Genomic DNA, 60,944 nt, shown 5'->3' on the forward strand with positions numbered 1-60,944 from the left:
TGGGCCTTTTGCCGACTGTATTAATGAAAGGGAAACTATTACTTAACAACGGAGATTCCTGTGTTGTGCGGCGCAGTGACTTCACTTCCAGGTGAAGGCATGGAAGTGATGTCACCATATTCAGTGACACTCTAGGTGTTCCCTCAGTCTCTATGGTAAAGAACATAGAGATTGGGAGAATTCCCAGAGGTGTGCAATGCAGTGATGTCACTTCTACGTAGGGTTGCCAACCTCCAGGTGGGACCTGGAATTACAACTGATCTCCAGAAAAAAGAGAGCTGTTCCCCTGGAGAAAACGGCAGCTTTGAAGGGGGGACTCTATGGCACCACATTCCTGCCAAGCCCCCTCCCCTCCCCAAACTCTGCCTTCCCCAGGGTCTACCCCCAAATCTCCAGGAATTTCTCAAACCAGAGTTGGCAACCCCACTTCCAGGTCTTCACCCAGCAGTAATGTCATTGCATTGTGTGATGACTCCTGGAGGTTGGCAAACCTAAGGACTGATCATGCTGGAGATCAGTTGTAATAGCAGGAGAGCTCCTGCTACTACCTGGCAGTTGGCAACCTTCAATCTTCAAGTACTTGAAGGGCTGTCGCAGAGAGGAGGGGGCCGAGTGGTCGGACCAGAATCATCGGGTTGAAATGAAATCAAAAGAGTTTCCGTCTAGACATTAGGAAGGATTTTCATAGAATCATAGAGTTGGAAGGGACCACCAGGGTCATCAAGTCCAATCCCCTGCACAATGCAGGAAATTCACAACTGCCTCCCCCCACACCCCCAGTGACCCCTACTCCATGCCCAGAAAATGGCCAAGATGCCCTCCCTCTCATGAACTGCCTAAGGTCACAGAATCAGCATTGCTGACAAATGGCCATCTAGCCTCTGCTCCAAAACGTCCATGGAAGGAGAGCTCAACCACCTCCAGAGGAAGCCTGTTCCACTGAGGAACTGCTCTGTTAGAAAATTCTTCCTAATGTCTAGACGGAAACTCTTTTGATTTAATTTCAACCCGTTGGTTCTGGTCCGACCTTCTTGGGCAACAGAAAACAACTCGGCACCATCCTCAATATGACAGCCCTTCAAGTACTTGAAGATGGTCATCCTATCCCCTCTCAGTCTTCTCCTCTCCAGGGTAAACATACCCAGCTCCTTCAGCCTTTCCTCACAGGACTTGGTCTTCAGACCCCCTCACCATCTTTGTTGCCCTCCTATGGACACGTTCCAGCTTGTCGACATCTTTCTTAAATTGTGGTGCCCAAACCTGAACACAGTACTCTAGTTGAGGTCTAACCAGAGCAGAGTAAAGCGATACCATCAGTTCGCGTTATCTGGACACTATACTTCTGTTGATGCAGCCCAAGACTGAGTTTGCCTTTTTAGTTACAGCATCACACTGCTGACTCATGTTCAGTGTTTGGTCTACTAAGACCCCAAGATCCTTTTCACACACACTACTGCTCAAACAAGTCTCCCCCATCCTATAATTATGCATTTGATTTTTCCTACCTAAATGCAGAACTTTACATTTGTCTTTGTTGAAGTGCATTTTATTAGTTCTAGCCCATTTCTCCAGCCTGTCAAGATCATCCTGCATCTTGGCTCTGTCTTCTACCGTATTTGCTACCCCTCCCAATTTAGTATCATCTGCAAATTTAATAAGCATCCCCTCTATTCCTTCATCCAAATCATTTATAAAGATGTTGAAGATTTTATAAAGATTTTCTGACAGAGTGGTCCCTCAGTGGAACAGGCTTCCTCGGGAGGTGGTGAGCTCTCCCTCCCTGGAGGTTTTTCAGCAGAGGCTAGATGGCCATCTGTCAGCAATGCTGATTCTATGACCTTAGGCAGATGATGAGAGGGAGGGCTTCTTGGCCATCTTCTGGGCGCGGAGTAGGGGTCACCGGGTGTGTGTGTGTGTGTGGGGGTAGTTGTGAAATTCCTGCATTGTGTTGGACTAGATGACCCTGGTGGTCCCTTCCAACTCTACGATTCTATGAACCCTACTAATGTTCTCTCTCCCAACACCTGAGCCCCTGTCCCTGCTGCTGATGGAACCGGGGCTTGTGCGACTCCCCAGGGGGCTTCCTGGGAAGCTGCCTTCTCTCAGGGTTGGCAGAGGCCTTTCCAAACCACCTGCTTGTGAAGCTGCGCCCCTGCCTCGGGGCTGCATCCCTCCCCGGCTTGGGGGGCTCCTTTTCGAGGTGCCGCTTGTACCTGTGCCAACCGTGCAATTCCGTGGAAAGTCCCTGCGCGTCAGCTGTGGTGCTTGCCAGGGAAGCCGTTTGGCGAGCAGGTTTATGTCTTTCTCAGCGGTGTGTGAGGAGCCCGGCATCTGCGCTGTAGACCTTGGCCTGTCCTTGGAATGTCTGCCAGCTTCTACCTGGCCTTGAAGCTATCAGTCATTGTGTGTGTGTGTGTGTGTGTGTGTGTGTGTGTGGCCTCAAGCCAAGCTGTGAGCAATCGGTCTGATTAATCTCTGCACAGCTCTCCTGACCTACGGTTGGTGGGTGGACTTTAAGCATCGTCGTGTGTTTTTTTTTTGGGGGGGGGAGGCTATTTTTGTTTGTGTTAAGTTCCTGGTCCTTCTGCAGGAAGGGCCTGAGTATCAAAGTTGCCAACGTCCAGGAGCAGCCTTGAGAGCTCCTGGAATTACAACTGATCTCCAGACCACAGATATCAGTTCTCTTGCAGAAAGGGGCTGCTTTGGAGGGTGGACTTTATGGCCCTGTACCCTGTTGCTGCCCCTCCCCACCCCAAGCCCCACCCTCCCCAGGCTCCACCCTCCAAATCTCCAAAAATTTCCCGACCTGGAGCTGGCCATCTTATCCAGACTAGGGATGTAAATGCCACATCCCACTCCTTTTTGAGTAATCATAGAGTTGGAAGGGACCACCAGGGTCATCTAGTCCAACCCCCTATACAATGCAGGAAATTCACAACTACCTCCCCCCACACACACCCAGTAACCCCCTACTCCATGCCCAGAAGATGGCCAAGGTGCCCTCCCTCTCATCATCTGCCTAAGGTCATAGAATCAGCATTGCTGACAGATGGCCATCTAGCCTCTGCTTCAAAACCTCCAGGAAAGGAGAGCTCACCACCTCCCGAGGAAGCCTCTTCCACTGAGGAACCGCTCTAACTGTTAGAAAATTCTTCCTAATGTCTATATGGAATCTCTCTGGATTTAATTTCCACCTGTTGGTTCTGGTCCGACCTTCTGGGGCAACAGAAAACAACTCGGCACCATCTTCTATATGACAGCCCTTCAAGAACTTGAAGATGGTTATCCTATCACCTCTGTTGCTTTTTATTTTGCCCATTTTCCATTGCTGAATGAAGTCCATTTGTTCTTCTTATGCTACCTTCACACCCTTTTTTATACGATCGTTGCAAAAAAGACACATTGAAATTTATGTTGATTTAAAGGGGAAATTTGGTACAAGGAAAGAAACTCCAGCACAAAAAAAGACTTGCAAGAACGCACTTAAATGTGGGGTTTCGGAGAAATTCAGTAGCATCCCCAGGCCAGAACAGTTTCCTCTCTCCCTTCCTCTCCTCGCACACCTTGCACCCAGGTGGAACAGAAACGTGGCTTCTCCTCTCGAAATGGGCTCACATGCTCGGTGGCAGGGCAGCTCCGCCCTCCGGACAGCTTTTGTGCTGACTCAGAGACCAAGGGCCAGGCCATCCCTGCCACCTGCTCCTTCCTTGGATTCAAGGCCTTTCCTGCTGAGGTCAGGCAAGCAGGATTGCCTGCAAGAGGGGAACGACAACAACCCACGGGGACCGGCTTTCCCGAGGCAGGCAGCTCTGCCCCAAAGTTCACAGTGGAGGCAAGATAAAGCCGTGCTTACAGCCCCTCCCTTCTCATCCCTGCCGGATAGCTGTTGCCTTACGACTGGGGAGAACCACATTCACCTGTGGACGGGCCCTAGGCTTGCCAACTCTGGGCTGGGAAATTCCTGGAGGTTTTAGGGTTCAGCCTGCTTTTCTTGGGACAAGAGTGGCTGTCTGCTGCCTCACCTGCTCATTATTTCCTTGGGACCCTTAGAAGCTCTGCCTAAAGGTCCTCTCTGCCCTGAATCTCTGGATCATAAGCAGACAGTGTGCTCTACCCAGCTCAGCAGACTGAAGATAGGTCGATTCCTTCTCTGTTCTCGCCTTTTCTGTTTAAAACTCTCCTTTCCCCTTCTTGAAGTCTCTTTTCTCTCTCCCTTTCCTCCTTGTGGCCATTCCCTGGTGCAGAATTCTCACTCAGCCAGAGGCTTGGCTCTCCTTTGCTTTCTCTTTTTCTCCACTCATGTAGCTCCTTTTCAATACAACAATGTTCTTATGCTTTAGAAAAAAGCAAGAGTCCATTAGCACCTTAAAGACTAACTAAATTTCTGGTAGGGTATGAGCTTTCGTGAGCCACAGCTCACTTCTTCAGATACTTCTTCCCATTCTTCAGATGTTCTTATGCTTGAGCGCCTTTTCAATTCCTGTACTCCTATATTTTCCTCAATAAGCTCTAAATGAGGAGCGGTTAAAGCGCTTAGGGCTATTTAGCTTGGAAAGAAGGCGGTTAAGGGGAGACATGATAGAGGTCTATAAAATGATGCATGGTTTGGAAAGAATATTTTATCTCCCTATCTCTTCAATCTATATGCAGAACATATAATTAGGAAAGCTGGATTAGATTTAGACGAAGGTGGAATGAAAATTTACGGGGAGGAACATTAACAATTTGAGATATACCAATGATACTACATTCCTGGCAGAAAATAGCGAAGACTTGACGACCACTGCTGAAAATTAAAAGGGAAAGTGCCAAAGCAGGACTACAGCTGAACATCAAGAAGACAAAAGTAATGACTACAGGAGAATTGCTCAACTTTAAGGTGAGCAATGAGGAAATTGAAATTGTTCAAGACTTTCTATTCCTTGGCTCCATCCTCAACCAAAAGGGAGGCTGCAGCCAAGAAATCAGAAGGAGGTTGAGACTGGGAAGGGCAGCCATGAAGGAGCTAGAAAAGATTCTGAAGTGTAAGCTTGTGTCACTGGCCACCAAGATCAAGTTAATTCAGGCCATAGTATTCCCTATTACTATGTTTGGGTGTGAAAGCTGGATAATGAAGAAAGCTGATAGGAAGAAAGTAGATTCCTTTGAAATGTGTTGTTGGAGGAGAGGGTTACGTATACTGTGGACTGCCAAAAAAAACAAATCAGTGGGTTTTAGATCAAATCAAGCCTGAACTGATCCTAGAAGCTAAAATGACTTAACTGAGGCTATTGTATTTTGGTCACATTATGAGAAGACACTGGAAAAGACAGTCATGCTAGGAAAAGCTGAAGGCAGCAGGAAAAGAGGAAGACCCAACAAGAGATGGATTGACTCAATCAAGGAAGCCAGGGCCCTCAGTTTGCAAGACCAGAGCAAGGCTCTTAAATACATAATGTTTTGGAGGTCACGGATTCATAGGGTCGCCGTGAGTCGGAAGTGGCTTGATGGCACTTAACACACACATGGAGAGGGTGGAGTGGGAGAAGCTTTTCTCACAGAAGCTTTTCTCCTTCTCTCATAATACCAGAACGCAGGGTCATCTGCTGAAGCTGGAGGGTGAGAGATTCAAAACAGATAAAAGGAAGTATTTCTTCACACAGTGCATAGTTAAATTGTGGAATTCTCTGCCCCAGGATGTGGTGATGGCTGCCAAATTGGAAGGCTTTAAGAGGGGAGTGGCCATGTTTCAAGGAGGGGAGGGCTATCCATGGCTTTTAGTAAAAATGGATACTAGTCATGATACCTTTTCTCTCCAGGATTAGAGGAGCAGGCCTATTATATTAAGTGCACTGGAACACAGGCGGGTTACTGCTGCTACAGTTGGTCTTGTTTGTGGGCTTCCTAGAGGCACCTGGTTGGCCGCCGTGTGAACAGACTGCTGGACTTGATGGGCTTTTGGTCTGATCCAGCAGGGTTTTTCTTATGAAGTTCTAAGGCTTTAAGAGAGGAGTGGACATGTTCATAGAGGAGAGGGCTACCCATGGCTACTAGTCAAAATAGCTACTAGTCATGATGCATCCCTATTTCCAGGATCAGAGGAGCAGGCCTATTATCTTAGGTGCCATGCAACACAGGCAGGATGGCGCTGCTGCGGTCGTCTTGCTCATGGGCTTCCTGGAGGCACCTGGTTGGCCACTGTGTGAACAAACTGCTGGACTCGATGGGCCTGGGTCTGATCCAGCAGGGCTTTTCTTATGGAGGACAGAACTATCAATGGCTACTAGTAAAAATGGATGCTAGTCATGATGCATCCCTATTCTCTCCAGTATCAGAGGAGCAGGCCTATTCCATTAGGTGCTGTGGAACGCAGGCAGGACAATGCTGCTGCAGTCGTCTTGCTTGTGGGCTTCCTGGAGGCACCTGGTTGGCCGCTGTGTGATCAGACTGCTGGACTTGATGGGCCTCCGTCTGATCCAGCAGGGCCTTTCTTATGTTCATAAAGTTTGCTTTGGAAAATATCTGTTTGTTTCGTGGTTACTGGTAGCCTATTAGAGGCACTGGGAGCTTCCTTGTCCGCTATCCAGGTAAAGATTCCTAAATCTGCTCCACCTAATTGGCAAGTGTGTCAGTTTTCCAAGCTAGCCAGGCTGTGGAAGCGTGAAGAGGTTTCCACCCAACACTGACCTTAATTCCCCAAAACTGTTTGCGGTTCTTGGTGAGTGTCCTGAACCCAAGTTAGAGAGTCCACACACATCTCAGACTACATGTGAAAGGAAGCACGTGTGGCAACACTTCAGGTGGCAACCCTCGCTGGTAGAAGAAGAGGAGTAGGAGTGGGTTTTTATATGCCAACTTTCTCCGCCACTTAAGGGAGACTCAAACCGGCTTACAATCCCCTTCCCTTCCCCTCCCCACAACAGACACCCCGTGAGGGAGGTGGGGCTGAGAGAGCTGTGACTAGCCCAAGGGCACCCAGCTGGCTTCATGTGGAGGAGTGGGGGAACTAACCGGGTTCACCAGATTAGCCTCTGTGTGAATTCAAAGGCTCAGTTCTAACCCTCTGCCGCTCATGGGGAGGAGTGGGGAATCGAATCCGGTTCTCCAGATCCGGGTCCACCGCTCCAAACCACCGCTCTTAACCACTACACCACACTGGTCTTTTGCCCCTCACCTGCCTTGTCTTCCTGCCTCCTGCAGGCACAGAGGTGGGGAAGGCAGAGGTCTCCAGAGCCCGGCAAGCCCCCCCCCCCGAACCCAGGAACGAGCGTCTTGGCTTGTTTTGCTCAGGTGCTGAAGAGGATGGACGACCTGCTCTGCTCTGCTCAGGCCGCCAGGCTAGAAATTCTGGCTTCGGGGGGGGGGGGGCAAGGGCGTCCCGGGGCTCTCACTGGTGACGGCAGCCCCCCGGCCAAGCAGGATTTCTAGGGACTGGGCTGCCGTTCGAGGACAAACGGGGCAGGGGAGACGTGCTTGTCATATTTGGGGGAGGGAAAGGAATTTGCCCGATGGGCAGCCCAGATCCTGAAGCCGTTTGGCATTTCTGTTTCATAACAGATCTTCCCTGATGCTCATTCCACTGTGCTTAACCACACACACCCTCAGGCCTGGCTGAAAAGCCCCTCGGACACGACGGGCTCTGAGCAGTGAAGTGTGCAGTTGGGCAAGATTTTCTAAGAAGCGCCCTGCAGGGTCCATACCCTCTAGCCCACCGTCCTGTTTCTAGCAGGGGCCAGCCAGGTTCCCCCTTAGGGGGAGAATCTGCAAGAAAGGGGCTGTGGCTCAGTGGCAGAGCCTCTGCTTGGCATGCAGAAGGTCCCAGGTTCAATCCCCAGGGGCATCTCCAGTTAAAGGGACCAGGCCAGTAGGTGATGTGAAAGACCTCAGCCTGAGACCCTGGAGAGCCGCTACCGGTCTGAGTAGACAATACTGACCTTGATGAACCAAGGGTCTGATTCAGTACAAGGCAGATAGGAAGGGGCTGTGGCTCAGTGGCAGAGCCTCTGCTTGGCATGCAGAAGGTCCCAGGTTCAATCCCCAGGGGCATCGCCAGTTAAAGGGACCAGGCAAGCGGATGATGGGAAAGACCTCTGCCTGAGACCCTGGAGAGCCGCTGCCGGTCTGAGTAGACAATACTGACTTTGATGGACCCAGGGTCTGATTCAGTAGAAGGCAGCTTCACATGTTCATGTGTTTAAGAAAGGAGACTGTAGTGGTATTCAGAGGTAGACTGCTTCTGAATGCAGAGATATCATGGCAAATAGATTGATCTTCCAGGAATCAACGCTGCTCCTTTTGGAAAAGCCCAAGCGCTCAAACAAGAGCCCTGCTGGATCAGACCAAAGGTCGGAAAAGTCCAACATCCTGGTGCCCAACCAGATCCCCCCACCAGAAGACCTATAGCAGGGCACAGGGGATAAAGCCCTTCCCTCCACTGTTGCCCCCAGAAGCTGGCACTTAGAGGTAGTCTGTGCCTAAACATGGAGGTTCCACACTGCCCTCCCACATGACTCTGTCTCTTCCCCCCTTTTTTTTCTTTTCAAAAAGTCGTCTCTGTGGGTTGTCTTCACCCACCAATTCTTCCGTTCTTAAGGAAAGTTTTGCCCACAGCAAGGAAAGAGCAAGGCAGGAGCTCCAGTTTATATTTGCTGGGGACAAAAGGCTGCTCACCTTCTTATCTGGGGCTCCTTCCCCAGTTAATAGATAGTCTTATTCGCAGGCTGATACGGGGCAAGCAGAGGAGATTTCCCTGGATCTGCTGGCCGCCATTCAGGGCAGGAAAAAGTCAGATAGGAGTTAGAATAATAGAATCATAGAGTTGAAAGGGACCACCAGGGTCATCTAGTCCAACCCCCTGCACAAGGCAGGAAATTCCAAACTACCCCCCCACACTCCCAGTGACCAGAAGATGGCCAAGATGCCCTCCCTCTCATGAACTACCTAAGGTCACAGGATCAGCATTGCTGACAGATGGCCATCTAGCCTCTGCTTAAACACCTCCAGGGAAGGAGAGCTCACCACCTCCCGAGGAAGCCTGTTCCACTGAGGAACCGCTCTAACTATTACAAAGTTCTTCCTAATGTCTAGATGGTTCTTTAATAAGGCAGTCATTAGGGTGTATTTGCCCCCCCCCCAATGCTTCACTATGGGGGTCTCTCACAGGAGACAGGCTGTCAGCAGAAGAGATTTTAATGACATGGAAGGACCTCTGGTGTCTCAGGAAAGGCATCTCTCTCGGACACTGACCCGTCACTGGCCTGCAGACACAGCCTTTGGCTACCTACGCCAAGGGTTTGTATAAGTAGGGGTGCCAGATCTGACATTTCAGCTGATCTCCAGGCGACAGGGATCAGTTCCCCTGGAGAAAATGGTTGCTTTGGGGAGTGGACTCTATGGCATTATACCCCATTGAAATCCCTCCCCTTCCCAAACCCTGCCCTCATAACAACATAAGAAAGGCCCTGCTGGATCAGACCCAGGCCCATCAAGTCCAGCAGTCTGTTCACACAGTGGCCAAACCAGGTGCCTCTAGAAAGCTCCCAAACAAGACGACTGCAGCAGCACCATCCTGCCTGGGTTCCACCGCACCTAATATAATAGGCCTGCTCCTCTGATCCTGGAGAGAATAGGTGTGCATCATGACAAGTATCCATTTTAACTAATAGCCATGAATACCCCTTTCCTCCATGAATATGTCTGCTCCCCTCTTAACTAATCCATTTTAACTAATAGCCATGAATACCCCTCTCCTCCATGAATATGTTCGCTCCCCTCTTAAAGCCTTCCAAGTTGGCAGCCATCACCACATCCTGGGGCAGGGAGTTCCACCATTTAACTATGCGTTGTATGAAAAAAATACTTCCTTTGATCTGTTTTGAATCTCCCACCCTCCAGCTTCAGCAGATGATCCCGTGTTCTAGTATTATGAGAGAGGGAGAAAAACCTCTCCCTGTCCACTCTCTCCAAACCATGCATAATTTTATAGACCTCTATTATATCACCCCTTAGCCGCCTTCTTTCCAAGCTAAACAGCCCTAAGCATCTTAACCGCTCCCCATAGGACAGTTGCTCCAGCCCCCTGATCGTTTTGGTTGCTCTTTTCTGCACCTTCTCAATCTCTGCAATATCCTTTTTTAGGAGTGGTGACCAGAACTGTACACAGTCTTCCAAGTGTGGTCTCACCATAGATTTGTACAAGGGCAGTATGGTAGCAGCAGTTTTATTCTCTGTTCCTTGCCTTATTATGGCCAGCATGGAATTTGCCTTTTTCACAGCAGCCGCACATTGGGTTGACATCTTCATCGAGGAATCCACTACCACCCCAAGGTCCCTTTCTTGGTCTGTTGCTGCCAGCACAGATCCTCAGGCTCCACCCCCAAAATCTCCAGGTATTTCCCAATCCGGAACTGGCAACCCCACTCTATAGCCAGCTTTGCGTGTTAATGTGAGCTGCAGAGTTTCTTTCTGGAAGCACATCAGTGAACCCATATATGACCCCCAGCCAATGGAGACAAGCAAACAGAAATTCCAGAATTTTGTTATCCAGCTAATCCTAAAGCATGAAAGGGCTGCAGAATGGTCCAAGCACTTTTCACCCATTATCTGGCGTAATTAGGGTTGCCAGGTCCCTCTTCACCACCAACGGGAGGTTTTTGGGGCGGAGCCTGAGGAGGGTGGGGTTTGGGGAGGGACTTCAATGCCATAGAGTCCGATTGCCAAAGTGGCCATTTTCTCCAGGTGAACTGATCTCTATCGGCTGGAGATCAGTTGTAATAGCAGGAGATCTCCAGCTACTACCTGGAGATTAGCAAACCTAGGTGTAATCCTTACAGCAACCCTGTTGAGTAGGCCACTGTTGCAGTGTGGGGGGGAGGGGAACTGAGAGGATGCTAAGGGAAGGGAGATTCAAATAGGGAACTTTCTGGGCTGTCAAAGATAGGACATTTTGGAGGACTTTGATTCATAGAGTCGCCATGAGTCGGAAGCGAGTTGACGGCACTTCACACACAAACACTGGGTCTTTCCTCTTTCTCCAAGCTACTGTGATATACCTGCTGTCCTTTTTTTGATACTTGGGGGTGTTTCTTTTTTTCTTCCTCCTTAGAGGGAGTGGTGGGTGTTGTGGAGCTTAGAAATTAAGTATTGCCCCCACCTCTGAGTTCAGCATCCTCTGGGGCCAGCCATGCCCTCTTCCTCCCCCCCCCCTTCAAGCCCAGAATTTCCAGTCAAACCAGATCCAGAGCTGGTGCAAAACAAGCCAAAGGTGAACGACACGGGCTGATTTTCCCCTGTGGGGGGGTCACAAGCTAGAGTTCTCTGGCCCCTGCTGCCTGAGGCGGGACGGGAGGGCTTGTGCATGTCTGGACAGCGTCACACCCTGGACTCTCCTTCCTTCCCGCCCCGGATGAAAAAGCCACCTGCCCTGTGGCTTCTCCTCAGCCTACCAAGCTGTACTGGAAATGGCTTTGGATGTCCTGTGCTTCGAAATCAGCGTCTGCAATAGGGCTTGGGCGGAGCAGCTCCTTTTAGGGCCTTGTGGCCGTCAGGACCCGACTGGATCCTCGAACTCCTCCGCCTCATTCTGCAAATGATAACCTACAAGCTCTCGGTGGTTTGTGAAAAGCACAGGCCCAGCTTGCTATTGGTTTATTTTTTAATTTATATTTAGGCTTGCTGTAATGCCTGCCAGTACTCTGGCAGCCGGCAGGAGAAAATAAATCTTAAAATCACTATTGTTGTGTATGTATATAGTTGGGGAGTAAGCAAGGGGAGACCTAGGAGCTTGAGTTCTGCACGAAGGATCCTAAACCCTGCTCACCCTATTGGTCAAGCAAACGGACCCCATTGGCTCTAAGCCAATATGTACCGTTGGTCACCAGGAGGTTATGTCCCCCATTGGCGGATCAAAGGGAGAGTGGCTGCAGGCGGCCAAGAGGGCATATAAACAGGGGTTGCTCATTGTGTTAGGCAGTTCTGTTCCTGTAATCAATAAACGCGGTTGTTGTTTGAACTCCGTCTCCGACCTCGTGAATCCTTCCCATGTGGACATAACTATCATAGAATCATAGAGCTGGAAGGGACCACCAGGGTCATCTAGTCCAACCCCCTGCACAATGCAGGTAATTCACAACTACCTTCCCCCCCACACCTAGTGACCAGAAGATGGCCAAGATGCCCTCCCTCTCATCATCTGCCTAATTTCATAGAATCAGCATTGCTGACAGATGGCCATCTAGCCTCTGCTTAAATACCTCCAGGGAAGGAGAGCTCACCACCTCCCGAGGAAGCCTGTTCCACTGAGGAACCCCTCTGTTAGAAAAGAGACCCAATAATGTGCGATTAGTAGGAAAGCGTTCAGTTATCACTCCTGTCTCACTGTCCATGAGGGCACACAGGCAGGAGAAACACCCACATAAGGAAAAGCTTTAGTTACCTTTCAATCTTTATGCGCACAAAAGAAGTCACATAGGCAAGAAGCCCTTTAAGTGCTCAGTGTGGAAAAAGTTACAGTCACCAGCCTACCTTATATCTCACAAGAGAATCTGTGCTGGGGAAAGGCCTCGCTCGTGTTTGTCTGGTGGGGAAAGCTTTAAGCAGCGGTCGGCTCTGATTACAGATGAGAGGATCCATACAGGAGGGAGGCCCTGCACAGCGCTCGGACGGTGGGAAAGCTTCAGCCAGATTTTTCTTCAGCAGGTGAACCACCAGAAAACCCACAGGGGTGATAAGCTCTTCGCGTGCTCCATTTTGGGAAAGGCTTAGACCAGAGTGCCACCCTTACAATTTATGAAACAAAATCCACGCAACAGTGGAATCCTGATTTGGGTAACGGCTGCAATTGGACATAACAATTAACTTTGTCTATAAACTATGGCCTGGTCAAACTTTGGTTGTTTGTGACATTTGAATGCAAACCGGCCGGTCAACTGGGGTTTGTCAACTGGCACCAGCCCTGAATTTCAGACTAGGAATTGTAGCTTACTTGTTAACTGCTGTCTGTATTCATTGTGGTTTGTTTTGATGTCTGAATCCACAAACCAACGGTAGTTGAGTGGCGTGGCCCCAGTGGCTGCTGGGTCACGTGAGTAGGGGCGTGTGGTTCAGTGGTAGAGCATGCAGAAGGTCCCCGGTTCCATCCCTGGCATCTCCAGTTAAGGGTCAGGTAGTAGGTGATGCAAAAGACCTTGACCTGAGACCCTGGAGAGCCGCCTCCAGTCTGAGTAGGCAATGTGGACACTGATGGACGGGGGCGGGGGCGGGCGGTGGGTCTGATTCAGGATAAAGCAGCTTCCTGTGTTCATGTGAACCTGGTTGTGCCAGTTCCGAGTCCAGCCCCTCTCGCTGTTATGCCACACCGGCTGTCCAGTGCAAGAAGTTAGTTGTTGCTACTGCAGAGCGGGGGGCACATTTGCAACATCCAAAACATCCCCCCTCCCACATTTTTGACTCTCTGCTTCAGCCCAGCCTTTTATTGGCAACAGGAACTGCCTTCTGGATAGGGTTGCCAGGTCCCTCTTCGCCACTGGCGGGAGGTTTTTTGGGGGGAGCCTGAGGAGGGCAGGGTTTGGGGAGGGGAGGGGCTTCAGTTCCATAGAGTCCAATTGCCAAAGCGGCCATTTCCTCCAGGGGAACCGATCTCTCTCAGCTGGGGATCAGTTGTAATAGCAGGAGATCTCCAGCTGGTACCTGGAGGTTACACATCTATATACACAAAAAGTACCACTGAAAGTTTTATGTGGTTTCCAAAACATGGTTTCCGACAAAAGATTCCAGATACGCAACAAAACAATTTATACAAGTTGCGACAATCTATGCAAGTTTGCAAGGTTTCGTGAATCTATCCTTGTTTGGCTAATTGCATTTGCTTCATCAGAAGTCTGTTGCTGCTGTACAGGAAAATCTTGACTTTTTTATTTTGCTCCTGTTGCCAAGCAGATTGGTTATATTTATAAAGGCAGACCCATGCTGTTTTGTGCACAAGCCTCTTTTTCGCTGGTCTTCAGTGGTACTTTTTGTGTATATATATATATGTGTGTGTGTGTGTGTGTTCCAGGTACCATTCCCCTTTTTGTATTGTATACTTAGTACCTGGAGGTTGGCAACCCTACTTCTGGAAGGCCTTGGGGAGGGGGAGTTGTACACCCTGACCACCCCCCGCACAGCAAATGCTCTTCCGATGCTCTTTCCCATCATCATCACCCGCTCCTCTTCCCGGACAACCTCCCCTCTGGCAGCGGAGGGTACAAAGCTCGTCTGACTCGGCCGCCCGTCAGCAGGCAGCTTCCTCCGCTTTGCCACCCCAGGAATGCACCCTGGCCATAAAGCTGCCCTGCTGGAAGCCCCACCCAGGAGCGAGCGAGGTGCCCACAGGGGGGCAGAGGGGGCCCCACCCCTTTCCCAGGGCTCAGTCTCATGCCCTTAACCCCAAATGGCCCAAAGCTGGGGTTAGTCGGACCAAGGACATCTCAGCAGCCTTGCAGGAGCAGGCTAAAGACCCCCCTCGTCCAGCCGGGCTGTTCCACCCATGGGCGAAGCAGAAGAGAGGCAAGGAAGCAGGGGCCCCCAGGCCAAAGCCCCCCCCCCCCCGCCGTACTTGCCCGGCCTTCAAAAGTGGAGGTTCTGTTTAGCCGTCAGGGATAAGAATCATTGGTGGACCTTTCTGCCCTGAATCTGTCTGGTCCCTTTTGAAAGTCTTGTGGCCCAGGGTTGCCAACTGTGGGCTGGGAAATTCCTGGAGGTTTGGTGGGGAGCCTGGGGAGGGAGGGCTTTGGAGGAGACTTCAGTGGGGAATCATCCCACAGACATAGAGTTCACCCCCCCCCAAAGTGCCCTCCAGGGGAACAGATATCTATAACTCCAGGTAGGAGATCTCCAGGTAGGGTTGCCAGGCCCCTCTTCGCCACCAGCGGGTGGTTTTTGGGGCGGAGCCTGAGGAGGGCAGGGTTTGGGGAGGGGAGGGACTTCAATGCCATAGAGTCCGATTGCCAGAGCTGCCATTTTCTCCAGGGGAACTGATCTCTATCGGCTGGAGATCAGTTGTAATAGCAGGAGACAGAATCATAGAATCATAGAGCTGGAAGGGACCACCAGGGTCATCTAGTCCAACCCCCTGCACAATGCAGGAAATTAACAACTACCTCACCCCCACATCCCCAGTGACCCCAACCCTTCCCCTGCCATGCAGGATCCCACAATCAAAGCACTCCCGACAGCTAGTACCTGGAGGTTGGCAAACCTATCTCCAGGTCCTACCTGGAGGTTGGCAACCCTATGTGGGCAGTGAGTTAATTGTGTGATGAAGGACCTTCCCTTTGTGTATCCTCAAGCTAGTGCCCATCAGTGAGTCACTGGGGGTAGGGGGGAGACACATACCTGCACTGCTAATTTTCATGAGCGGTCTGCCAATTTAACCACCATGTCTTTACATAAAGGTACACTTCAAAATGAAGATCAGGAGTGTATGAAAAATTAAGTCTGCTGCAAAGAGATGTCCTAAATAACCTTTTGTACCCCTGTGCCATCTTGGGGTGGGGGTGGGTGGGGGGGAGGAGACCCACAAGTCTGAAACGAAGAGAATTGCTGCCCTCTGCAGGACAACCTACATTTATAAAAAGTTTATAAAATTATGTATGAGTTGGAGAAAGTAGATATAGAGAGAGCTGTTTGTCCCTCTTATAGGCTTTGCCAGCTCTGGGTTTGGGAAATTCCTGAAGATTTTGGGGTTGGAGCCTGGGGTGGGAGGGGTTTGGGGAGGGGAGGGACCTCAGCAGGGTATAATGCCAGAGACTCCATCCGCCAAAGCAGCCATTTACTCCAGGGAAACTGATTTTTGTAGCCCAGAGATCAGTTATGATACTGGGAGATCTCCAGGCCCCACCTGGAGGTTTGGAAAAATAACAGCAATTCAGGCTATCATCCAATAGTGCCAAGAAATATATTCACATTCAAGAATCACATGTCATTGTATATATCAATGACAAAAATTGCATACATAAACATGCATACGCAAACAGTTGAAACCAATTCCGAACTAAACACAATTCCAGCACGTCCTTATAATTGACTGTGTCCTTATCTGACTCTGATTGTCAGTGAACCACTGGTATTCGATTTGTGGCTAATATCACAATTGAGTACAATTTGCCAAGTCCGTCTTAATTTCTTCTTTTCTTTACAGGGTTCCGGTTTCCACCTGTTTCGATATGATTTCTTCCTCAGAACCGTTGATGGACTGTATATGTACACAAATACAACATCCAAAAAAACCTACTCTCCCTGAATAGTGAAGTTGTTGGGAAACAGATTCAGGACAGACACAAGGAAATGCCTCTTTACGAGCAATTACTCACTGAGTAATTGATTGGGGAATTCACCGCCACTGGATGTAGTGGCGACCACAAGAATAGATGGCTTTAAAAGGGATTGGACAGATTCATGGAGGAGAAGTCTCTCAGAGGCTATTAGCCATGGTGACTAAAGGGAACCTCCATGTTCAGAGGCAGTCAACCTCTGAATCCAAGCGCCAAGAGGCAACATCAAGCCTCTATGCCTTGTTGCTGGACTTCAAGAGGAACTGGTTGGCCCCTGTGTGAGACGGGATGCTGGACTGGATGGACCCTCACTGGTCTGGTCCAGCGGGGCCCTTCTGATCTTCTTGTGCGACCTCGAGATTACGGGTTGGGCGTGGGGGGGAAGGGTTTGAGAGCTGGAAGAAATAACCAAAGGAATGGAACGGAGGAATGAAAGAAATGTCATGCATGTTGCCATAAAATTAAGAGGCGAGGCGAAGGTCGGCCCGCTGCAACGCAGGGCAGTGACGGAGGCTGGCCGCAGCTCTGAGTCTTAAGACGGGGAGGGGCGTCTGTGCCTCCCCCAGTTGAAAGCAAAGTTACACAATGCAGTACAAGTTCACGGGAGACGGTTGTGGGGCAGTGGGTGGGGAGTCACTGGTCCGGCATGACGTAGAGGTCTTCGTCCAGAGGGGCGGGGGTCTCCACGTAGTTATAATACACCTCTTGAGCGTTGGCATAGATGGGCTGTTCCCCCCCTGGGGGGGAGGCGTTGGCCTTCTGGACTTTCCGGTGGGACCTGGACACAAAAAAAACGAAACAAACAAACAAAAAGCCTTGAGACATCTCATCCTTGACAGGTTCGGATTGCCCAGGGTTGCCAGCTCCAGGTTGGGAAATGCCTGGAGATTTTGGGGGCGGATAATCTGTTTGCAAAACTGCCTCCAAATGGAAGCCCCTCCTGCCTGCCTCTTGGCAGTGGCCAGGCCCACAAGAGCCCCCTTGCCTTCTGCCTCCCACCGGCACCTACGCTCGGAGAAGGCCGAGTCGTCCTCTGGGGAGGTAACTGGAGGTCGGCTAGAAATGCCGGTGAGTGGCTCTCCATGCTAACTACACACGTAGGCCCCTGAGCACGTGCAAAGTGTCTACCAATCGGAGCAGTTCCTCCTCTGGAAAGCTGTGGCTTGGCCTTTTTCATTTCACTCACAGAGCAGGAAGGAAGCCTTCCCCCCCCCCATTTTTTTTTTTTTTTTGCAGCCTCTCAAAATGAGGAAGAGAAAACGAAGGTTATAAGCTAAATTTACTTCCTAACTTTTTGGGTGTGTTGTTGCAGCAACCAGGGGTTCAGCAACCTTGATGGGAGACTTATTGCTGCACACTAAACTGTCCCTCTTTTTACCATGGCGCAAGCGCAATTCTGCTCATAGAGGGAGATGCTTGGAACCTAAGAACATAAGAACAGCCCTGCTGGAGCAGACCCAGGCCCATCAAGTCCAGCAGTCTGTTCACACAGGGGCCAACCAGGTGCCTCCAGGAAGCCCCCAAACAAGACGACTGCAGCAGCAGCATCCTATCTGTGGTCCACAGCACCTGATATAATAGACTTGCTACTCGGATACTAGAGAGAATAGGGATGCATCATGACTAGTATCCATTTTGACTAGTAGAAGAAGCAGTTGGGTTGCTACTTGGGAAATCCCCCGCCTGTCTTTCTCCATTGGTCAGCTCAAAGCAGAACAAGACAGAGATACAGAGACAGAGAGACAGAGACAGAGAGAGATTGCCCAAGAGGAAGTGAGCCAAGTCATCAACCAAGGAGTGAAAGTTGGGCTTGTGGAGTAGGGTTGCCATGTCCTTCTTTGCCACCGGCAGGAGGTTTTGGGAGCAGAGCCTGAGGAGGGTGGGGTTTAAGGTTGCAAGGTCCCTCTTCACTAACAGCGGGAGGTTTTGGGGGTGGAGCCTGAGGAGGGTGGGGTTTGGGGAGGGGAGAGATTTCAATGCCATGGAGTCCAATTGCCAAATCGGCCATTTTCTCCAGATGAAGTGATCTTTATTGGCTGGGGATCAGTTGTAATAACAGGCAATCTCCAGCTAGTACCTGGAGGTTGGCAACCCTATTGTGGCATATTGCATTATTTGCCATCAGTGCCCTCCAGAGGGTGGCTCTCAGCCCTGCTGTGTTGTGGGCAGGCAGCCCCCTCCCCTACCTTCAGTTTCCAAACGGAAGCCCCAGTGCACTTCTGACACCACATGCTGCAGAAATAGGGTTGCCAGCTCCAGGTTGGGAAATACCTGGAGATGCTGGGGGTGGAGCCTAAGGAGGGCGGGGTTTGGAGAGGGGAGGGACTTCAATGCCATGGAGTCCAATCACCAAATCGGCCATTTTCTCCAGATGAACTGATATTTATTGGCTAGGGATCAGTTGTAATAGCAGGAGATCTCCAGCCACCACCTCATAGAATCATAGAGTTGGAAGGGACCACCAGGGTCATCCAGTCCAACCCCCTGCACAATGCAGGAAATTCCAAACTACCTCCCCCCCACACCCCCAGCGACCCCAACTCCATGCCCAGAAGATGGCCAAGATGCCCTCCCATCATCTGCCTGAGGTCATAGAATCAGCATTGTCTAGAAGTGGAACCAATGTATAAATGAGAACATGGACATTAAATTGCATAAATCATGTTTTGAGAAAGACAATTTCAGTAATTGTCTTTCTCAAAACGTGATTTATGCGATTTCATGTCCATGTTCTCTTTTATACATTGGTTCCACTTCTAGACAATTAAAATTACGCATAGTAGAACACAGAACGCGCATACGCGCACGCGTAATGGAGGCTCCTTTAACGGCACACTTTTTGGAGAAAGGGCATACTGAGAATGATTTGTTATTTTTTGTTTTATGGAAATACTTACCTAAACCTTATTGCAATGAAGACATTAACGTAATTCTACACAGACAAGAAATGAAAATGATATTTTTATTCAAAACCCTGGCCCCTGCAGGCTTAAACAATGAATTCGATTTGGGATGTTTTCTTTAGATTTTTCTTTAGATTTTTCTTTTAACCTATCCCCTTACAATTAGGTCAGATTCCCTCTTTAATGCACTTCAGCTGTTCACAGCGAGTGCCTCATGCATAAGAACATAGATGTAATTTTGGCAATTTACAACCTCTTCTGAGGGAAGGAGAACCTGTCGGGTCTTTTTTATGAACATAAGGGTAAGCTTTGTTTCTCTGCCCATATGCTTTCTACTAGCATTTTTGGCTGTTCATTGAGCAGAATAACTGAAGAAGCTTTGTTAATGCGAAACGACCACCAAACTAGAGGTGTCGTCTTGTTTGTTGCTGTTGAAGAATTATTCACTTTTGATTTCTGATGTTTAATTGGTGAATCAACCTATAAATTTTGTGTTAGTTAGAATTTCAGGAATTTCAGGAATTTACCTGTTTAACTGTGACTAAACAGAACATTAGATTTTCTTGGACTTTTCTATGGAGTATTATTTTTTATTTTGTTAACTTTGAATTTTATGTCAGTAAATTGCATATACAAATGAGCTTGCGTGCTGTTATTTTGATCTAAATTAACATTGTCAGCACAGGGCTATTGTAGTACCTGGAGGTTGGCAACCCTAGGTGGAAATCTTTGCTGTGGGTACAATTTCTGTCTCATCTCTCTTTCTGGGCATCTGATGTCAGGCAGTGTGTCTCTAACCTTGCAGTAGTATCACCTTGCCCTCCCCGGGGCACCCACCCCTCGCTTACCTGCTCTTGGGTTGCTTGCTGCTGTTCCGGGCCATGTGCCCTCTGTCGGCCTCCTGGGGCTGGCCAATGAAGACGTTCTCGTAATCGGCATGAGCTCCCAGGCCCTGAGCTGGATTGGCCTGCAAGCCTGCGTGGCTGATGTACCTCGGCTGAGCTCCGTTGGACGTTCTGGACTCCCTTTTCTCCTGGACTGCGGCACCCCGCTTCTTCCTCCGGATCAGGACGCATGCCACAGCTGCTCCCAGGAGCACAGCCAGGACGGAGATCACAATGGCAGCGTACATGGCCACGGACAAGCCGCGGCACTGCTGGGCGTAGAAGTCGGTAACGTTGAGGAAGCCCCGAGGGGAGGAGCAGAGGCAAGAGATGCTTGGTGTGCAGTTGAGCCGCTGGCAATAGGAGGAGATGCTCTCAGCCACGTCGCACCGGCAGTCCACGCTGAGGGTCTCCAGGCAGAGTCGGAACAGCGTGGCGGGCACAGAGGGCAGCCGCGGGTTCCCCTCCAGCCTCAGCTCCTTCAGGTGGTCGGCATTCTCAAAGAGTGCAGGCGGAAGCTCATGGAGGCCGCTGTTCTGAAGGAAGAGATGCTCCAGACCCCCAGTGTTATTCAGGAGCCCGTCAGGCAGGCTGCCCAGGCTGTTGTGGGACAGGTCCAGCTCCTTCAACGACCTCCCCTGACTGGGAATACCAGTGATCTCCGTGATGTTTTGGCCACTGATGTTCACACAGGTCCTTGAGGGCTCCAGCCCCTCCCAGTTCAGAACCCCCAAAGAGCTGGTTAGGTTATTTGGGTTGTCTGGAGGACAGGTAGCCTCCAAGGGATGCCCGAGGTGCAGGAACAGTAGCATCGCCAGTAGCCCACGCATCCTGGAGAAGAATAAATTGATGAGTGTGGAGGGAGGGCTGGATCCAGTGGAGAGCCAGTGTGGTGTAGTGGTTAAGAGTGGTGGTTTGGAGTGGTGGACTCTGGATCTGGAGAACTGGATTTGCTCCCCCGCTCCTACACACGAAGCCAGCGGGGTCACCTTGGGCTAGTCACAGCTCTCTCAGCCCCACCTCCCTCACAGGGTGTCTGTTGTGGGGAGGGGAAGGGAAGGAGATTGTGAGCCATTTTGATTCTGCCGTAAGTGGTGGAGAAAGTCGGCATATAAAAACCAACTCTCCTTCTCATCACCCCCCTGGACCTTTGTATCCCTTCCAAGATGGAGAGTGGGCAGGAGAGAAATGGTCGGCCCAGGCTGGTCCAGCTTTTGGTGGGCTCTGGGCAGAGAGGTGATGCGAAAGACCCCTGCTTGAGACCCTGGAGAGCCAGAAAGAGGGGCCATGGCTTAGTGGTAGAGCATCTGCTTGGCATGCAGAAGGTCCCAGGTTCAATCCCCGGCATCTCCAGTTAAAAGGAACTAGGCAAGTAGGGGATGTGAAAGACCTCTGCCCGAGACCCTGGAGGGCCGCTGCCGGTCTGAGTAGACAATACTGACTCTGATGGACCTTGATGGTCTGATTCAGTATAAGGCAGCTTCATGTGTGTTCATGTGTGAGAATTCCCAGGGGGCCCCTGCCCACCCATTCGCCCACCGTGCCTGGGCATCCTTCTCAGCCTTGCTCACAAGTCCTGCCAATGCTCATCCTCACGGCCACCTGTGCTGCCCGCAGCCCTTTCCTTGATGACCCTGGCTGGGCCTACCAAGTGCCTGTTGACGATCAGGATGCTGACCAAGGATGCAGGACTAGGAGGATCTTGGCCCCGGTCCTGCTGAACTTCTTAATAAAGTTACTCAGGATTACTTAAAACAGAGCAAACGTTCTGTCATAGAATTATAGAATCATAGAGTTGGAAGGGACCACCAGGGTCATCTAGTCCAACGCCCACACAAAGCAGGAAATTCACAACTACCTCCCCCCGACACACCCCCAGTGACCCCTACTCCATGCCCAGAAGATGGCCAAGATGCTCTCCCTCTCATGATCTGCCCAAGGTCGCGGAATCAGCATTGCTGACAGATGGCCACCACCTCCCCAGGAAGCCTCGTTCCACTGAGGAACAGCTCTAACTGTCAGAAAATTCATCCTGATGTCTAGACGGAAACTCTTTTGATTTAATTTCAACCCGTTGGTTCTGGTCCGAACTTCTGGGGCAACAGAAAACAACTCGGCCCCCTCCTCTCCGTGACAGTCCTTCAAGTACTTGAAGATGGTTCTCATATCCCCTCTCAGCCTTCTCCGCTTCAGGCTAAACATCCCCAGCTCCTTCAACCTTTCCTCATAGGACTTGGTCTCCAGACCCCCTCCCCATCTTTGTTGCCCTCCTCTGGACATGCTCCAGCTTGTCTACATCTTTCTTAAATTGCCTACATCTTTCTACATCTTTCTTAAACCCAAATGTCAAAAGCCAGGTTTGAAAACATTCCGCTGTCACATCTGGAGTCTGACATTTTTTTGGCCACATTTTTATTTGGGTGTTTGGGCCGTAAGCAAGACCCCGAAAGACGTGGCCCCTGGGCTTGTTTTGTCCCGCAGTTCTGAAAGAAATAGAACCCAAATGCAGACGCCCACCTGAGGCTCAGGATTAAAGTCTCCCCCACCTACGCCCCCCTGACCCCCTCCAAGACCCATACCTGACATCCGGATCCTTCGGCCGCTCTCAGCTGCTGTGTGAGGCTGCTTCTGGGTTGGGGCATTTGCGGGAAAGGGGAGGGCAACCATCAGTTCCTTCTTTCTCATGAAAAACCAAGGGTGGGGAGAGGCAGGGGGGAACTGCTTCAGGGAAGAGCCGGTTGCTCAACCCTCAGGCCGTAGTCAGAGCTTTTTTGGTGCCTTGAAGGCCAGCTTCGTTTGGGCAACCTGACCACGACCAGGAGCAGCCCAGCAAGGCCTGACCTCCAGTAACTGGAACCCCCCCCCAAAAAAAACGACTCTGCTTCTTTTGACCCTAAGAAACAGTCCCCAAATCACTAGTGCGGCTTCTCCCTCGCAGGAATTGGACTGAATTTTGCAACCCAGCTTGTGCCTCAGTGAAACTGGAATTGTGTGTGTGTTACATGCATCGTGTACAATATTTGGACAAATGGACAAAACGGATAGTGAAAAGCGGAGAACTGAACCCATTTACAAGCAAACATCAAAAAGAAATGCATCCCTGCCTAAAAGCAGCCAGTATGGATGGGGAACCTTCTGCACAGTTTCCCCAACCGGAAATCCCACCCGCTAGGGTTGCCAACTGCTAGGTAGTAGCAGATCTCCTGCTACTTCAACTGATCTCCAGCCGATAGAGATCAGATCACCTAGAGAAAAATGGCCGCTTTGGCAATTGAACTCTATGGCATTGAAGCCCCTCCCCTACCCAAACCCTGCCCTCTTCAGGCTCCGCCCCCAAAATCTCCTGCCAGTTGCACAGAGGGACCTGGCAACCCTACCACCCACCCACCCTGCTGCATTTAGCTCTGGGGGAAAGAAAAGACAGACACCATGTGGATGTGAGAAGTATTGGGGGTCTGGGGTGTGCCAGAGCAGGCTAAACTGAAGTCTGGAGACAGTGGGAAGCGGCAGGAGAGGGCAAAAAAAAAAATTAAAATAACATGGCGAATGGAGCCACATCAGGTGGTTTGCCCATGCAGGATATTGGGATCTAGTGGGTTGCAGCTGGCACCAAGCAGAGCCTGGGGGTGTACTGACTTTGAAGCCCCCAGTGCCGTTTACTAGATGGTGTTACTAGCTGGATGTTATAAGAACATTAGAAGAGCCCTGCTGGACCGCACCAGTGAGGGTCCATCCAGTCCAGCATCCTGTCTCACACAGGAGCCAACCAGGTCCTCTGGAAGTCCAACCACAGGGCACAGAGGTTGAGGCCTTCCCCGGATAAGAACATCAGAAGAGCCCTCCTGGATCATACCAGTGAGGGTCCATCTAGGTCAGCATCCTGTCTCACAAAGCGGCCAACCAGTTCATCTGGAAGGCCAACAACAGGGCCCAGAAACCAAGATCTTCATAAGAACATCGGAAGAGTCCTGCTGGATCAGAACAACGGTCCATCTAGTCCAGCATCCTGTCTCACAGAGGGGCCAACCAGTTCCCCTGGAGGGCCAACCACAGGGCACAGAGGCTGAGGTCTTCTCCTGATGTCACCTCTTGGCACTGCTATTCAGAGGTCGAACATGGAGGTTCCCTTAAGTCACCATGGTTTGGCTACTGATGGACCTTGTCTCCATCAATTTGTCCAATCCCCTTTGAAAGGTCTGTTCCTGTGGCTGTCACTACAGCCCGTGAGAGAGAATTCCACATTTTAATCACTCACTGAGTAAAGAAGTATTTCCTTCTGTTCATCCACTTCCTTGGGCACCCCCTGAGTTTAAGTATTTTAAGAGAGAGAACAAGTTCTCTGTGTCTATTCTCTCTGCCCTCGTGTGTCCTTTTATAGACCTCTACATGCCCCACCCCTAGTCAGCCCTACTTATTATCTGACATCTGGAAGAGACATTGTTAGAGAGGGGCTATGGCTCAGTGGTAGAGCCTCTTCTTGGCATGCAGAAGGTCCCAGGTTCAATCCCCGGCATCTCCAGTCAAAGGGACTAGGCAAGTAGGTGATGTGAAGGACCCCTGCCTGAGACCCTGGAGAGCCGCTGCCAGTCTGAGTAGACAATACTGACTTTGATGGACTAGGGGTCTGATTCAGTAGAAGGCAGCTTCACGTGTTCATCTTTCCACTGAATGAGAGAAGGTGAGGGTTTATAGGACTGTGTTTTCCATTAATCATCCTGCTGTCCTCAACCAGGGCCAGAGCTTTTTAGGTGCTGGCCCCGGCCTGGTGGGACTCTGGCTAGTCTAGTGAGATTCGTGCCCTGCGGGGCCTGGCTCAGTTTCGCAGGGCTTGTAAGACAGAGATGTTCTGCCAGGCCTACAGTTGAAGGCAGGGCCAGTTTTACATCTCAGCTGGTCTCCCCTCTTTTCCCCCTTCTCCTTTCTTGGTTCCTCCTCCCTTGTTTCTTTCCCTCTTGTCCACTGGACCTGTTAGATCCCTTCTGCCTTTTGATCTCTCCCCTTATTGTTATTCTTTGGTCCAACATCACCATATAGGTGACAGCTCCCCTATACTAGAGATTAATGTTGTAAATTTCATCAGGGCGCCACTTGTAGAGAAAAGCTGAGCATTAAAAACCAACTCTTCTTTTTAAAAGGTAGTAGGTACAGTGTAATGCTGCTAGTAGGATATAAAAAGGTAAAGGTCCCCTGTGCAAGCACCGGGTCATTCCTGACCCATGGGGTGACGTCACATCCTGACGTTTCCTAGGCAGACTTTGTTTTACAGGGTGGTTTGCCAGTGCCTTCCCCAGTCGTCTTCCCTTTACCCCCAGCAAGCTGGGTCCTCATTTTACCCACTTCAGAAGGATGGAAGGCTGAGTCAACCTTGAGCCGGCTACCTGAAACCACCTTCTGTTGGGATCGAACTCAGGTTGTGAGCAGAGCTTGGACTGCAGTACTGCAGCTTACCACTCTGTGCCAAGGGGCTCTTAGTAGTATGGTATACCTACTACCGATTTGAAAAAGAGGGAAATGCCCACTGGGTATGTGTGTGTGTGTGTTGCTGGATGGGTGCAGGGAAGTGCAGAAATTTGCATCTCCTGGTACATGCCACCAACAGGAAAAATGGAAGCAAATCAGATTTGGGGGAAATACAGTGAAGCCAGGGAGAGTCTGGAAGGTGGACAACCCCATGATAATGTTGTGGGGAAGCCCAAGAAAACGGACAGCCCTTCAGGGTGGGAGGGCACAGAGCAAAACCTCGGTGTGGAAGCTACCAAAAGCTGCTCTTGCTGATTATGGCTTTATTGAAGGAGCCTGTCTGCCCTCAGTGCACTGACCACACCAAGCCCTTGCGCCCCTGCGCCAACAGCTCTGGGTTCCTCCTTTGCGCCCATGCTGAGTTCTGAATTTTGGACATGACTGGAAGGCAGAGATCTCTTTTCTCCAAAGTTGCAAAAGAGGCACTTGTAGCATAGATGTTACTTCCCAGTCACTTCATAGATTCATAGAACTGGAAGAGACCACTAGGGTCATCTAGTCCAACCCACTGCACAATGCAGGAATTTCACAACTACCTCCCCCCCCCACATCCACTTCTATAGTCCCTTCTCATTTTATTATCTGCAAACATAATTTAGGCTGAAAACAGAGAATATGTTTTTTAGACAAGGGGCATGCAAACATTTCTACTGTCCCGCTTTTGCCTTTGGTCAAACAGTCTGGGTAGGCTTTTGAAGCACGGCAAAAACCCTGCCAGACCTGTTTGACTAGAGGGGAGTGACCCTACAAATCAGTGGCTCCTTTCTCTGAGGGCTGTCTCCAGCCCTGAAGAGGAGATGAAGTCATCTTTCTTAGCAGGAAAGTTCTGCAAACTTCCCAAGTGACAGGCTCGAAAATGGATGGTTCCGGCTAGCTTGCAGTTTTCCCCTCGAGCTAAGCACCTGTGAGTCACATGGCAGTGGTGATTTATTTGCAGTGGGAGAGGGGCATTTCTGTGCCGCAGGGCCTGGCCAAGTCACATGGTGATGACTGATAGGATTGCAAGAACAAGAAAATCCCTGTGAGCCATTCCTCTTCCTCCACACTCCCCCAGCAATGCTGAACCAGGTAAGGAAAGCCTCCCTTCCACCTAGGGTTGCCATCCTCCAGGTGGTGGCTGGAGATCTCCCGCTATTACAACTGATCTCCAGCTGATAGAGATCAGTTCCCCTGGAGAGAATGGCTGCTTTGGCAATTGGACTCTATGGCACTGAAGCCCCTCCTCTCTCCAAACCACGCCCTCCTCAGGCTCCACCCCCAAAATCTCCAGGTATTTCCCAACCTGGAGCTGGCAACCCTACTTCTACCACCTACTTTTTTGGTACTTTTAGGTGGGTTAGTTGGGTGGCCCAGGAGGAGGGCCATGATAAGGCAGCGTTGGGAACGCACATGGGCAAAACTTTTGGGGCACTTGCTAAAACAAACAGAAAAAGTTATCCAAGCATTTGAGGCTCCTGTTGATCTGTTTGCTACTCGCACCTACAATTCCCTGTGCACTCAACCCCCCTCCCCCATAAAAAACAGACACTAGCATGGCTGAAGACAGGTGAGTCCTGGCGTTCTCCTGGAATTACAACTGATCTCCTGGTAGGGTTGCCAACCTCCAGGTGGTCAGTACAGACAACCGCTACTACTAGTTGGTGATAACAATGATATATTCAGTGTAACAATCTGCTACAGTTATAACAATGTGCTACAAAGTCAATAGAGTCAAAAATGTACTATTGAAAGTACAGTCACAATCACTCCGAGTTTGAAGCCTTCAATTGCAGTGTAGTAAACAGGGAGACGATCGTTTCAATTCTTGTAGTTCTTCCTCAGTCCCGTTTCTGTAATTGGTTCCTTTAGAATTGATTTTAGCTTTCCATAGCCTCATTTCTCTTATACTTCACTTAAATACTCCTTTCATAGGATACAAAAAGCAACCACTTTTCTTAACAATCAAAATTCCAAAGCTTGGAAATCCAATTCATAAAGTTGCTTAGACAGGTTCACAATATAACGTTCCCACAAGGGATACAAGCTGTAGCTGGCAACCCCACTTCTTCTGGAGAAAATGGACTCTGTGGCATTATACCCGACTGAGGGGCCTCCCCTAACCCGCCCTCCCCAAGCTGCACCCCCAAATCTCCAGGAATTCCCCAACCCAGAGCTGGCTGCCCTAGCTGAAAGTCTTGAACTACGATGCCAACGTCTTGCCTACAAAGTGAGCACCATGGTAGAGTTGGAATTTTTGCAATCCAAATGCAAGATAGGGAAACTGCAAATGTCGGGCTTTTTGTGCCTCTTTCATTCTAGCTCTGGCAAAGGCTGAGGTTCTCCTTCCCTTTCCTGTCCCCTCTTCCCCCAAACTGTGCAAACCAGAAAGACACAGAACCACCGGAAGCAGAACAAAAATAACTCTCAGATCAGAAGAGACATTTCTATTTCCCTCTAAAAATGAGGGGAAATGGGGCTTAGTAACCCCCACGTGCTGCTCGCAGCTGGGGTTACTGACCGCACGGTGGGGCCTGGAGTCCTCCCCAAATTACAGCTGACTTCCAGACCCCAGAGAGCAGTTCTACTGGAGGAAGTAGCAGGTTGCTGGATTACATGGACCTCGTAGGCTTCTTCTGATGTTCTTAGCAGGCAACGGGAGCTGAGATCCTTGCAAAGGGCTTCGTTTTCATCTAGCAACTGAGCTCTTACAAATGCCATCTTATTAAGGGTGGTGGTTGCGTCTCCCACAGGTGGTGAAGAGGGGCCTGGCAACACTAAGATAAATTGTAATAACGGGAGATCTCCAGGTACAACCTAAAGGTTGGCAACCCTAGAAGGGAGGGACTTGAGCAAGATTCAATGCTATAGAGTCCATAGGGTTGCCAGCTCTGGGCTGAGAAATACTTAGAGATTTTTGGGGTGGAACCTGAGGAGGGCGGGGTTTGGGGACTGGAGGGACTTCAGTGGGGCATAATGCCATAGAGTCCACCTTCGAAAGCGGCCATTTTCTCCAGGTGACCTGATCTCTGCCACCTGGAGATCAGTTATAACAGCCGGAGATCTCCAGCCACCACCTGGAGGTTGGCAACCCTAAGAGTCCACCTTCGAAAGCGACCATTTTTTCCAGGTGACCTGAGCTCTATTGGCTGGAGATCAATTGTAATAGCAGGAGATCTCCAGCCACCACCTGGAGGTTGGCAACCCTAACTTAGACACCAACAAGTAGGAGCTGTGGAGAGTCACAGAGAGCTCCCCTGCCTCTGAAACTTTCCTAGGCTTCGATGGCTTTGGGGTACCATCTGCAGGCGAGCCTCAGAACTGCACGCCAGTAGGACCTCTCAAGGGAAGCCCACAAACAGGGCATGAAGGCCTTTCATTGTCTCCCCATTCAACAACCAGAGATAGACTGCCTCTGATCATGGAGGTTCCATTTGGCCATTATGGCTAATAAGAGACCCTATTCACTATGTGTGTGTGTGCCCGTTTGGGGAGGGGTTGTGGCTCAGTGGTAGAGCATCTGCTTGGCGTGTAGAAGGTCCCAGGTTCAATCCCCGGCATCTCCAGTTAAAGGGACTAGGCAAGTAGGTGATGTGAAAGACCCCTGCCTGAGACCCTGGAGACCCATGGAGAGGGGCTGTGGCTCAGTGGTAGAGCCTCTGCTTTGCATGCAGAAGGTCCCAGGTTCAATCCCCGGCATCTCCAGTTAAAGGTACTAGGCCAGTAGGTGATGTGAAAGACCCCTGCCTGAGATCCTGGAGAGCCGCTGCCATTCTGAGTAGACAATACTGACTTTGATGGACCGAGGGGGGTCTGAATTCAGTATAAGGCAGCTTCAAGTGTTCATGTGTGTCTTTGACTTATGGTGACCGTATGAATTGATGACCTCCAAAACATCCTGTCATTAAGCACCTTGCTCAGGTCTTACACGTGGAGGGCCGTGGCTTCCTTGATTGAGTCAATCTATCTCTTGTTGGGTCTTCCTCTTTTCCTGCTGCCTTCAACTTTTCCTAGCATGATTGTATTTTCCAGTGACTCTTGTCTTCTCATAATTTGACCAAAATATGATAGCCTCACCGTTTAGTCATTTTAGCTTCTAGGGAAAGTTCAGGCTTGATTTGAACTAGAACCCACTGATTTGTCTTTTTGGTGGTCCACGGTATCTGTAAAATTCTCCTCCAACACCACCTTTCAAAGGAATCAAGTTTCTTCCTGTCAGCTTTCTTCCTGTCCAACTTCTTGTCCAAGTTTCTTCCTGTCCAACTTTCACACCCATACATAGCAATGGGGAATACTAGGGCACGAATTAACTTTATCTTGGTCACCAGTAACACATCCTTACACTTAAGGATCCTTTCTAGCTCCGTCATGGCTGCCCTTCCCAGTCTCAATCTCCTGCTAATTTCTTGGTTGCAGTTTCCCTTTCGGTTGATGATGAAGCCAAGGAATAGAAAGTTTTGAACAATTTCAGTTTCCTCATTGTCAACCTTAAAGTTGTGTAATTTCCCCAGTTGTCACTACTTTTGTCTTGATGTTTCGCTGTAACCCTGCTTTGGTAATTTCCGCTTTAACATTCATCGGTAGTCGTTTCAATTCACTATTTCCTGCCAGTAATGTGGTGTCATCTGCATATCTCAGATTGTTAATGTTGCGCCAATTTTCACTCCTCCTTCCTCTAAATCTAATCCAGCTTTCTTTATGATATGTTCTGCATACAGATTGAAGAGATAGGGAGATAAAATACATCCATGTCGGACCCCTTTGCCAACTGGAAACCATTCTGCTTCTCCATATTCTGTCCTAACTGTGGCCTCTTGCCCAGAGTACAGGTTCCGCATCAAAACGATCACATGCTGTGGCACACCCATTTCCTTTAAAATCAGCCATAGCTTTTCGTGATTCACACAGTCAAAAGCTTTGCTGTAATCTATGAAATCCAGGCAAGCTGATTGTCTTCTGAAATTCTCCCCTATTTACCGACGTAAATTTACAATATGATCTCTTGGTGCCTCTTAGTGCACTGGATTGCCATGGTGGTTTAGCCCTACAGCACTAATCTTAGAATTTAAATAAAAGGCTGAACAAGGAAGTCCTGCAAAAAAAGGTGGCGGGAAAGGGGGGGGGGAAGCACAGTACGGTTTGAAATGGCCAGAGAACTTCAGAGACGGTTCACAGATGGATTGAAATGAGAGCCAGTGTGGTGTCATGGTTAAGAATGATGGTTTGGAGTGGTGGACTCTGATCTGGAGAACCAGGTTCAATTCCCCACTCCTCCACATGAGCGGCGGACTGGAGAACTGGGTTTGATTCCCCACTCCTCCATGAGGCCAGCTGGGCTAGTCACAGCTCTCTGCGCCCCACCTACCGTATGGGGTGCCTGTTGTGGAGAAGAGAAGGTGATTGTAAGCCGGGTTGATTCTTCCTTAAGTGGTAGAGAAAGTTGGCATAGAAAAACCAGCTCTTCTTCTTATGAAACGCCCATCCCTGTATCGCTTCACTCGGAATCAGGCCGACAACGGAGAACACCAAGTTTAGAACGGTAACCTGAGAGGGGCCAAATACGCCCTTTCCCTACCTTGACTGGAACCACTTTTAGAAGGAGACGGGAAGAAGCCGGGGAAGGAGGGGAAATGCTGGGCCAAGCGAACAAGGCTAATGTTGGGCGAACGTTTCGGGCTCCCCGGGAAGCCATAGCCGTGAACTGGAGCCCACCAGCCTCCAGGACCCGCGGGGCGCCATGAAACCATCCCTGCACCCTTCCGCGAGTTTCCCTGTGGCATGTGGCAGCCAAAGCCAGGAGGGAGAGACTGACGGGCACTCTCTGCCTCCCTTCCCAAGCTCCAAGCGGCCAGAACTGGGGTGCAATGCTGTGAAGCCCCTGAGCAGGACCCAACCCTCTCTCCCCGGTCTTCCCTGCAGCACCAGGCAGAGCTGAAAACAGTGTGGAAGGAGCCGATGCCCACCCCCATCCCGCCTAGGGTTCCTAGGTCCCTCTTTGCCACCGGTGGGAGATTTTTGGGGTGGAGCCTGAAGAGGGCGGGGTTTAAGGAGGGGAGGGGCTTATTATTTAAGCATATGCTGTAATATGCTTTTTGATGCATGGCTTGTGATGTATGTTGCTTACATAATATAATTTAAATTGACATAGACACTGCTAATTCTTATTATTTGTGGCTTGTGTGCTTGTTATATCAAAACCCTTTTTTGCTTAGCTTAATAACAGCACACACTCTTTAATTACCACTACCTGGCAGTTGGCAACCCTAATCCCGCCTGTCATTATAGGTGAAAGCGCTTGGCCCTCATCGCTAGGGTTGCCAGCTCCAGGTTGGGAAATACCTGGAGTTTTTTTGGGTGGAACCTGAGGAGGGCGGGGTTTGGGGAGGGACTTCAATGCCATAGAGTCCAATTGCCAAAGCGGCCATTTTCTCCAGGGGAACTGATCTCTATCGCCTGGAGATCAGGGGTAATAGCGGGAGATCTCCAGCCACCACAGGGAGGTTGGCATCCCTACTCGTTGCCCGTGACTTTTTAAAAAAATGCAAGCCACAACACCTGAAGTGTGGAAATCTCATGACGATTTTGGGGACGCCCCAGCCCTATGGCAACCACTGGGGGCCTAAGAAGGCGATGTTGTCTGCCCCCCCAACCCCCTGCGCTCTGCCCCCCACCCACAGCACACCCCTGGCCCCTTGGCCTCTGTTTTCTGTCAGACTCTCTCCTTTTCTGGCTTCGGGATGAGCCAACAGGTTCTCCTCTCAATTTCTACCACTGTCTTGTACGCGCGCGCACACACACACACACACACACACACACACACCCTGCAAGAAGGGCGCCCCCACCTTCAGCACAGGTCACTGCAAACCTTGCAGCTTCACCTTTTGGGTCACCAGCAATCCAGCTGCTGCAAAGAAGCCTTTGAGTCCTGCCATTTAGAAACGGGGAGGCCCCTCCTTTGATAAAATAGCCAGGGGGGCAAAGAGACCAGCTCCCCTCCCCACAACTGCAAACTGAAAACTGCAAATCACTGAGTGACCAAATAAACAAAAAAAACCAGTGGCTTCTTCTCTCCAAACTTTTATTATTTCACATTTGAACATTCACAAGCTTTTGAATTAAACGTCATTCAAAAGGGGGAGGGGGAGGGAGTTATTCTGCCCACCCTTAACAATGCAGTATTACTTGTTCCCTTCCAAGTCCTACTCAGTACAAAAAAATAACGGAAAAGGGAAAAAAAAGGTACAGTCCCATCAGAGAGTGAGAGCATGCCCTGTGCCCAGCCGAGTGCTGGTCAGGGGTGCGGCATGGCTACTTCTCCAGACGGTGATGCTGGTCATCGCTGGGTACGGGCCCGTTGCTTTCCGGGGGGCACAAGAAGCCGTTTAGGTAGGAGGGCGTCTTCTGGACAGAGGGTGGCCAAGCTGGCGTGGAAGCGGAGCGGGGGTACTTGGCACAGCCCCACGGCTGATGGGTCTTGTACTCCAAGAGCATGTGGTTCTGGGGCGGCAGCCCCACGCAAGCCCTGTTGCGAGACGGAAACGGAGAGGGGGAAATCAGCAAAGACCCTCCCCGACAGAGGGAATCTCTGCCAAGGGACACAAACCCTGATGTAGCTAGGGCAGTAAAACCAACAGTGGGCGGGAGTCAGAGCATCTCTGCGGGCACCTCTGGGACGGACCAACAAGAGGCTGCTGAGTGACTCTCAGAGGCAGAGGTTACCCGGGCAAAGATGCCCAATCCCCCAAGGAGCAGAAGAGCCACTCAGATCAACCAGGTCCAATTAGCACCTGCTCATGCAGGTAAGAACCAATTCAGGCCCCAAACAGTGAGAAATGCATCAGCCACAGCCACGTATATAACTAGAGGATTCACAGCAATAAGTATCAGACGGACCCCGTTCAAAAGCCCCGAAGCAAGAGACTCTCTCTCTTCTGATCTGCAGGAGAAAATCATAGAATCATAGAGTTGGAAGGGACCACCAGGGTCATCTAGTCCAATCCCCTGCACAATGCAGGAAATTCACAACTACCTTTCCCCTCACACCCCCAGTGACCCCCTACTCCATGCCCAGAAGATGGCCAAGATGCCCTCCCTCTCATCATCTGCCTAAGGCAGGGGTGGGGAACGTCAGGCCTGGGGGCCATATAAGGCCCGTGAAATCATTTGGTCTGGCCCTTTGTGGGTCCTGGCAGATCTCTAGCTCAGAAGGATCTAAGACTGGCGATCTGCCTCCTCCCGCGGACAGGAATAGCCTCTATTCAAGGTGGATGTGAGTTTGTTTTGCCGAGAAAAGGAACCTTTTCCCCCCTTGCAGAAGAGTCATTATCTATGGAGCTGCTAGGACCTCCCAAGAAACTGTGTTAACCCTTTCCCACCCGGGCCATGGAGAAACTACGTGGCAGACACTCAGTGCTGTCTCTGGTCGTGCCTCTTGGCTAACTGTTTGACCAAATATAGCAGGCTAATTTTTAAGTTGATAATTTTGTATGGCCCGCGAATGATGGTATAAATAGCCAAATGGCCCTTGTCAGAAAAAAGGTTCCCCACCCCTGGCCTAAGGTCACAGAATCAGCCTTGCTGACAGATGGCCATCTAGCCTCTGCTTAAAAACCTCCAGGGAAGGAGAGCCCACCGCCTCCCGAGGAAGCCTCGTTCCACTGAGGAACAGCTCTGACTGTTAGAAAATTCTTCCTAATGTCTAGATGGAAACTCTTTTGATTTAATTTCCACCCATTGGTTCTGGTCTGACCTTCTGAGGCAACAGAAAACAACTCGGCACCCTCCTCTCTATGACAGTCCTTCACGTACTTGAAGATGGTTCTCACATCCCTTCTCAGTCTTCTCCTCTCCAGGCTAAACATACCCAGCTCCTTCAACCTTTGCTCGTAGGACTCGGTCTCCAGACCCCTCACCGTCTCTGTTGCCCTCCTCTGGACCCGTTCCAGCTTGCCTACATCCTTCTTAAATTGTGGTGCCCCAAACTGAACACAGTACGCTAGGTGAGGCCTAACCAGAACAGAGTAAAGCCATACCATCCTACTGTGTGAAAAGGACTGGGGGCTACCTACCATGCCCTGGTTCAAGTGGCGACCACCACACTCACCTGAAGAAGTTCTCAATGGCGGCCCGCTGGCGGAAGAGGGCGTTCACCACAGGGGTGCCTTTAGGCACCAGGGGCGCCTTGCAGAGGAAGCCGAGCAGAGACAAGACGCTGTGGAGGGGCTGAGGCTCCTCCTCGCCCTCGACGCCCACCCGGATCCGCTGGCACAGCTCGGTGAGTATCGCCAGGTCCAAGATGATGGGGGCGGCCAGCAAGGAGTCCTGAGGAGGGCAGGGGAGGGGCATCAGAAAAGTGATGGAGCTGTGGCATCAGAAAAGTGATGGAGCTGGCCAAGACAGCCAAGTTAAGTAAACATGTAGAAGACAGCTGGGTTTCCGACTTTGATATAGATTGGAAGGTATGGTCAATTTATATATAAATCAGTATTTTAGGGATAGAAAAATGACCCAAGGTGTTAGAACCTGAACTTACTAAATTGTAGACTAAGATGAAAATAGCTAAATAATAACTAAAGTAAAAAAAACATAAAATTAAAGTGTTATTCACCAAAGAAATAATATATCTAATATTCTGTCCTATACGAGGAGAGTTGGAAGTCGGTTTCTACATTGATTCATATTTCACTTTTTCTTTCTTTTCTTCGCTTTCTTTTTTGTGTACTATTTTTTTTGCATATTTTGTATATTTTGGTATATTCTGTAATATTCTGCATACTTCAATAAAAATATTTTTAAAAGCAAAGACGTTCTCCCAGGTCAGAATCTGGAGGGACCAACTTGGCCTCGACCCCAAATATCCCCTCTCTCCTGCCCCTGCTCAGTGCAAAGGGGCGGAGGGAGGACAGCCTTTGGACTCACCCAAGCCACACCTCCATCCTCTGCCCCCCCCCCGGCCAATACACATCTCCTTTGTATATGATAACCATCTTCAACTACTTGAAGGGTTGTCATAGAGAGTTGTTTTCTGTTGCCCCTGAAGGTCGGACCAGAACCAACGGGTTGAAATTAAACCAAAAGAGTTTCCGTCTAGACCAGGGGTGTCAAACATGCGGCCCGCGGGCCAGATCCGGCCCCCGGAGGGCTTTTATCCGGTCTGCGGAACCGAGGAACCTAGTCCCCCTTTCCCCCCTCCCCTGGCCTTTTCTAGGCTTCCTGGGGCCCATGCCTGGCTGGGGAGGGAGTGGGGAAGGCTTATGCCTGGTCGTTCCGAGGCCTTTCCGCAACCGTGCTGGGCTGCGGGCTGGGAGGCCCTCCCGCGGTCGTGCTGGGCCACTAGCGCGTCCGGGTGTGTGGGGGGGAAGGCTTTTCTCTTTTCTTCCTCTTTTTCTGTCCCTCTCTCTCCCCTTTTCTTTCTTTTGTTTGTTCGTTCTGTCTTCCTCCTTTTCTTTCTTTCTTTTTTCTTTCTCTCCCTTTCCCTCCCTTCCCCCTTCCTTCCTTCCTTTATTTATTTATTTATGTGCGCATGGCCCGGCCCGACCAAGTGACATTTACATCATATCCAGCCCTCCTAACAAATGAGTTCGACACCCCTGGTCTAGACATTAGGAAGAATTTTCTAACAGTCAGAGCAGTTCCTCGGTGGAACAGGCTTCCTCGGGAGGTGGTGGGCTCTCCTTCCCTGGAGGCTTTTAAGAAGAGGCTAGATGGCCATCTGTCAACAATGCTGATTCTATGACCTTAGGCAGATCACGAGAGGGAGGGCATCTTGGCCATCTTCTGGTCACTAGGTGTGGGGGGAAGGTAGTTGTGAATTTCCTCCATTGCGCAGGGGGTTGGACTAGATGACCCTGGCGGTCCCCTTCCAATTCTATGATTCTATTCTATGATTCCTCACCCACCTCACAAGTGTTGTGTATGACCATGGTGTTGGTGCCCCCCAGGGCGATTTCCGACGTGTACTCATCCAGGGCCCGCTTGCTGTCGCCCACGTAGGGTACGTACTTGATGACGACCTGGGAGGGGGGAGAGACCCTGTGAGCCGCGATAGTAGGGCTGCCCGCTCCCGGTTGGGGGAGCTGCCGACCCCCAGGCCCCACCTGGAGACCAGCAACCCCGCCCCACAGGGAGGGAGGCGGCTTCCTCTCCCCCTCCCTGCAGCTTGAAGCGCCAAACCCAGCAGCGCTGCCCAACGCACACAGTGGTCCAGCCGCTCTCCCGGCCCGTAGAGGAGGGGGTTGGACTGCACCATGTCGTCCACCACGCTGCTCTTGGAGATCTCCTTGGAGCGGAACTGGGCCGGGGCCGAGAGGTTGCAGCCGTCGTTGTTGCCCAGGTGGTTGTAGCTGACGATGGAGACCGGCTGCGGAGAAAGGAGAGGGAGAGGCCTTCGTCAGCTGAAGGGATGGATGCCCGTGCCTAGTTCCCAGACCTTAAGAAAGCTGGGTGAAGCACTGAGAGACTGAACTACAAATCCTGTGGCCACACTTGCCTCTGCCATCTTACAAGGGATGAGAGCCAGCGTGGTGTAGTGGCTAAGATGGGTGGAGCGGCGGACTCTGACCTGGAGAACCGGGTTTGATTCCCCACTCCCTCCACATGAGCGGCGGAGGCTAATCTGGTGAACTGGATTTGTTTTCCCACTCCTCCACACGAAGCCAGCTGGGTGACCTTGGGCTAGTCACAGCTCTCTCAGCCCCACCTACCTCCCAGGGTGTCTGTTGTGGGGAAGGGAAGGGAAGGCGATTGTGAGCCGGTTCGTGTCTCCCTTAAGTGGTAGAGAAAGTCGGCACATAAAAACCAACTCTTCTTCTTCTTCCTCAGTGGAGGTGGTGGGCTCCTTTGGAGGTTTTTAAGCAGAGGCTAGATGGCCCATCTGACAGCATGCTGATTTTATGACTCGCTCTGAATTTAGGCAGAGAGGAAGGGCAGGAAGGGATGAGCCAGTGCTTGGCTCTTGTAGCCCAGGGTATTGCCAATTGCCACTTTGGGGTCAGGAAGGAATTTTCTTCCATTACTATATAAGAGTTTTAGACTATCCACCCTAAAAACTGAAACCGAATGTATCAATACAATTACTTTAAAAATGTGGATTCAGATTAAAAAAGGATCTTATTAGATGGGCAAAGCAGAAAACAGCCGTGACCACTGGGGTTGCTATGATTAAAATGTCTGTTCTTCCAAAATTATCCTTTTTGTTTTATGTGTTACCACTTCATATTTCAGAAAAAAACAGCTGAAAAATTTGGCAATTAAAACTAGATCAATTTATTTTTAATTCTACAAAGCCAAGAACAGCTAAACTCCTAAGGTATCAGTCTATTTGAGAAGGAGGATGGGGTATTCCAAATCTCTCCCTCTATTATGATGCATATCAATTGAAACACCGAATCCCTAGTTCATCCTTCTCCAAGGAAACAGGTTGGCTAGAGATAAGAACATAAGAACATAAGATAGTAAAATATAATTTCAAAGAGAGGGGGTATTTTTGTTAAGATATGATGTCATGGGTAAAATCACACAACCTTTTCAGCATCACTACAGGTGGGCATGATCCACCTCCCCAATGGCCCACCCACCACGTCCCCGCCCTCACTAACCTTAAGCCCCGAGCTGACCAGGAAATCCACCAGGACAGACTTGAGCTTCGTCTGGCCAGACTTGAAGTCATCGCCCGCGATGAAGACCCCTCTCTGGACCGCCAGTTCCACAGCCCCCGGCACAAAGGTGTTTTGTGGGGAGCCGTTTATGTAGGCGCAGCCCTCCAGGATGCTGGCCACAGCAAAGAGGGTGGAAGGCGACACCTCTAGGCCACGCTGGGGGGAAAAAAACCCTCAATTTCAGGGGGCGGCAGACTCTTTCCCCTTCCCCAGGGAGGCAGGACTCCTCAACCGCATTCACTTTAACAAGCATGCGTCTGCAGTCCCGGCTGCAGCACCAGGCGGCTTCCGATCTAGGCCAGGCAGAGCGGAGATCTGTGTTTTGAAAACATCTGCTCTTCCATGAGAGCTCCTCGGCTGGGAGCCGCACCGGTTAAAGGGGGTCAGACCCCATTTAGATCTGCAGTGTGTACCAGGCCCGTTGTGTCAATGCTGGAACAAGATCCAAGCCAAGGGCGAGAGACGGGCGGGAAATCAAGAGTTTCCGTCTAGACATTAGGAAGAATTTCCTAACTGTCAGAGCGGTTCCTCAGTGGAACAGGCTTCCTCGGGAGGTGGTAAGCTCTCCTTTCCTGGAGGTTTTTAAGCAGAGGCTAGATGGCCATCTGTCAGCAGTGCTGATTCTATGACACACTTGAACACCTGAAGCTGCCTTATACTGAATCAGACATCAAAGTCAGTATTGTCTACTCAGACTGGCAGTGGCTCTCCGGGGTCGCAGGCAGAAAAGGGTCTTTCACATCACTTACTTGCCTGGTTCCTTTAACTGGAGATGCCAGGGATCGAACCTGGGACCTTCTGCATATCAAGCAGATGCTCTACCACAGAGCCACAGCCCCTCCCCTTAGGCCATGAGAGGGAGGGCATCTTGGCCATCTTCTGGGTATGGAGTAGGGGTCACTGGGGGTATGGGGGTGGAAGCAGTTGTGAATTTCCTGCATTATGCAGGGGGTTGGTCTAGATGACCTTGGTGTTCCCTCCCAACTCTATGATTCTACGAGTCTCACCTCAATGGCCTCCAGCAGGTGGGCAGCTGTGTCATTCACGCCGGGCTGCACGTCGCAAAACCGCTCCGTGTTGGCTGTCCAGAGGACGATCACCTTGTCCACACCACTGGAGTTCTTGAAGTCCCGAATGTCGTGGCGGATCTGAGCCATCTGCGGGGCGGGGTGAGGGGGTGGATTTTCAAAGTTTTTCCTGCCACAAGACCTGCTCTTTTGGGGATGGCCTGGGGCTGTTGCAGACGGGCCGGCAAAGAACACGCCGCAACAGACGACACTCCGAACCCTCATCTGTTCGGGAGAAGCTTTTCAGCATTTCCTGGATGCATTTCTGACCACTGCTCACCATCAGAGATTGATCTTGTGGGGCCAATTCAGTACCGGCAGAGCAGAGGTTGAAAGGACAAGTCACAAATCAGAAAGCCCCTTTGGATAGCCTTTAGCCTACACTAGTAGTAAAAAAGAGAGAGACCTTGTGCTAAATTAAAAGGGTAGCAAAAACCATAGCACTGTGACTAAATGAAGTTTACAGTGAAATAGACAAACATTTATGCTTGCGATGCCAAAATTACAATTCTCTAACAGAGTGAGTTGTTATTACAAATAAGAGAATCCATGAGCTGCAAAATCTTTTCTATATATATTACACATAATGAAATTGCTAACAAGTTGCAATACAATAGTTGCAAGATTGCTTACAAATGCAGTATAAAAGATGCACAAAAAAGTTGTTAGGTTGTGTAATTTTGGTATCGCAAGCATAAACGTTTGTCTGTATTTCACTGTAAACTTCATTTAGTCACAGTGCTATGGTTTTTAGCCTGCACTACGCAACCTTTTTTTTTTAATAACCCCCCAAAGAAATAAAGCTTCACCTTGGTGAAAGCTTCCTTCCTAGCTGTGGCAAGCCTCAGTTTCCACACATGAAACAGAAGGATAAGACCAGACCTACCTTACAGGGGTGTACACAAAACGTTTTGCAAAAAAATCCTAGATAAGAAGAAACATTCCATCGTAAAGTTTGGGGGCAACTAATGTGGGAGGCTCAGACTCTTTCCCATTACAAAGCTTCCAAAGCGAGGACCAGAAATGGATTTTCTCTGCTGCCCTTCTGAGCCAGGGGCTGCCAACTCCTGGTTGGAAAATTCCCGGCAATTTGGGTGTAGCGCCTGGAGAAGGCGGAGTTTGGGGAGGGACCTCCGCAGTGTATAATGCCACAGAGTCCACCCTCCAAAGCAGCCATTTTCTCCAGGGGAACTGATCTCTGTTGTCTGGAGAGCAGTGGTCGTTCTGGGAAATCTCCAGGCCCCCAACAGGAGATGGGCAACCTTATTCTTAGCCCATTCAAAGACCTGCCCAAAAGGACAGTGCTGTGGAACACAGGCAGGAGTGTGTTGCTGCAGTTGTCTTGTTTGGGGGCCACTGTGTGGACAGACTGCTGGACTTGATGGGCCTGGGTCTGATCCAGCAGGGCCTTTCTGACGTTCTTATGGAGGACGAGGCTATCCATTGCTACTAGTCAAAAGGGATACTAGTCATGCTGCATCCCTATTCTCTCCAGGACCAGAGGAGCATGCCTATTATATTGGGTGTTGTGGAACTCAGGCAGGACAGTGCTGCTGCCGTCGTCTTGTTTGTGGGCTTCCTGGAGGCACCTGGTTGGCCACTGTGTGAACAGACTGCTGGACTTGATGGACCTTGGTTTGATCCAGCAGGGCCTTTCTTATGTTTTTATGACTCTTACCACCACCACCCCAGACTATCCCTCAAAAACTTGCCTAGAGGTTAGGGGGATAGGTCTGCGGTACAGCCTTCTGCCTCCGCGTTGCAGGCAGAAACTCATAGGTTGAGTTACCACTAAGCAAAAAACCGAGGCCCCAGAAAGCCACTGGCAGCCCAAGGCCCCGGGTGAGGGGGACGGGTCTGAACATGTTCATCAACCTTGCGGCACCCACCTGTTCAGCCTCGGTCCCTGTCAGGACGTTGTCTGCTCTCTTCTCCTGGTTGGCTGCGATAAACCCGGGGTTGTAAATGCCCGGCCGAGGCTTCAGGCCCTCCATGAATGGCCGGAGCTGCTGCTGCAGCGGCCAATCCAAGACTTCGGCCCTCTGCATGGCGTCTGCCAGGTTCATGGAAGAGATGTCCCACCCTAGCGGAGAGAAGATGGGACCCTCTGAGCAACCTGTGACTGGCAACAGCAACACACCATGCCCTGGAAGCCTGGAGCAGCCAGCAAGACGAGCTGCCCGCCGGTTAAAAAGCCAAATGGAAGTTTTTGTTCGGCAGCTGACTGATTGGCACAAGAGCCAGCATGGTGTAGTGGTTAAGAGCAGTGGTTTGGAGCGGTGGACTCTAATCTGGAGAACCGGGTTTGATTCCCCACTCCTCCACATGAGCGGCGGATGCTAATCTGGTGAACTGGATTTGTTTCCCCACTCCTACAAGCAAAGCCAGCTGGGTGCCCTTGGGCCAGTCACAGTTCTCTTAGAGCTCTCTCAACCCCACCTACCTCACAGGGTGTCTGTTGTGGGGAGGGGAAGGGAAGGTGATTGTAAGCCAGTTTGATTCTTCCTTAAGTGGTAGAGAAAGTTGGCATATAAAAACCAACTCCTCCTTCTTCTTCCTCATTAGCTCTTAGAATCATAGAGCTGGAAGGGGCCATAGAGGCCATCTAGTCCAACCCCCCTGCTCAATGCAGGATCAGCCTCGAGCATCCCTGACAAGTGTTTGTCCAGCCACTGCTTGAAGACTGCCAGCGAGGGGGAGCTCACCACCTCCCTAGGCAGCGAATTCCACTGCTGAATAACCCTTACCGTAAACAAAAAATTCCTACTATCCAGCCTGTACCTTTCTGCCCGTAATTTAAACCCATTATTGCTAATATTATCCTCTGCTGCCAAAAGGAACGGCTCCCTGCCCTCCTCTAAGTGACAGCCCTTCATATGCTTAAAGAGAGCAATCATGTCCCACCCCCCACCTCCTCTTCTCCAGACTTAACTTTCCCAACTCCCTCAGCCTGTTGAGCCGGGCCGTCTATCTTCAAAATCCTCCTTTTTCATTCCATACAAGGAAAGTACCGGAACCAAAACCACATTAAAAAAGAGCACGGGCGCACGTCCTCAGTGGCTGCCTCTCTGCTCAGCTTGCCAATCCCAGCTGGCCACCTTCATCCTAAGGACGACGGCCCTCCCCACCCACAACCAGCTGTACCCCCTTTCATAGCAGACTCAGCAAGCCCCACACTGAGAAGAAGGAGTTGGTTTTTATATGCCGACTTTCTCTACCACTTAAAGGAGACTCAAACCGGCTTACGATCACCTCCCCTTCCCCCCCGCCAACAGACACCCTGTGAGGTAGGTGGGGATGAGAGAGTGTGACTTGCCCACTGGCTTCGTGTGTAGGAGTGGGGAAACAAATCCAGTTCCCCAGATTAGCCTCCACCGCTCATTGAACGAGTGGGGAATCGAACCCGGTTCTCCAGATCAGACTCCACCGCTCCAAACCACCGCTCTTAACCACTACACCACGCTGGCTCTCAACGGCTCTTAACCACTATACCTACCGTCAAAGACGATGTCGTCGGGATGCACCATTGGGAGAAGATCCCGGAAGGGAATGTAAACTTCTCCGGACGGGCTGGTGCCCAGGGACACGGTGGACGCTTGCAAGAAGGACCCGTAATAGTTGGCATGCTGAGGGCCAGGAGAGAGAGAGAGCCGGCATCAGCGCAGAGATGGGGAGAGGGGAGGGAGGTTCCACTAACCACGTCACGCCAGGAACATTTCTCAGCAGTGGAGAGACTGCCGGCTTCAGAGAGTTTCGAGCTTGATTTAGTAGAGTTTCCAGCTTGCACCCAGGATTGGAGAGGTGTTCAGTTGGAAATAACAGGAACAGATGAGAAGAAGAAGAGTTGGGTTTTATACGCCGACTTCCTCTCCCACTTAAGGAAGAATCAAACCGGCTTACAATCACCTCCCCTTCCCCTCCCCACAACAGACACCCTGTGAGGTGGGTAGGGCTGAGAGAGCTCTAAGAGAGCTGCAACTAGCCCAAGGTCACCCAGCTGGCTTCATGTGGAGGAGTGGGGAAACCAACCTGGTTCACCAGATTAGCCTCCGCCGCTCACGTGGAGGAGTGGGGAATCGAACCCGGTTCTCCAGATCAGAGTCCACCGCTCCAAACCACCGCTCTTAACCACCACACCACCCTGGCTCTCCAACAGCACTTATAAGGAAAGACGAATGGCGCTCACTCACCTTAGTGCCCGTCTTGGTCACCCAAGAGAGTCCCAGGCGATTGGCCAAGACGGCTGCCGTCACCGTGGTGCCGTTGTTCCCGCCCCAGCCGACCAGCATCACCCCCAGCTTCGGAACGCGCCTCTCCGTGTGGAAGGTGAGGGCGGTGGAGCAAGGCTTCACCTGTGGGAAAACCCCACCCAACAGGACACCGTCAGCCTCCGACAGAGGCAGCAACGGGACCCTCCACGTCGTTTTGGAGCCCCTCCTCCAGCTCGCCGTCATGAAAGGGCAGAGTTCAAGGGATGCCCAGCAGAAGCCAAGCCAGCCACTGCTGCCATAAGATGGAGGGGACAGGAAAAAATACAACACAGAGAATTCAGCACCTGAAAAATCTTTTACCAACACGCCCCCCCCCTTCTAGCCCTAGTGACTCAAGTCCTTGGGATAGAGGTCTGCAGTTGTTAAGTGCAACATCCACTGAAATCTCCAGGCATCGTGAAGTCCACACGGGGTGGACTCCAGTGCCCAGATTTCCACGCAGGGCAATCAATTCCCAGGTGTGTGCGGGGGCCCAATTCGTGGGGAGAAAAGAAGAAGAAGAGTTGGTTCCTTACACCCCGCTTTTCTCTACCTTTAAGGAGTCTCAAAGCGGCTTACAATCCCCTTCCCCTCCCCACAACAAGCACCTTGTGAGGCAGGTGGGGCTGAGAGAGTTCGGAGAGAACTGCGACCGGCCCAAGGCCACCCAGCAGGCTTCATGTGGAGGAGTGGGGAATTGAACCCGGTTCTCCAGATTACTTAACCACTACGCTACGCTGGCTCTCACCATGCTGGCTAAGCCTTCTCTGCTATAATCAGAACCTACTGATATACTCCGGTCATCTTTGGAGGCCCTCCAGAAAGGGCCTACTTGGTTGTGGTGCCAAAACCTGGCAGCTTCCTCCCCAGGGAGACTGTCTCACTCTACCGGTGAGACAGCAGGTGAAGACTTTTTGGTTTCATCTGGCATATACCTGGCTGCTAGCCCTCCTTCTAGCTTTGTTTACATGTTTTAATTGAAGAAGAAGGAGTTGGTTTTTATATGCCAACTTTTTTTTACCACTTAAGAATCAAACCGGCTCACAATCACCTTCCCTTCCCCTCCCCACAACAGACACCCTGTGAAGTAGGTGGGGCTGAGAGAGTGTGACTAGCCCAAGGTCACCCAGCTAGCTTCCTGTGGAGGAGTGGGGAAACCAACCCGGTTCACCAGATCAGCCTCCGCTGCTCATGTGAAGGAGGGGGGAATCGAACCCGGTTCTCCAGATTAGAGTCTGCAGCTCACGTGGAGGAGCGGGGGAATCAAGCCCGGTTCTCCAGATCAGAGTCCACCGCTCCAAAGGACCGCTCTTCACCACTACTCCACGCTGTCTCGTGTTATCATTTTAACTGTACTTTAATTGATCGAACGTTTTAATGTCTTTTACGTTTGCTGCCTTGTGGACCCTGATCGGGTGGAAAGGAAGCATTAAAACATTTTAAATAAATGAATATTATCCCCAGACTGAAACAGCTGCAGGAGAAACAGACGCTCAATGCCTCCCCTCGGCCCTCCTTTCTATTTGGCCTTCCTGCTTCAGATTCCCTACTCGCCTCCTAAGAGCACTTCACCAGGACTCAGCCGGCCTCAGGAAGCACGTCTCCCCCCCCACCCACCCCGCTCCCCCGAGGCCAGGGCGAGGCTTTCGCTGGTAGCCAAACAATCCCTCTTGCCCTCGCAGAAGCTGCCCGGCAGACATGCTGACCGCCTTGCCTCTTGAGCAACCGCAGCAGTGGAATGTCTGTAAACACTCCGCAGCACGCAGACCCCGGCGCTTCAGCCAATCGGCACCCAGCGCTTCACCGCCATCAGCTCACCGAGATAGCCGCCTGGTCACAAATCCCACCAGCCCCCACCCACTGTTTGTGTCCTTACCTTTGGGCAAGATCCTCCCCCATCCCATTGTTCAGCAACCAGTCTTGGGGGAGGGGCTGGGGCTCAGTGGCAGGGCATCTGCTTGGCATGCAGAAGGTCCCAGGTTCAATCCCCGGCATCTCCAGTTAACGGGACTTGGCAGGTAGGTTCAAATTAAATCAAAAGAGTCTCTGTCTAGACATTAGGAAGAATTTTCCGACAGAGCGGTTCCTCGGTGGAAAAGGCTTCCTCGGGAGGTGGTGGGCTCTCCTTCCCTGGAGGTTTTGAAGCAGAGGCTAGATGGCCATCTGTCAGCAATGCTGATTCTATGACCTTAGGCAGATCATGAGAGGGGGGGCATCTTGGCCATCTTCTGGGCATGGAGCAGGGGTCACTGGGTGTGTGTGTGTGGGGGGGGAGGTATTTGTGAATTTCCGGCATTGTGGAGGGGGACTAGGTGACCCTGGTGGTCCCTTCCAACTCTATGATTCTATGATTCTAGGTGACGTGAAGACCCTGGCCTGAGACCCCGGAGAGCCGTTGCAGGTCTGAGTACACAATACTGACTTTGATGGACCAAGTGGGGTCTGATGCAGTATAAGGCCGCTTCATATGTTCTGGGGAAGGACCGTAGCTCAGTGGTAGAGCATCTGCTTGGCATGCAGAAGGTCCCAGGTTCAATCCCCAGCATCTCCAGTTAAAGGGACTAGGCAAGGAGGTGATGTGAAAGACCTCTGCCTGAGACCCTGGAGAGCCGCTGCCGGTCTGAGCAGACAATACTGACTTTGATGGACCAAGAGGGGTCTGGTTCAGTAGAAGGCAGCTTCCCATATTCAACATAATATGGACAACCAGAATCCCATAAAGACTTCTGCTCCCAGCTTTCTGCAGCATTCATGGGACTTTGCCTGCAACTTTACTCACATGTCCCCTCCCCAAAAAAAACCCTTACCTTAGTGATGCCCTCCTCTTGGCACACCAGAGTGGTGCTGTAGGTGTACCTGGCCTCAATGAAATCAGGGGTGTAGGTGACATTGGGGCTTTCCACCACAAACGAATTTGCCATGGTGTGCGCTCTGCATGGGTGGGGAGCGGGGAAGGGAGGGTGAAAAACAAGGAAACATGAAAACAACACAAAGGTGCCCACGAGCTCAGCATTTTGCCCAGGCCTCCAAAAGACAAGATCTCCCAAACCCAAATGACAGGCCAGAGACAGGCTTCCCCTCATCACCCAGGGCGTAAATAATTGCTCCGGTTGAAGAGACGGGTCAGGAGTCCAGCACCTCTGAAGGGGGGGGGGACTCCAGACCAGGAGCACCAGGGGCGCAGCAGCCACAAGGTTACCCCCCAATTAGGTTCACTGGAAGTCAGCCGCGCTGGCTCCTCCACTGGTGCAGGGACACAACAGGCACCCTCCTCGGCGATCTGTCAGCCCGGTCCCTGCCCAGGGGCCAAACGGCAGGGGGCAACTGGGAGAAGCCCCGACCTGGACCCGGCCGCAGAGAGGCAGCAGGCAGGGAGCAGATCGGGCAGGGGGTTGAAAAACCAGAGCTGCCTTTCTGCAGGGGAGGGGTCCTCCGCCCAACCCCCCCGTTCACTCGCCGGCCGACCACCCCCCCTTCCTTCCCTCCCTCCCTCCCGGGGACCCCGGCGTCCGAGCCTGCCAACCCGGGGCTCCCCCCAGCCTGCCTGCCGGCGCCCAGGTGGGCAGGCTGCGGCGGGGATGCGCCCAGGTGGCCAGGTGAGACCCTCCCCGCCCCCCCCCCGGCCGGAGACAAAGGCAGGTGGGCGCACCTCCGCCGCCGCCGCCGCGTCCAGCTCGGGCTCGCCGCGCTCAGCCGGCCCTTAAGGGGCTCCTCGGCCGGCCGGACCGCCCCCCGCCCCCCGCCCGCCCCCCGACGGCGCCGCCCCCCGGAGAACCTTCCAGCCGCCGCGCCCAGCCCGGCCCCCCCCCAAGCCCCCGGCCGGCCCGCCGGTTGCCAAGCTCCAGGCCGGGAGAGCGCAGCGCTTGGAAAAGGCTGCTCCGGAGGGGAGGGGAGGGCTGCCCACCTCCCGGGAGCCGCTGGCGGGGCGCCCCTCCCGCCCCGGGCGCAGGGTTGCCAACCTCCCGGTGGAGGCTGGAGGCCTGCCGCTCTTGCAGCTGATCTCCAGGCGACGGAGCCCCGCGCCCCCGCAGGACACGGCCGCTTTGGCCCCTGGACTCCAGGGCGCGGAAGCCCCTCCCCAGGCTCCGCCCCCCCCCAATCTCCAACCCATGGGCTCTAGAGCGTCGAGCCCTGCGGAAGCCCCTCTTTTCTACGGTTGCCAACCTCCCGGCTGCACCTGGAGACCTCCCGCGGTTACAGTCGCTCTCCAGATGGCCAGGGTCCGTTCCTGGACGGGTCTGTATCGGCCGGAGACCAGGGGTCACTCCCGACCCGACCTGGGCGCCCCTCTCGCGCTTGGCACCGCGGCCCCCTCCTCGCCTTCTCCGCCGTCCTTCCGGTTGCCAGCTCCAGGCTGGGGGATTCCTGGAGTCCTTGGGGGGGAAGCCTGAGGAGGGCAGAGGTTGGGCAGGGGAGGGGCTTCAAGACCACCTTCCAACGCAGCCGTTTGCTCCAGGCGAACTGACCTGTGTCACGTGGAGAGCAGTTGTGATACCAGGAGGTCTCCAGCCACCCCCTGGAGGTTGGCAATCCTAACAAGCCGCGGACAGGCTCTGTCTGGCGACCAGTAACTACTGGAGATGGCAGGGGACGGCGGAAGAGTTTGGTGGGAGCGATTCAGTGCCTGAGAAAGCAAGAGGAGGGGGGGGGGCAGCCACAGGTTGGAGATGCTGGCCCAGGGTCCCCAAAACGTGGGTTACCACACCAAGTAAATTTGGGCTTGGGTGCGTGTCACCATGCCAAAAAGGTTGGAAACATCTGGTCTAGGAAAGTCAGCATGGTGTAGTGGTTAAGAGCGGTGGTTTGGAGCGGTGGACTCTGATCTGGAGAACCGGGTTTGGTTCCCCCACTCCACATGAGCAGCAGAGGCTAATCTGCTGAACCAGGTTGGTTTCCCCTCTCCTACACATGAAGCCAGCTGGGTGACCTTGGGCTAGTCACAGCTCTCTTAGAGCTCTCTCAGCCCCACCTACCTGAAGGTGTCTGTCATGGGGAGGGAAGAAGAAGAGTTGGTTTTTATATGCCGACTTTCTCTACCACTTAAGGGAGACTCAAACCGGCTTACAATCCCCTTTCCTTCCCCTCCCCACAACAGGCACCCTGCGAAGAAGGTGGGGCTGAGAGAGCTCTAAGAGAGCTGTGACTAGCCCAAGGTCACCCAGCCGGCTTCATGTGGAGGAGTGGGGGAACCAACCCAGTTCTCCAGATCAGAGTCCACCGCTCCAAACCACCACTCTTAACCACTGTGCTATGCTGGCTCTCTGAGCCATGATTCCTTCCCAGCAGATCACAAGATCCCTAAGCTCTGGCCCTTGATGCAGGGACAAACGGATCCTTCCTCTGGCAAGCTAGATAGGCAGGGGCACCTTCTGAAAGAAAAATATTGGATAACATGTACAATTTAGGCACGGTGGTCCCAAACACACAAAAACAGCAGTGTAGCCCCCCCTGCCCCCCAGGAAGGCCCCTCCCCGTCCAGGGCAGTTGCCCAGAGGACTAGAAGAAAGAAGGCCCTCAGGAGTGCCAAAGCATGAAAACAGGGTCGAGGTGGGGTTGCCAGCCTCCAGGCGGGGCCCTGGTGATCTCCCTGGATTCCAGGTGATCTCCAGACAACGCCAATAAATGCAGGACTGTATAGCCAGCATGATGTACACATGAACACATGAACACATGAAGCTGCCTTCTACTGAATCAGACCCCGGGTCCATCAAAGTCAGTATTGTCTACTCAGACCAGCAGCGGCTCCCCAGAGGTCTTTCACATCACCTACTTGCCTTGTCCCTTTAAGTGGAGATGCCGGAGATTGAACCTGGGACTTTCTGCAAGCCAAGCAGAAGCTCTACCACTGAGCCATGCCCCCTCTCCATGGCTCTCCAGGGTCTCAGGCAGGGGTGGGGTGGGGGCGCAGGCGGTCAGACACCGCAGAGAGCCAGCACCACGGAGGTCAGACCACGCTGGCAATGCTCCTTTTCAAAACCAAAAGTGAGGAAAAGGCCAGGTACGAAACCTTCCCAAAAGAACGTGCCTGTCTCTATCAGAGACCCCCCCCCCCAGTTTCTCACTGTCAAGAGAACTCAGGCATCCCAGATTGTTCCCTCCCCCCTCCCACACTCACCCTGCTTGTGCCTCAAGACCCCCTCCCCAATGCATTGCAGCATCCTTAACAAAGTGTACTTAACAGCTTGTCCTTGTCCCCAGAAGACCCTGCTTTCCTTTGTTTCTTCAGATCTCCCCCCCCCCAACTCAGCCTCTGCTCTTAAAGCCCCACCCGCTCCCTCCTTCTTGCTGCCACCTCCCACCCACCCACCTTGCCCCTCCCCCATCCTTCCCAGTGGACTCCACATAGCATGCGGGGCGGGGAGAGTTGTGATGTCTCTCCCCTTGGAGCGGTCAGACTTGGCTCTTTCTTCCCCTTTTCCTTCAGGGTCATTTGACATGCCTCTCAGCAAACCCCCCCCCCAAGGAATGCACCTTCTGAGCCTCTCCTCTGCCTTTACGCTCAGTAGGAGGCAAACGCGGCACAGGTACTGGCCAGTCTGGGCTGCACCGGCTCAATTCATCCTTTTAAAAACATTGCAGATCAACTAAAAAGACTCTTCTCTGGTTTTTCCCGACATGCAAATTAATGCAGTTTTAATCAGTTGATTGATAAGAAGAAGAGTTGGTGCTTATATGCCGACTTTTAGGGAGGGGAAGGGACTTCAATGCCATAGAGTCCAATGGCCAAAGTGGCCATTTTCTCCAGGGGAACTGATATCTATTGGCTGGAGATCAGTTGTAATAAGCAGGAGATCTCCAGCTAGTACCTGGAGGTTGGCAGCCCTATTGATCACTGATTTGCGTACACACACAGTTCAGAAACCACCGGTGCAGCGTTTGCGGGTATAAAATGGCAGCGTGCTTCAGCTGCTCAGTTGTGACCTGCAGGCAGCTGTTTCAGTCACATAAGTACTGTACCAAGAATGTGCCCCCCTTCCAGCCCCCTGAAAGAAAACAGGCCCCAGGGCCAGGGGTATGATTCTAGAGAGAGGTGTTTGTTCCTTCCTACTGGCAAGGAGACTGGGCTTGGCCCGGCCCGGCCTCTTTCAAGTGGTGCCACCGGTTTCCAGTGGTGTGGAGTGGCCCGGGCAGAGTGCCACAAGCACAGGGCTTGGTACGAAGCAGGCCTTACCTGGGCCAGGGTCTCATCCAGGGTGTTGGGTGTAGCTACCGTAATTCACTAATAAAATGTGGCGAAACTTAAACCCTAAAGGTGGCCTGTCATAGTCAGGATGGTGCCGAGTTGTTTTCTGTTGCTCCAGAAGGTTGGACCAGAACCAACGGGTGGAAAAATTTTCTAACAGAGCGGTTGCTCAGTGGAACAGGCTTCCTCGGGAGGTGGTGAGCTCTCCTTCCCTGGAGGTTTTTAAGCAGAGGCTAGATGGCCATCTGTCAGCAATGCTGATTCTATGACCTTAGGCAGATGATGAGAGGGAGGGCACCTGGGCATGGAGTAGGGGGTCACCGGGTGTGTGGGAGGTAGTTGTGAAATTCCTGCATTGTGCAGGGGGTTGGACTAGATGACCCTGGTGGTCCCTTCCAACTCTATGGTTCATGGCCTCGTTTCTTTTCAGAATCCTTCCTACTTCTTTACTTCTCAAGTATTGCAGTCAGCCCTCAGAGAGCCAGCGAGGTGTAGTGGTTAAGAGCGGTGGACTCTGATCTGGAGAACCGGGTTTGATCCCCCACTCCTCCACACAAGCGGCAGAGGCTAATCTGGTGAACTGGATTTGTTTCCCCACTCCTGCACGTGAAGCCAGCTGGGTGACCTTGGGCGAGTCCCAGCTCTCTTAGCGCTCTCTCCGCCCCACCTACCTCACAGGGTGTCTGTTGTAAGGAAGGGAAGGTGATGGTAAGCCGGTTTGAGTCTCCCTTAAGTGGTAGAGAAAGTCGGCATATGAAAACCAACTCATCCTCCTCCTCCTTCTCCCCCCCTCCACCCAATTGGGGAGAAAGGCAGGGTGTCCATCAGTAAGGGAGGAATTGTCCTCAGGTAGGCTACTGGCCAGGGTGGCTACCAGGAGCCTTTCCCTGTAGAGGGAGGGCACTTTGAATGGCCAGTTGTTGCCTGGTTTTGGCCCTCAGAGCCTTGCTGCGGAGGGATTTTTTGGAGGCCAGGTGGAAAAAAGGTGCCGGAGGTGAGGCTGGATGGAGCCTCAGCCTGATCCTGTAATCTGATCTCAGATGCTAATAATAGCTGAAATGCAATCCCCCCCCAACCCCCCAACCCTGCCTCGGGGGTTGGATAATTCCCAGGGAAAGAGGCGTCCTCAATCCTCCTGCAAGGGAACTGATTCTTCAGACCGAGCCAGAGAAGCCAAAAGCAAAAGTCCACGGAGGAGATGCCATTTGCCTCTGCCTCTTCCCCCTCATTAAAGACCCCCCCTTTCAGCAGATGACCACCAACCTCACAGGATCTAATCTCAAAATGATTAATTTTGGGCTTAAAATGAGCTACCCTAAGCTTGCTTGATAGTACGGTCTTTACTCTTTCTTTATTAAAAATACGGCCAACAGTCAAACATATTCAAAAAAGGATTTCCTACAGCCCAAACAAATGAAAATACCACAAGAGTGATCCTGCAACAGTACTCAAATTGATTGTTAAAAGACTTGCTGTGAAAAATCTGCTTTTAGTCTATTGTAAAGTTATTTGTAGCAACTTTTACCAAACAAGTTTTGCTGGATTTTAATAGCGGCGGGACTAAACTTAGCAGAGTCAACAGAGACCCCAGGATTTTCATCTGTGATCAGCTTTTAAGCCCACTGCGCATCCAAGCAGCCTTTATTTATTTATTTTATTTTAAAAAATTAAGAAACCAAAGCTTCTGGTACTCAGGAGACAGAAGAAAAGCAAATTAAAATTTGAAAATGTTGCACCCAAATGCCAGGAAAATTGGGGAGGCGAGAGAGATCTGAATGCCCCTTAACGCCACCTCTCTTTTTTTGCTTCCACAACGGTGAGAAAATTGTATTTGAAAGGCACGCATTTGTCTTTCTGCCCCCCCACCCCAATAATTATTTTGGCATCATGGTGACTCCATCACCAGCTTCAGCTTTTGGGAACGAAAGGGAAAAAACCCCGCAGCCGCTAAATACAATTTCCCCTCTTCAGGGGTCTGGGAACAGGTTCTTCTTTGAGGCCCTTCCGCCTCACGCCATCCCTCCCCCAAACCCACAACAAAGCATCCTATACAGTCTGGATACAGAACAGAACGAGCCTTCCCTCTGGAATGCCCAAACCTCAGCAAGTCCAGGGCTACAAAAGTAGCAACCCTTTGTCTGCCTTCTTCTGGGCATCGCTGGGCCATGCCGGGCAGCGCCAAGTGGGTACATTTCCACTGGATAGCCAACAAAAGCTTTGACCTGACTTGTTGGCTTAGAACCAGTAGGCGGGCCATGGGGGGGGGGGACTACAAATATTTTCAAACACTATTTCTTGCCTTTGAGGCAGCAACAAAGGAAGTGAATTAAAAAGAGGCAGAAAAAAGGACAGGAAGAAACTTGATTCCTTTGCAATGAGGAGGAGAAGAAGAAGAAGAAGAAGAAGAAGAAGAAGAAGAAAAGAAGAAGAAGAAGAAGAAGAAGAGGAGGAGGAGGAGGAGGAGGAGGAGGAGGAGGAGGAGGAGGAGAAGAAGAAGAAGAAGAAGAAGAAGAAGAAGAGGAGGAGGAAGAGGAGGAGGAGGAGGAGGAGGAGGAGGAGGAGGTTTTTATATGCCAACTTTCTCTACCACTTAAGAATCAAACCGGCTTACAATCACCTTCCCCTCCCCACAACAAACACCCTGTGAGGTAGGTGGGGCTGAGAGAGTGCGACTAGCCCAAGGTCACCCAGCTGGCTTCGTGTGTAGGAGGGGGGAAACCAATCCAGTTCACCAGATTAGCCTCCGCCGCTCATGCGGGGGAATCAAACCCGGTTCTCCAGATCAGAGTCCACCGCTCCAAACCACTGCTCTTAACCACTACACCACTACTGGCTGGAGGAGAGGTTTACAGATACCACGGACTGCCAACAAGACAGGTAAGTGGGTTCTAGATCAAATCAAGCCTGAACTGTGCCTAGAAGCTAAAATGACCAAACTGAGGCTGTCGTACTTTGGCCACATCACGAGAAGACAAGTGTCACTGGAAAAGACAATAATGTTAGGGAAAGTGGAAAGCAGCAGGAAAAGAGGAAGACCCACCATGAGATGGATCGACCCAATCAAGGAAGCCAATGGCCCTCCATTTGCCAGAGCCAGTGTGGTGTAGTGATTAAGAGCAGTGGTTTGGAGTGATGGACTCTGATCTGGAGAACCGGGTTCGATTCCCCACTCCTCCACATGAGCGGCGATGTTTTGAATTGGGGCTGAAAGGCTGTCATATTATAGAGGATGGTGCATACTATAGAGGTTGGACCAGAACCAACGGGTTGAAATTAAATCTAAAGGGTATTCATCTAGACATCAGGAAGAATTTTCCTTCAGATATTCTGGCCACAACCCCTAACAAGTTAATTCTCTTTATTTAAACATGCATAACCTGCCTACAAGTCACAGTTAAACTCACTACAATTTAAAAACCAACAAAATATCTCCCTGCAAAGAATGCCGGCGGTCCCCATTGTTCACCTCTAGCCTTGGTATACCGAGATAGACTAGCTCTGAATATGGAGGTTCCATCGAGATTTCATAACTGGGCGGAGTTCCATGTACATGTCCCGCCCTTTCAACGCAAACTGCTGTCGCTTTGCCTCAAAACCACCATTTCCACGAGTCAATTGTGTGTGTTGCATGAAAGGGGTTTCTTTTGGTCTGCCCTGAATTTATTTAGAAGATTCCCAGCAGGGTCGCCTATCCCTTGCTAGCCTTGTTTGCAGCAGCCTCTCTGAGCAGGATTTTATGTGCAGAAGGCTTTCCTATAAAGAGGGTTCCCCCATTGGCAACAAAGATGGTGAGGGGGTCTGAAGACCAAGTCCTATGAGGAAAGGTTGAAGGAGCTGGGTATGTTTAGCCTGGAAAGGAGAAGACTGAGAGGGGATACGATAACCATCTTCAAGTACCTGAAGGGCTGTCATATTATAGAGGATGGTGCATATTATAGAGGTTGGACCAGAACCAAGGGGTTGAAATTAAATCAAAAGGGTATTCAACTAGACATCAGGAAGAATTTTCTAACAGTTAGAGCGGTTCCTCCGTGGAACAGGCCTCCTCGGGAGGTGGTGAGCTCTCCTTCCCTGAAGGTTTTTAAGCAGAGGCTAGATGGCCATCTGTCAGCAATACTGATTCTATGACCTTAAGCAGATGATGAGAGGGAGGGCATCTTGGGCATATTTTGGGCATTGAATAGGGGTGTGTGTGTGTTGGGGGGGTAGTTGTGAGTTTCCTGCATTGTGCAGGGGGTTGGACTAGATGACCCTGGTGGTCCCTTCCAACTCTATGATTGAATTCTCGTCACGTGGGACAGGTAGAAAAGCTACCCCAGCTGCCTTTTCCTTCAATGAAAAAGGCCCAGTCTCGCTCCCCTTCCCCCAGCAGGAGGGTCCACCAACCACTTGGTCAGCTGCATTCCCTGGGGCTGCATTCCCCCCTCCCCAGATGGCCCTGACAGCTGCAGGGAGGCCTGGGAGGCCCAAATTCAACCCAGAGTCTTGCAGACATGCGGCGGTCAGGCTTTGCTCCCCTGCCCTTTGGCAGACTGCGTCAAGATTTAAACACCTGCTTCTGAGATGGAGTTCCTCCTCCTCTTTGCTCAGCTGTAACTCCTTCCCAGTGCTGGAACCACAGATCTGCCGTGTCTGGCTAGAGATGGCTTCTCTAGAAAGGAATGCAAACAACACCCAGGGGACTTGGAAGGCTTTTGAACCATGTTCCAAAGAGTGATAGGATAGGAGCCCCGCTGGGACAGGAGAAAAGCCGAAGCTCTGTGGCAGAACGTGTGCTTGAAGAAGAAGAGTTGGTTTTTACATGCTGATTTTCTCTACCTTTTTTAAGGAGACTCAAACTGGCTTTCAATTGCCTTCCCTTCCACTCCCCACAACGTATACCTTGTGAGGTAAGTTAGGGCTGAGAGAGTTCGGAGAGAACTGTGACTAGCCCAAGGTCACCCAGCTGGCTTCATGTGGAAGAGTGGGGAATCGAACCCAGTTCTCCAGATCAGAGTCCGCTACTCCTAACCACTACCTAGGGTTGCCAACCTCCAGATCTCCTGCTATTACAACTGATCTCCAGCCGATTTAGATCAGTTCACCTGGAGAAAAGGGCTGCTTTGGCAATTGGACTCTATGGCATTGAAGTCCCTCCCCAAACCCCGCCCTCCCCAAAACCTCCTGCCAGTTGCGCAGAGGGGCCTGGCAACCCTACCACTACACCGCGCAGAAGTCCCCATGTTCAATCCCCGGCATCTTTAGTTTAGAAGGATCCAGTAGGAGGTGATGTGAAAAAACCCTTCCCGAGACCCTGGAGAGTCGACACTGGTCTGAGTAGACAATACTGACCCTGATGGACTGATAGTCTGATTTGGTATAAGGCTATCAGGCACACTTCATTCGTAGCCTTGCTGCACACACCGCCCTAGTGAGGAAGGCTATGCCTGGCCATGGGGGCTTCTCTGGACAGGCACCTGTTGGGCTGCCTCAACAGAAGTCAAGTGTCCAGATCACACGAATGATGGTATCGCTTTACGCTGCTCTGGTTAGACCCCACCTAGAGTATTGTGTTCAGTTTTGGGCACCACAATTTAAGAACGATGTAGACAAGCTGGAACGGGTCCAGAGGAGGGCAACAAAGATGGTGAGGGGGTCTGGAGACCAAGTCCTACGAGGAAAGGTTGAAGGAGCTGGGTATGTTTAGCCTGAAGAGGAGAAGACTGAGAGGAGATATGAGGACCATCTTCAAGTACTTGAAGGGCTGTCATATGGAGGAGGGGGCAGAGTTGTTTTCTGTTGCCCAAGAAGGTCGGACCAGAACCAACGGGATGAAATTAAATCCAAAGAGTTTCTGTCTAGACATTAGGAAGGATTTTCTAACAGTTAGAGGGGTTCCTCAGTGGAACAAGGCTTCCTCGGGAGGTGGTTAGCGCTCCTTCCATGGAGGTTTTTAAGCAGAGGCTGGATGGCCATCTGTCAGCAATGCTGATTCTGTGACTGTGGGCAGATGATGAGAGGGGGGGCACCTTGGACATCTTCTGGGCATGGAGTAGGGGTCACTGGGCGTGTAGGGCTTAGAGGTAGTTGTGAATTTCCTGCATTGTGCAGGGGGTTGGACTAGATGACCCTGGTGGTCCCTTCCAACTCTAGGATTCTATACTATGGAGCAGTTCAGCACCGTTTGCCTGAATGGGCAGACTGGGGCCCTTGAGGGAACCAGGCCGCAGAGGCCGGTCAGTCACATTGCCACGGGAAAGCTCTCTGAGGCGTGGACAGAGGCGGACTCCTCCAACACATCTCCGCTTGGCTCAGCGTCCCAAGTGGAATCTTCCGGAAAAAGCCTCGGGCAAGCGGAGCCGTCCCCCCACCCTCCGCTGTTGGCCTGGCTCCAAAGGACCGGCAGCCTAGTAGCGGCCTCCGCTAGCTGCCCGCCGGGGTGTTTGCATTCCATGCACGGTCCAAGTTGGCACCGTGGCATCTCCTGGGGCAGAAGGCCGAGACAATGAGCCACGCGGGAGTCACCGCCTGAGCCCGCTGGAAATTTCCAGCTTGGCTCACTCAGCCTGGTCTTAGCCAATGGTGTTCTCGCACCGGTTTACATGCTCAAGGGGCAGGAGGGCTGTGCCCCATTCGGGCCTGACGGAGCGGGACCCACATTAGGAACGGCCGTCTCATCTCTGACACAGCCGCAAATGCCTTTTTCAGCCACCATCGAGATGAGATAATTATCTTCAAGTACTTGAGGGGCTGTCATGGAGAGGAGGGGGCCCAGTTGTTTTCTGTTGCCCCAGAAGGTCGGACCAGAACCAACGGGTGGAAATTAAACCAAAAGAGTTTCCGTCTAGACATTAGGAAGGATTTTCTAGTCAGAGCAGTTTCTCGGTGGAACAGGCTTCCTCGGGAGGTGGTGGGCTCTTCCCTGAAAATTTTTAAACAGAGGCTAGATGGCCATCTGTCAGCAATGCTGGTTCTGTGAACACAGGCAGATCATGAGAGGGAGGGCAGGAAGGGTTGAGTCAGTGTGTGGCACCCGTGGCCCTTTCTTACATGCCCAGGGAAATCCCGACGGCCACTTCGGGGTCAGGAAGCAGTTTCCCTCCAGCCCAGATTGGCCAGGGATCCTGAAGGGTCCCCCCATCTTCTGGGCATGGAGCAGGGGTCACTGGGAGTGTGTGGGGTAGGTAGTTGTGAATGTCCTGCATTGTGCAGGGGGTTGGACTAGATGACCCTGGTGGTCCCTTCCAACTCTAGGATTCTATGATCAAGAGTTTTGAACTCCCTGCAAGGGTTGCTCAAGGACTGCATGAAATCGGGAATCAGGGTAAGTATAAAGATGGGTCAGAGCAATGGGGACAGCCAGCATCTATTAGGCAGAGATAGACTGCTCCTGCCCACAGAGCTCTCGAGATTAATAGCCAACAATATTAATTTACTTGATTTACAGCCAGCCCTTCTCACTGGGAATCAAGGCGGATTACAAATATAGGGAACAATTCAATCAGTGTAGGGCATCATAAAAAATGCAATAGAACTAGGACGATAGAATTGGAAAACAATGCAAAAAAAGCTGTCTAAGGCCTGACATACCATAACGCAGAAAGCATACCCATTCCTCCTAAGGACTGGTCCATGAATTCCTGCACCTTGTTTGTCAGTAGCCACTTTGATCTGACCAAGAAATCCCCAAGCAGGGTGCAAAGGCCACAGCTCTCCCCTGGTAGGACTTAGCTCTCAGAGATAGACTGAGGTTCTAGTTACCACTGGAGGTTCTAGTTACCATGACAAACAACAGATGCCTCCTTCATGAGTCTTTCTAATCTTCCTTTCAAGCCATCCATCCAAGCGAGGTTTGTTCAAGGGTATTGTGCAACGATGGCAGTTTTAAACAAATATGTACCATTCCCGATCTGCATACACTTACTTGATGGGTAAGGTAAGGCGCAACCTGTTGTACTGAAGCCCTGGCCCCAGGAATGCTGATGCACACCTGCCTGCTTCTGAGACGCTTTCCCAGATCGATTGGCGATTATGAGGGCTAAAAAACACTCTATTCAGAAGCTGAATTTTGCATTCTCAACTTCCACAGAATTGTGGCATCTCTGCAGCCCAACTTGGAGACAAACTCCAAACCTCAAGATCCATCCCGGACGCAACGGCCCACCTGGGCAATTATTTTAACTTGGGAAGCTAAAGCAGCATCACGTCCCTTTTTGAGCCTGCACGCACCTTTGACTGCTACAAAATGGCTACCGCGGCTTATCTTCGGCCACACAGTGAAGATCCTCGTTTTGCGGCGGCAGCCAAAGCGACATTTTTAAGCACAGCCGATCAAATCTCCCGCGGCCCATCTGAAACCGTGCTTTGCCAAAAGCCCTGCGGTAAAGGAGCTCACAACACTGGGGGCTTACCTTATGGGGCTATCGTAAGGATTACTAAGAATGCGTCCGTGCCCGAGTAGAACAGTGAAAAACTTCTGCACACAATGTTTAGTATGTCCAGTACAATGAACTTTATTATACATTGCAAAAATAATAATAATCAGCATTCAAGGTTGAATTCCCTCCCCACCCCCGCCTCCCAGTGTGTACAAAAAGAGACAGACATGAGCTTTTAAAGAAAAGAAAAAATAGGAAAGCTGAGAAGAATTTATGCCGTTCATAAATGCTAACATTTTGGCAGAGTGAAAAGCTTCTCTTGGTTTTTTTTTTCCTTTTTAAAAACTGTGTTTTTTTTTGTAAACAAAACTCCATGGCTCAAGGAATCTTTATAGGTCATTCAATTAGAAAAGTAACACGCTTTATAAATAAAGTTAGATCATATTCAATCGACTTATGAACGGGCTTCTATAACCTCCCCCTCCCAAGGAAAGGACAAGGTTTTTGCCTTAGAGTGCTGCAGATTGCTAAAAAAAGACAAAAACAGAAAATTAAAAGGCTTCCCCCTCCCCAGGCCCACAAAACTCTGCTCCTTTAAACACATGAATGAAAACAGCAAACGTCACAGTTTTCTTCCCTCCTTTTTTTGGACAGTCACTTAAATATCTTTCTATTCCAAATTCTAGAAAATTCCAGAATATATTTATTTTTGTATATACACACAAAAAACACACGCGCACTTGTGTAATGTACACAATACATCTTTGTATCCAACTCTCATCTGCAAAAATATATATAGCAGGTTAAATTGTATAAAGTATTGAGATCCATCTCTTTTTTTAATAATTTCCCTCTAAAAATATTCAGATACAGCTCCCCCCCTGCAATTTTCCAAAGTGTTAAGGTACGGGAGAGGCCCCCCCTCTTCTTCTTCTTTCCCAGGTGCCTCACTCCCTCCCAATTTATTTTTGCTGCTGGTTTTCCCAGAGGAATTTTGCTTGTTATTTTTTACGAGATTACCTTGGTCATAAGGTTTGCAGCCAGGGAAAGAAACCCACATGGCCATGAGCAGAGGTCCCCGCGCCACCCTCACTACAGATAAAATAGCTGCAACCCTCAAAGTTATGCGGCCCAAGATGCGAATCCCCCAAGATAGTGGCCGCTAGTGAGAGGACCCTAATTTACAGATGCAGATTCACTCACATATTAAATGGGGGGGGGAGAAATCACCCTGGGGGCTCAAAGCAAGGGCCAGGCATCTTTCCCCGTGCGTTCTTGGGCAAATGGCCACCTTATTGCCCTCGGCTGCCCCCAGGCTGAACGCAAGGCTACCCCTCCCCGGCAACTTTGAAACAAACAGCTCCCCCCACCCAGGGAGGCCTTGAAGCACCACCATTTCCAGGGGACGGATTTCGCTCCTGCAAATGCCTGCCCTTCTACCACCACCCCTTGAGCAAGCACCGTCATCTCACTTTCACGACTACGATAAGAGAAGCACCCCCTGCTTCCAATCACATCTGCTTGAGCACTCCCCTGGTTTGGGGAAGCCAGTTCTATCCCCCCCCCCCCAAGCACCAGTATTTTCACATTTGAAAACCACCCGCTGTCCCCCTGCGCTAAGCCCATTCCCCCCTCCCCCAGGAACCCCCTGCCCTGTGGCCCCACCTGCTTCAGAAACAGCAAGGGGGAGCCACAGCAGGGAAACGCCGGCCCTGCCCCAAAGGGTGTCAAGGCCGGGGACTTAAACTCGGTGGTCTGGAGCCTGGGCCAGGGGTGGGTGGGTTAGTGAGGGGCCCCTTTGTCCATGGGGCAGGCCCTGAGTCTGGAGGAGCAGAGGAAACTGGACCAGATCTCCAAAG

The 60,944-nt window shown here is 51.2% G+C and overlaps 2 protein-coding genes and 1 non-coding gene across 3 annotated transcripts; all 3 read right to left on the reverse strand.

Annotated features, from left to right (window-relative positions):
• Positions 1 to 16,922: 16,922 nt before the first annotated feature.
• On the reverse strand, positions 16,923 to 25,975 carry LOC130493963 (leucine-rich repeat-containing protein 25-like). Its single transcript, XM_056867591.1, has 3 exons — positions 25,896 to 25,975; positions 20,041 to 20,907; positions 16,923 to 17,067 (listed from the first exon to the last, which is right to left on the reverse strand). The coding sequence occupies exons 1-3, from the start codon at positions 25,973 to 25,975 to the stop codon at positions 16,923 to 16,925; spliced, it is 1,092 nt and encodes a 363-aa protein (XP_056723569.1).
• Positions 25,976 to 32,880: 6,905 nt separating this feature from the next.
• ISYNA1 (inositol-3-phosphate synthase 1) lies at positions 32,881 to 46,466 on the reverse strand. The gene is made up of 10 exons (XM_056867512.1): positions 46,353 to 46,466; positions 43,486 to 43,647; positions 42,792 to 42,921; positions 41,185 to 41,378; positions 39,236 to 39,385; positions 38,169 to 38,384; positions 36,767 to 36,931; positions 36,471 to 36,584; positions 34,676 to 34,893; positions 32,881 to 33,094 (listed from the first exon to the last, which is right to left on the reverse strand). The coding sequence occupies exons 1-10, from the start codon at positions 46,464 to 46,466 to the stop codon at positions 32,881 to 32,883; spliced, it is 1,677 nt and encodes a 558-aa protein (XP_056723490.1).
• On the reverse strand, positions 38,996 to 39,067 carry TRNAI-GAU (transfer RNA isoleucine (anticodon GAU)). Its single transcript has one exon. It is a non-coding gene; the product is annotated as a tRNA-Ile (tRNA).
• Positions 46,467 to 60,944: the final 14,478 nt, after the last annotated feature.

Source organism: Euleptes europaea, chromosome 2 (assembly GCF_029931775.1).
Source record: "Euleptes europaea isolate rEulEur1 chromosome 2, rEulEur1.hap1, whole genome shotgun sequence".
In the NCBI taxonomy this organism is placed as follows: Eukaryota; Metazoa; Chordata; class Lepidosauria; order Squamata; family Sphaerodactylidae; genus Euleptes; species Euleptes europaea.

Excerpts from the sequence above, each read along its gene's own strand:
- LOC130493963 (XM_056867591.1), bottom strand. The coding sequence starts at position 25,975 with ATGTCCAAAATTCAGAACTCAGCATGGGCGCAAAGGAGGAACCCAGAG. Across the intron at positions 20,908-25,895 it reads GGGCGCAAGGGCTTGGTGTG|GATGCGTGGGCTACTGGCGA; the intron begins GTCAGTGCACTG and ends ATTCTTCTCCAG. Across the intron at positions 17,068-20,040 it reads AGCAAGCAACCCAAGAGCAG|GTCCCACCGGAAAGTCCAGA; the intron begins GTAAGCGAGGGG and ends TTTTGTGTCCAG.
- ISYNA1 (XM_056867512.1), bottom strand. The coding sequence starts at position 46,466 with ATGGCAAATTCGTTTGTGGTGGAAAGCCCCAATGTCACCTACACCCCT. Across the intron at positions 42,922-43,485 it reads TGACCAAGACGGGCACTAAG|CATGCCAACTATTACGGGTC; the intron begins GTGAGTGAGCGC and ends CCTGGCCCTCAG. Across the intron at positions 38,385-39,235 it reads ACCTGCTGGAGGCCATTGAG|CGTGGCCTAGAGGTGTCGCC; the intron begins GTGAGACTCGTA and ends TTTTCCCCCCAG.